Source organism: Hyaena hyaena, unplaced genomic scaffold (genome assembly GCF_003009895.1).
Source record: "Hyaena hyaena isolate Hyena2069 unplaced genomic scaffold, ASM300989v1 scaffold_663, whole genome shotgun sequence".
In the NCBI taxonomy this organism is placed as follows: domain Eukaryota; kingdom Metazoa; phylum Chordata; class Mammalia; order Carnivora; family Hyaenidae; genus Hyaena; species Hyaena hyaena.
The window spans coordinates 200,958-269,704 of record NW_024081296.1 but is presented as its reverse complement, the minus strand read 5'-3'; the positions used below and the strand labels follow the sequence as shown (position 1 = coordinate 269,704).

Sequence of the window (68,747 nt, the reverse complement as noted above, 5' to 3'; positions counted from 1 at the left end):
AAATTATTTTAAAGATACAAACAGCTGCCTCATCAGATTGTTTTGAGGTTAAATGAGGTAATATATGCATAATGCTTAGATCTTTACTGGTACTTGGTAACTGTTAGCTAATTTTTCCCATAATACCTCAAAAACTGGGGAGGAACCTGAAAGTTTGCCCCTTCTAGACATCTAGAGCGCCTAGCCTCATCATAGCCTCCTTGGATGGGAAGCTCAGATTCCTATGTCGTTGTTTCTGAGGGTACATTGTTGAATGAATGAACAAACGAACGAACGAATGAATGAACGGAAGGATGAGTCCATCCTCCATTCAGTTTTCTGGGGTCTGGCCTCGCCTGGCCTGGCTTCCTTCCCATCACCCCCTGCAGAGCCTCTCGCTCAAAGCCCTGAGCTCATCCTAGTTACCAAGTGTTTGTTTAGTCATACCCCCCCCACACACACACACACAAGGACTCCAGCCCCCACGCTGGTTTTCCCCACTGAGTTCTTATATAGGAATCCGAATGTGTTGGAGATGAAACCTCAGGGACCATCTAGTTCAATTCCTTTGGTTTTAGGAAAGAAAAAACTGAGAGCCGGAGAAGAGCAGAGTCTTGCTCAAGTGGGAACTTCCTAGTCAAATACCTGGATGCATCCCAGGGGGTCTCTGACTGCTGTCGGGCTAGAAGAATTCTCATTCTCCTCTTCCTTTCTCCACCTCAGTAGGTAGAATAAATCACTATTTTTAAGTGCCTAGAATATAAGCAAAAGCTGGAAAAGGGCTCAAGGAAGTCCCTCCACACACACACACACACACACACACACGCACACACCTGTGGTTTCTTCTTTCTTCCATCTTTTCCCTAAATCTTATTTGGGGCTCATTCTAGCATCCCCATTCCTCCACCCCCACCCCTGTTCTCCTGTCACATTTATTCGGCTTTTGGGCTAACCCTCATGTCATTTGCATGTCACTCAACAATACACTCTTTGAGTTTTGGGTTTTGTTTTTGTTTTTGACAGACCAGTGACTCTCTGGGAGTGTTTAGTCTGAACCCATGCTAATACCCAAGGGTCCATAATGGGTCACATTTAACTGGCAGCCTCTGTGAGCATCACCCTGTAAGCCTCTTGGGCATTCCTTACGGCTCTGCCCGTGAGGCTCAAGGATTCTACAGACAAAGCCAGTGGGTTGGTTTCTCCTAAAGTGAAGCCAGATTGCTTGGGTTGAATCCCAGATCTTCCACTTACCCTGGACTAGTTACTTAAACTCTCTGTGCCTCAGTTCCCTCCTCTTAACAGGTTCAACAGTAACTCCCTCATACAGTGACAGTGCCAAGTCAGTGAGTTAATATGTGTAAAGCTCTCATAGTATAATACATTGTATGTATTACAATACATATAATTGTATATAGTATATATAACAGTAGCATGCGCTATTATTATTATTATTATAGGAAAAGACAGTAACTCTAGGAAGCTGTGCCTCTCCTCCCACCCCTACAGATACCTGGGTCATGTGGTCTGATTCTCTTCTTTTCCTGAAATCCCATTACCCTTCTCCAAAGCCGTCCATATGGCCCCTGGGCAGTCCTTAACCCTTACTGAGCCCCCTTCCCTCCCCTGGGGCCCAAAACTGGATATGGGGGAGGGAAGGAGGAAAGGAGGGAGAAACGTGGCCATTTTAGGGCAGAGGAGCTATTAGAGGGGAGAGGGAGTGGGGGCAGCAAAGGAATAGACCCAGAGTTGGGAGGCTCCTTATTGGGAAAGGCCCCTGTCTGATTCTGGGAGACAGAGGCCAGGCCTGGGCACTCAGCCAAGTCCAAAGAGCGGGCCCCAGGCCCTGTCCTGGTCGGAAAGCCAGCACTGGTGAAGAGACTAGATGCCCAGTTGCTTTGGGTCCTTCTCCACACACTCTCCTACCTCAATTCTACCCCTTCTGCCTAAACCTCTGTGACCCGTAAAGTGGCCCGAGCCAGGAGGAGGACCTCCCCGCACGCGAGCATTGGGGGAGAGGGAGGGGCTCCGGCTTTGGCTGTCCCTAGGGCCTTGCCCACCACCCACAACCCCCACGACCTCCCCTCCCCGTCCAGCACCGTGAGCTCCTCCTACAGGAATTCAGCCAGTTCTGGGGAGACCACTGCCAGTGAGGGGGGGCCCAGGGCTGAGTAACAGTTCCCGCGGGGATCGGGGTGCCCATGACTAATCAATGAGAGAGTGAGAGAGGAAACTTACATTCCTTGACTTGTAGGGCAGTGGATGGAGGTGGGAGGTGGGGCAGGGCAGACTGAGGCAAGGACAGCCAAGTAGGGATACAGAGAAGGAAGCTAGGCTGCAGGGGGGTGGGGGGGATGTCTCTTCAGCCCTGCTCTCTCCACAACCCCAGCTGCAGGAGGGGCAGGCCCCAGGTAACCAAATACCTGGGTCCCTGATTCATGCAGAGGCTTCCCATCTTCTGGCCAATGAGCGCCTCCCACAGTTCATTCAAGTGGGGCTCCCGACCTTGAAACGTGTAGTGAGAGGGAGACGGACTGGCATCTCATTTGCATTCCTCAGCCCCTATTCCCACTCCTCTAGGGGGTCCCCTGTTCCCAGAAGACTCAGCTTGGAAAACCTCCACTGTGCCAGGCTGAGAGCTACGCTAAGGGCATGAAAGCGGAAATGAGCTGGGAGCCAAGGTGCCTTGGGGAGGAAGGAAGCCAGTCTGCTGCCACAAAGGAGTCAGGAAAGAGAGGGAACAAACAGCCAAGTGCTTCCTGCCCACTCTTTTTTCCACCTCCCCACCGAACACCCCCCACCCACCTCCTCCAGACAGTCCCGACATCTCGGGGCCTGGGGGAGAGGAAGGAAAGGGGTGCAGAGACCCCCGCTGGACACCATCTACTGCTTTGAGCCCAGCAGCCTTTGTGGCAGGGCCCCAAGGGCTGCTCTCACACCAACACCTGCATCCACTGCTCAGTGATCACCCCCACCTTGGTCAGTCCCTGAAGCGCCATGCCCCAATCTTTTCCACTGGGGAAGAAAGTGACCCATTCCTCTTTCTGTTCCGTGGTTTGCTTTCTCTGGCCTTCCTGTGGTTGTAAGAGAAGGTCATTGGCTAGAGAAGGGATGGGGCGGTGGGGAAAGCAGGCAGCCCTCATCCCTCAGGCCGCTATCTCACCTCCCCTTGCACTGGCAAGAGATCACACCCCAACTGTGGCCTGTTGACTGCTCAGGACAGAGATGCCCCCCCATGGATATGTGTGCACCAACAGGAGCTTGTTCAGGTGCTCTGACCACACACACACACACACACACACACACACTCTCTCTCTCTCTCTCTCTCACCTCACATAAACATTCATATCACACAGGATCTCTTCCCAGCCCGGCTAGCACAAATGCTGAGCGTTCACGCAGGGATACAGAAACCTGGGCCAAAATCTGTCCCAGCCTTGACTCTTCTCCAGGCCTATTTCTGCTCTGGCCTTGCTTCTCCAGGGCGCAGCAGAGGTGAGGCAGGGGGCACCTGAGGGTGATCCATCCCCCAGCCTGCTGGTTGTGAAACTCAGTCGGCTCTGTCTGAATTTCTGGAACCCAGCCCCCATCCCTGAGGTGATCACATGGAAAATGTCCAGCTGTGGTTGCTTGGAGGGATGAGCTCAGCCAGTCTGAGTGGGGCTGGGGGCCTGGACTCCGCGTCAGAGTTTCCACCTCGGACCTTACCCCTCCTCCCACCCCCTAACACCACCCCAGGGATTCAGGAGCAGGAAAGGGGCCAAAGGGACTTCTGACACAAACATCTCGGCCTGGGACGGGTTTAGCAGGGGAGGAGAGACACTGAGTGGAGAGCAGACCAGAGCTGGAAGCACCGGAAGCACCTCCGGGCTGTTTCACCCTTACCCGCACACTTCGGGGAAAGAAACCCGCAGAAGTGGGACATGGAAGACTGGCCTGTGGTGTGATGAATTCAGAGGAAGTTGACTTCAGAAGTTGGTACCCAAGAGGTGGGCGTGAGGAAGACAGGGAACCAGGGAAAGAATAGTCAATTCAAGGACCCCCAAAGGGCAAGAAACAGAGAAAGGGGGGTCCCAAATGGGGAGCAGGTGAGGAGCAGACCAGGCAGGCTGCGGGCGTCCTGCCCACTCTGAAGTGGCCGCTTGGTGGCCAGCAGTTCCTGCCCCAGCAGGAGGAAAGGACGGCCCCCAGTTCTATCATCTCCCACTCCCCATGCCTCCTCCCTCCCTCCACCTCCTCCCTCCCCCCTACTTCTTTCCTTCCTGGTCCTTTCCCCTTTCCTCCTACCATCTTTCCAGGACTTTCCTTCCTGATGCCTCCACCCCTTCCCTTTCACCCCCGGGCTCTGCTGCCCAGTCCCTCTGCCTTTTCTCTCTTCCTGTGGCCCCTGTCTGTCTGCCCCACTTTGCTGCTATTTCAGTCTCCATCATAGTCTGATTCTCCCTCCTCCTCCTTCTCCCTTATTATTCCCGCCAGCATGGCCCACTCAAGTTCGTGCATAGTTAGCACTCAAAATGTATGCGGACTTGGGTCAACCGTGCTTCCTATGTGTCTCACCTGGTTCTCAGCAGCCGTGGACGGTTTTGAGCTGTGAAGTAACACCATCAGAGCCTTGGTTTAAGATTAATTTGCCTGCAAGCGAGTAGGGCAAATTGCAGGGGGAAGGAGACCCCTTTTTCCCCTTTCCCCTCTCCCTCTCCAACTGTTTCCTTCCGACTCTCCCTGTCTTCCTCCCCTTGACCACAACTTCTCCCTTTCTCCCTTCCATGAATCTCTCTTCCTTCCCTCCCTGCACCCCCATCCACCCAACCTCCTAACACCCCCCCCCTTTTGTGGCACATCTGTAAGCAATCGGCTTGTGGAGGGGGGGTAGAGTTGTGATCTCTTCCCAGCCAGCTGTGGGGGTGTGGCCAGCCGTGGCTGGCTGGGTGTGAGGGTGTGGTCTGAAGAAAGGGCTGATCTCCCCAAGGTGAAAGCTTAGCCCTCCGTCCCACCTTTCTCTCCCCCAGTCACTCAGCTCTCTACCAAACCCCATTTCCCTTCTTCCCAGGTCAGTCTCTATCTCACACACACGCACGCACGCACGCACGCACGCACACACGCGCACACGCACCTCCTCTATCTTAGAGACCTGAGGAAGTGAGCCCTAACCCCATCCCCACAGTTCTATCAGCTGGGACCCCCTAGCCAAGCCTAGATCAGAGACCTGGGCAAGGGGGTATCCAGTGCCCAGCCTCTGAGCTACTGGATAGCTATTGAAAGGGATCTATGCCAACAAGTCAGGGAATTCCTCCCCTTGGCTTCCTCCCTGGAGCTCTGAAATCCAATCAAAGGTTGAGGCCAGAGGTGACAAGGGATGGGGGCGCAAAGGGCACATAGCCCATTCAACCTTTGCTGCAGGTAAGGCAGGAAGCCGGATATATTTTTGCACTTGTAAATTATATACAACACTACCTTCTATTATATTATTATCTCAACTTAGTAAGCCACAACCATGGAGTCCAGAAGTTGTTTTAAGGTTCTTTTAAGGTCTGCTTCCCCATCAAGCTATAGCTGTAGGAGAAAGGGAGAAGGCTCTGCTCCCCAGGAGTGCTCCCTATCACTGAGTTCCTGAGCCTCAGCCCCAGAGACTTTCTGTTTTACCCTTAGGGGCTGGCTGCTGGCGACCCTGGGTCCCCCTTGCACGGATCACCATATGCCCCATTTACCCCTAAATTCAGCACCCCAACAGGTTAGATCTCCCTGAAGCAAAGGGCAAGGGGATAGACCTATTCTTAGCCCTGTACATGATCCCTGGAAAACAAACGTGTTCATTACAAGGTGACGATGGACGGAGAGGAATTTGCAGCCAAGGAAGGAGTGTGTGTGTTTGTTTGGGGGTGGAGAGGTGAGGAGTGCAAAAGGTCCAGAGACTCATGGGGAGGAGGACTTCTGTCCTTTTATGAAAAGCAAGCGGGAGGGGGCGGGGAGGACATGCTGGTTCCCATCCCCAACCTCATGCTACCACAATTTTATTATTTTCTTAAGGACAAATGGCATACCTGTGCTGTACACACACACACACACACACACATACACACACCCTGATGCCTGCCTGATCAAAGATGCTGTCATCTCTATATAGCCAGAAAGAACTGAAGTTAACAAAACAGTATGTCAGGATTTGGGGTGCAAATCCCTGCAGCCCCTTGCCCTGCTCCCAGCCCCTTCCAATGCCCTAACTTCCTGTCTGGGATTGGTAATCCTTCCCAGGAGAGGGCTGGAAGTGGCAGGCGAATTTATGGAGGTGGGAGGGAGCGCCTGGCTCATCTTCAGCCCCTCACAGCCCCAGTCGGATGTGTATTGGGAATCCTGGTGTTCCAGGTCCCTCCCTGATGTGCTCCAGATGTGCTTACATCTGGGAAGGCCATCCCAGGAAACTGACGCTCCCGCCCACAGCTCCCACCCCGGATGGATCTCTCCTCCAGCCCTCAGGCCCTTAAGCCACAGAAGCTTCAGGCACTTCTTCCCTCTCCAGAGGTAGGTACAGGGCAGCAAGAGGGAGAAAAAGGGTGGAAAGTAATGGGGGTGGGGTGGGTGAGCACATAAAATGAGGTCAACGTTTAGGACACCCCAGAGAATCGTATTTCCCTTTTAACTTCCTATCTGGGGTTGTTACATTTTGCTGTAGAATTCTGTTCCAGGAAAAAAAAAAAAAAGAAAGAAAGAAAGAAAGAATAGAAAACTGAAGAGGGTTTGGAAGAGAAGACTCCAGCTGGGGTGGGGGAAATTCCTTCCCATTGATCGGCTTGTTTTGCACTCCCAGATCTTATATTTTTTTACCCCAGTGTCTACTTAGCCCTGCCCCTCTCCCATCAAGCTTCTTCCCCTAATTCCTGTCTCTTCCTAACCTAGCCCGGCTTGGGAAATTTCCCAGTTTGGTTCCTACCAAACCGACATCTGGTCAGAGTCTCAATCCCTAGGTTCAAAGCCCTGGAGCACCAGGAGAACTCAAGCATCTTATCTCCCAGGACTGGTCTTGTCACTCTAGCAAACATCTCTCATCTACCCCTCCTGTGCTCTGAGCAAAGTGGGGGTGGAAAGGGGCGGGTAATCTGGGTTTATTTTAAGTCTAGGACATGGGGGAGGGGGTTCTCCCAACCAGACAGGGAGTGGGGGTGGTGGGTGGTGACTCACAGATGATGGAGCCATCAGTTCCCCTAGACTGAGACCTGAGTCAGGACATTGACAGAGCCCAAGGGCTCACATGGCCTGCTCCTGTCCTTTCCAATTGCTCTCTCTTAAATACACATTCTCAGAGCAATGCCTCGTTAGCAGGCCCTGGACCCAGGCTCCTGGGAAAACTGGGCTTCTACTCTACTTCCAGAGATCCCCCTGCAGCTCCAAAACCTTCCTGAGTATCCCTCCTTCTTTCCCTCTGTGAGAATGACTCCCACTCATCACCCCACCATTGGGCAGAAGGAGCGGGACCCCATGGCCAAAGCCAGGAGTCACAAACCACCTAACTCCTCCGGCCTGGCTCCTTTCGTCCAGCAAACTCCTCCCATTCTTGTTTATATCAAGTGACATTAAGTACATGATACTTGCACAATCCCCCAGGGTAAGGGAGAGCCACCAGCCTAGGGTTTCTGCCAGTCCCCAGGTCTCTCTAGGCGACAAGGGTTGAGGAGATCGGTATCTGTCTCAGCATACCTACCACCCATTTGTGTGTGCTACCGCACACCAGTGAGGAAGTTTTATTTCACGAAGACCTCACTCAGCCCAAACCTCCCAAACGGGCTTCTTACAGACTCAACAAGGCTTGAGTCTATTCCTTGAGATCAGGACATCCGACCTCAGTGTCCTCGGAATTTCCAGGCCTTTGAGAACCTAAAAGAAACGACTGAGTCTCACCCCAGAGAAATCGCATGCATACCTCCATCCAGTTTCAGAGGATTAATGGGATTGTGTACCCAGTCTTCCCCCTACCACACTCTGGGGACGGTGAACCTAGGTTAAAGATCCCGGTTCCAGAATCTTCCCCCACAGACACCAGGCCAGGTTAGAGGGATAACCTGACAGTACAGTGGGAAAAGCAACGACCTTGGAATCAGTTGGGATTGACTTTGGATTCTACCTCTGCCCCTTTCCGTTGATCTAGCCACTTCACTCTCTGGACCTCAGTTTCTTGACGATAAAATGAGGATCATAATACATTCAGTGCCGGATAGTTGGGAAGATTAAATAGGATAAAGACAGGTTAAAGGTCAAGCCCAGGACCAAGCACATAGCATATGCTAAATAAACCATTATTATTTGTTTTATAATTTATTTATTTTTGAGACAGAGCATGAGCAGGGGAGGGGCAGAGAGAGAGGGAGACGCAGAATCCAAAACAGGCTCCAGGCTCTGAGCTGCCAGCACAGAACCCCCGATGTGGGGCTCGAACCCACGAACCGTGAGATCATGACCTGAGCTGAAGTCGTACGCTTAACCGACTGAGCCACTCAGGCGCCCCTTAAATAAACCATTATTAATACTCCCCAGCCGTCTCCCACCCCATTGAAACAAAGCATGGCTCCTGGCTTTAGAACTTGCACCACTATTCTGAGCACCTCTGAAAATTTACTCTTCTGGTTCTAAGGCTCCAGCCTTCATGGCAGGCAGGCTGGTGACAGCAGGAGCCTGGTGAGTGTTCTGCCTTTGCCCTTCACCCCCTCTGCCCCTCCATCAAGCAGACTGTGATTAATAATAGTCAGTCATTACAGCAAATCATTCCTACTGAGCGATGATGAGACAGAGGGTACCAGAGAGGTCAGATCTGAGAATACAAAGATACTTGAAGATATACAGGCTGGGCCAGAGACAAGATGAGAGATACACGAAAGAGAGAAAGCCGAGAGGAGACAGAGCATTGAGAGGTCAGTTGACTAAGAAGAAAGGGCACTGGGTTGAGTCAAAACACTTAAGTTCTAGACTCACCACTAACTTGCTAGCCTTGTGACCTTGAAAAGTCACTTCATCTGTTGCCACCCATTTCCTCTTCTGAAAGAGAGAGTCAGGATGATAACCTCTAGGTTAACCCCCTTCCTGGCTGACCTTTTTAAGCCAGCGTCCAGACCTGGAGGACTGTGCAGAAGCGGCTCCATCTAGGAGGGAACCCCAAGCCAGGCGTGACCCGGAAGCAGAGGAAAGCAGAGCCAGGCAAAGGCAGGCATGGTGAGAGGAAAAGCAGGAGGTGTTGGGGCCATTGGGAGAGGACTTATAAGGGCAGAGAGAGCCAAGAGAGGAGGGATATTGGGGAGAGTAGAAAAGCCAGCCAGAGAATGACTAAGGGGCTCCCGGTATAAACAGGAGCCCGGAATGGACAGGGAGGGGGCCTGTTTGAGTTGGCCAAGGCTGGGGGTGTGGAGTGGGGAGGAGGACTGGGGCAGGACGCTATGTCCCCTGTCCCCTACCAGGGCTCCTGGGAGGAGTTGAGTCACACACCTCCCTCCCTATTCCCCACCCCCACTCCAAGCTCCCAAATCCTGGGAAAAATCTAAAGAGTTTGTGCCTGGCCTGAAAAAAAAAAAAAAAAAAAAAAAAAGATCATACACTTGTGCTTTGCTGGGTTATACAGCAGTCAGTCTGCAGTTGCTCTTCTCCCAAAGGGGGTTCTCAGCCCTTGGCTTGAGCAAAGGTAACCTCGAGGTTACCTCTGCGGCAGAGGCACGCTTAAGATTCTGACCCAGAGATTCCTTGGGTTCTTCGCCTAAGAAAGGGTCAAGACCTGCAGATGTGAGAGTGGGATGGAGGCCGGCCTCACCCCCAGTCGGACCAGCTGGCCTCTCCCTTGGGCTGCAGCTGGCTCTGGAGAGGGGCTTTTAAAAAAACAGCTGGGTGATTTGGGACAGGAAGTAGAGTAGCAGATGAGGAAGGGACTCATATGGAAGGAAAAAGCATTGAATCTGGGCACTTTCATTCTGAGTCCCCCAGGCCAGAGTGGGGCAGGGGCCTGGGGAAGAGAAGAGGTAGGGTTGGATTTGGGGGATTATTACTCTGGAAGGGGAGAAGTCCTGGAGGCAAAAGGCAGGAAGGGGGCTGGGAAGGAAAGTTTAGGAGAAAATCAAGGCCCCTTGGTCCCCCTCCCCCAGACTAAGATAAAGACTAGAATCCTGAAAGGTGATCTCATCACACAGAGCCAGGGCTGGGGGAAGGGGTGGGCAGGGGGTCACCGCCTTCCCTTGCCAGAGTCTCTTCCTCTCTATTCACAGGGGATCAGGGGATAATGGGCTCTGGGTTCCAGCTCCCAGAACCTAAAGGTTGGGTGCCTTTGCAAGATACTACCACCACCACCCTCCATCCCACCCCACTCTACAATTCTTCAGGTTTGTCGACATTAGGCCAGTTTCATCAAGAAGTCACTGAGGGGCCAAAGCACCCTACCTCCAACCACTCTCAGGCTCATGGTCCACTGCCAGCTTCTAGGGAGGGTCTGGACAGAGGTTTCCATACCCTGCAACCAAGAAGGGGGTAACCCAAATCAGAATCTTCCTGATGAGTGATCCCAAGGCTCCTGGGTTTTCAATTCTAGCAGCTTGGGGGTGGGGGGTCAGTACTCCAGGAGCCCGGGTAGGTCCTCCATCAGATCAGGCTGCCTGGGAGCACTCTGTACCTCAACTCCTGAGTTTCAAATCCAGCTGGCGGGAACCCAGGCACCCAGTGGCCCGGGAAGGCAAGGGGAATCCCAGTTGGCCAGATGCCAAGGGTGTCTCCTGTCTCCTCAGACCCCAAAGTCTCCTCCCTGAAGGAACGAGGGAGACCCCCCCTCACACATATACAGGCTCCCTCCTCCCTTCGGAGGTGATTCTTTTCCTCATTAGGAAATTCTCCGCTCCCTTTTTCCGACTCCTTTTCCGAGCGTTTACGTTGTACATCTGGAAAGGAGGGGGGAGGAAGGAGGGGAAAGCAGAGAGGAGGAGGGGGAAGAGCCCAAACCCGCCCAGTCTGACCCAGTCCAGACAACCGGCCTCCAGCTGGGGCTAGGGAAAGGGGAGTGGAGAGGTGCGGCCCCCCCACACCCCTTCGGGGTGGGGGGCGCGGGCTCAGCGTTCCAGGGACCCAGGAATGCCCCCCCGCTCGCCCCCCCGGCCGGCGGGGGGAGGGCTCAGCCGGGAGTTTGGCAAACTCCTCCCCGCGTTGAGTCATTCGCCTCTGGGAGGTTTAGGAAGCGGCTCCGGGTCGGTGGCCCCAGGACAGGGAAGAGCGGGCGCTATGGGGAGCCGGGCACCAGGGTTCCCTCTCCACGCCGCCGTGCAACTACGCTGGGGCCCCCGGCGCCGACCCCCGCTGCTGCTGCTGCTGCTGCTGCGGTCGCTGCTGCTGCTCCTGCTGCTGCCGCCGCCACCCAGGGTCGGGGGCTTCAATTTAGACTCGGAGGCCCCAGCTGTGCTCTCTGGGCCCCCGGGCTCCTTCTTCGGCTTCTCGGTGGAGTTTTACCGGCCGGGAACGGACGGGTGAGTGAGGAGGGTTAGTGGCGGGATAGGGGCTGGGGGGGTGGGGGAAGGGGGCTGGAGACTGGGGGCGCGGCTGGAGTCTGGAGGGGACCCAGGCTTGAGTTTGAGAGGCGGAGTTTGGAAGGACTAGGGCTGGAGTTGGGGGCCCACGCTAGAGTCGGGGGCCCGCGCGGGAGTAGGGAGGGGACAGTGGCCGGCGTGCAGCTGGGCGCCTGGAGTTTGAGATCAGTGGGGAGACATGTGTGGGGTGGGGAGAAGACACTAAACGGGACGCTGGAGAGGTCTGGGCAAGGGTCTCGGGGCCAAGGGAAAGGAGGACGCGCGAATGGAGAGCAGCAGCGGGTCTCTGGCTGAGATCTGTGAGCCGCGGGGACCCGGGGCGGATGAGGGCGGAGAGGGGGCGCGGAGGCCGGGAAGGGCTTTTTGGAGCCCTGGGGGACCTCGGGACTCCTGAGGGCCATTGTGCGGAGGGAGGACGGGTCGAAGCGGAATGAGCTGTGTGTAGTTAAGAGGGGAGTGTGAGACTGAGGGGGTCCGGAGGTTAAATGGGGACCAGCCTCATCCTCCCCTCCCCCTCCGCTCAGACTAGGAAAGACCCAGGAGGGGGATGGCGGCTCCCTCCCCTTTCTCCTCGGGCTCCTACTCCGCCCACCACCCCCAATCTCCGTTCAGACGTGGGGACCAGGGAACTTGAGGAGAGTCCCGGGACCCTGGCACTGGGGGCGCCGGCGCTGGGGCGGGCTCGGCCAAGGGCGGGTGCTCGGATGTGTCGGGAGGGGTGTGTGTGCGCGCGTGAAGGGGGGTGGGCGGTTTCCCTCTTCCTCTAGCTCTTGGGAGGAAGAGAAATGCCGATTTCCTGTAGCTTGTAGTCTGGAGCTGGACTGAGACCGGACTCCGGGGCTGGGGTCGGAAGCTGGGGAGACGCGGGCTCTCTGGGCCCCAGAGCGTCATAACATAGGACGTCAAGGACCGGAGAAGTCTCAAAGGAGGGTCCTCATTCCCAGCTCAGCAGGGTGACAAGCTGATCGGACCACGTAGGGAGCCCATAGACTTAGGGAAACCGGAGTTAGAGCTGAGGCAACATTGGAACAAGAGTGTTTGTTTAAATGTGGGGGGTTGGGAGGCAAGAGGAGAAGGTGGCTGCCCCTGGGCCCGGCCAGGGACTCCCAGATGCCACATTCCTGATCTTCCACAATTACTCAGAAATCCTCCTTCTCCTCTGGGCTCTGAGCTCTGGGCTTTCCACTGGTCCTGGCGGCCACCACCCTAACCCCTAGTGTCTCAGACTTTGATAGGAGCTCTGTCAGAGGTGAGCTGTTTTTGTACATGATACAGTTCACTGATCGCTCCGCATTTTCTTTAATTTTTGGAGAAAAGGGGTTAATCTAGCGAATTCAATGGTGTGGGGGGCTCAAATTTCTCCTTTGTCTGGAGAACGTGGGGATGGGAAAAAAGAAAGATGATTAGGCCCCAGCTGTTGGTTCTGCACTATTCAAGGTCCCCACCCAACCCCCACCCCACCCCCCTGGCCTCCTGCCCAAACCCCATTGCATCACCCTGGCCTGCAGCCTCTGCCAGGCCTGGCCTCCCCCAGGCCCCCTCAAACTGCTTACCACAACCCTAATGGAATAGAGAAGACAAGGCAGGGAGGAGATGGGATCCTCCCCCATATCAGGGTAAATCCAGTTGTCTGGCTCTTAACCTCACTCATACCCCACCCCCATCTAGCTAAAGTGTCATCTCCCTTTTCAAACGCTCCTTTAAAACATCTGGACTTTCGCGCACTCCCATCCCCTAGGTGTCTGTCTGGCCCCTGGCCTGATCCTACAGTCCCTAAAACAGTCTTCGAAACCAGGACCCAGCTTTCTCATCCTCCCCCATCGCCTCCTGCTCATCTCTCCTCCCAAGAGAACCCAGGTGTCCAGCTCACATTCCCCTCCCCCATTTTCTCTTACAATACACCCTTAGACTAAGGCTCTGAACAGTCCACCTCCCCCGTGGTCTCCCTCCCTTCCCAGCTGGGCCTTCAACGCCCTCTGGCCCGGTGGTGACCAATATGGCCCCCCACCTGGGGCCATCATCCTGGAGAGGGAGGGCCTCGGTGTCCGTGTTCTCTCTGCAACACCTCTCACAGAAACACCAAAACAGCATCAAAGGGCAGGCTGGGCACAAGAGAGGTTAGGTGGCCAAGCTTGAAGTCAGGCAGAGCTGGGTGTGTGTCCCGGCCCCACTGCTTCTTCTTTGTGTGGCCTGGGGTGAGTTACTCTCACTCTGTGTTTCATAGTGTTTTCATGAGACTCAGACACCTAATATACTAGGCTGTTCTGAGCACTAAATGAGACAATATATACAAAAGGCACCTGGTCCATAGAGGGTGATCGGTTCATGAGAGGCAAGATATTTACAGGGGCGCCTTCTGTTTGGGGTTTTCTGCTCCTGGGCTATCACCTAGTTCTTTGTCTAACTTTCCCTCTCATCTCTTACTTGCTTCTAGTATTTGTTTACAGTAGTGGTCGTAATAACGGTACATCACATTCCTTAACACTGTCCTATCAATGTTTCCATTGGATTGTGACAAAAATGTTTGCGCTAGAGGAAACGCCATTACCCCATGTTATATGCACATATAAAGCCAAAGCTGCGGCAATTCTAGAAATTGGCTTAGGGACCATTCAAGGGCAGTCCGTCATTTTATGGGGAGGGAATCCAAAGCTTAGAAAGAAGTGACTTGGCCCAGGTCACAAGCTTGAAAGATGCCCAGCCTGAACCCAGCTCTTTTTTCCTTCTGGTAGTGTCATTCACTCCTCACCAGGCAGCCAGGCCTATCTCTTGAGAATACGCCGGGGGATGTAGACGTCCTCCTGTGGCCTGGCCGGGCTGCCGTGGGACCTGCAGGAGCTGGGCCCTGACCCACGTGCTACTCCCCACCCCCAATCTTGCCAGGCCAACGGAGTCAAACAGTAACCATGTATTGAACAGGGACTTGGTTAATCAGAAGCCTGGCTGGGGCGATAGAAGAGGGGAGAGAAGGGGCTAAATTGGCGGCAGGGTGGACCAGAACCTTGGCCTAGGAAATGAGGATTCTTGGCTTCTGGTTCTTATGTCAGGAAGGATTCTGAGTGACCTTGGCCGTGTCACCTAACTTCTCTGGTTAGGTCAGCAGTCTTGTAATTAAAGTTTTTTCTTGGGGGCACGTGGGTGGCTCAGTCGGTCAAGCGTCTGACTCTTGATTTTGGCCCAGGTCGTGATCTCACAGTCTGTGAGATGGAGCTCCACACTGCGCTCCGTGCTGGGCATGGAGCCTGCTTACGATTCTCTCCCTCACCCTCTGCCCCACCCCTGTTTGCATGTGCTTGCTCTCTCTCTCTCCAAAAAAAAAAAAAAAAAAAAAAACCACAACAAGCTTTTTCTTTATCTCTGTTTAAATTCAAGCGATAAGAGGAGGGAGAAGGCATTCTATATAAAACCAGAAAAAGAGGTTGCTCTAAAAGATGGGGGGGGGTACTCTCAGGACCAAACTGGCCTCCTCAAACATCATGTGCCAGGAAGTCTGCAAGGAAGTCTCCAACCCAGTGGATTCTCTGAGCTGCCTTGCAGCTGTGGTAGCTGGTGTCTCTAAGAACCGGCTCTAGAATTTCAGGGCTCGGAGGCTTCAAAAGAAACGACGGCAATGATTTCTTCCCTTGAGCTCTACATTTTGGAAGCGCTTATCTGCCAAACTGCATCTAGCAAGGGATAATTCATTCCTTTTTTCCTGGTGTTTTAATCAACTAGAAGTTAGAACAAGAAGACATCGGTAGCCACCAATCAGAGCTTTCCACCAATCTGAGATAACGGCTTCCCCCCATGAGTTGATACAATTATAGCCCACAGCAGATACAGTTGAGGTTTGAATTAGCCCAGCCACCTTATCAGGTAACTGCATGATTTCCGTTAGGCTTTCTGAAATATTGAAAATAGTGCGAGGACCCTCCCCTGTTACCTTCGCGGACCCCTACGAGGGCCCACCTGCTGCCAGATTTAGGAAGCAAGCACTAGGAGTGGGAGAATGACGAGCTAGTGACGTGTCTGCTCTGACACCAGGCACTTTGCTTGGCACGCCGGGGAGGGCACTGTTCATTGAGATGGAAGGGCCACTGCACCCACAGCTAGAAGTCATGATGGAGGGGGGAGGGTCTGAGTCTGTGTCCCTTGCCTGCACAGCAGATCTCCTGAACACCTCACACAACCCCAAGGTGTATGGCCCTGGCCTATCGAGCCTGTGGCTTCACAGGCTTTGTAAGGCCTTTCTCACCTTCTAAACCTGCCAGACCTCAAGCTTCTTCTGCAAGCCAGCCGCGGAGCATTCAGGCTCTGCTCCGCTTGCAAGGGGTTGGGGGTTGGGGGACTGGGAGGGGGAGCAGGGTCCATGGGCTGCAGCCCTGTGCTCTCCTGGAAAGGGAGTATCGGAGCTCGGAGAGACTTTAACACAACCTATTCAACCTCTTCGCCCAAGGAGGGAAGGGAAAAGGCAGTGCCCAAGTCCACACTAAGCGGGTGCCTGACCCAGAACTCCTGACTCCCGGTACAGGGCTCTTTTCACCGCCTCCTGTACCATAGCTATTCTCTGGGGCTGTCTCTACTAAGAGAGGCTTGCTCCCCTCTCTCCTCACCCATCCCTGGGACAATGCACCCTTCGGCCCCCACCAAGCTGTGGGCCTGGCAACCAACTGGGTCACTGCCTTCCAAGTCTCCAGCTCCCACCCCTCTCAACTGGAGGTAATGCCTGAGTGAGAGGGGTGGGGCCCAGCGGGGTGGGAGACAAACGGACAAGTGAGAGGTTGGAAACAGACAGGAAGCCACAGGCAGTAAACATTTCCTGTCCCCAGGGTAACCAGGGCTCGCACCCCACCCCCCTTCACTTCAGGAACTCTCCCTCTCTGGCCCCCCTCCTGTTCCTCTGGACCCTGCCTTCTCCCTCTTGTTCTCATCCTCTCTCCCCCGAGGCCCACGCCTCACTTCACTTCAATCCTTTGGCTCTGCCCCCTCGCTACTCCCATCCACTCTTCCTCTTGAGCCCCACCCCACTCACCTCTGCCCTACCTGGTCCTGGAAAACACCCCTAGCTTTGCGGACCTCTACCACACTTGCCACTTGGGCTCTTCCCTGGTAAGAAAGGCCAGAGAACATACCCAAATATCAAGGAAGGGATGACACTGGGAATGTTGAAAGCTGAAGGGGACCAGAGACCAGTAGAGATGGAGAACCCAAGTGTGAGATCAAGAGAGAGAGAGGGAGGATTAAAAAGCCAAAGTGAAGAAAGCAAGTAATCATGGGGGCAGACTGACTGAGAGAGTGAGAAAGCAGTGCAGAGGCAGATATGGGAGGGGTACAGAGGCCAGGCTGGCAGGGACACTGGCCCAGGGGCCAGGTCCAGTTGCCCCCAGCTGCCAGATGGCGTCCTTCTGGGAGACCCTGGAGGAGAAAATCAAGGGGGCCGATGGCTGCGTGGAGACCTGGGAGACAAGGGACCTCAAAGACAATGATAGAGGCAGAGCCGAAGATGAGAAGATCGCCCAGGACCTTAACTGTGACCACCCCGTTACCTAAGACCCCAGCAAAGGCAACTTTCTCCTCATCGGCTCAAAGCACCGTGTTCACACCTAAGACCCCAGTAGAGCAAGATTTGAATTCGGACTTGTAGGGATGATGTGCGGGAAAGGGGTTCAGGGGCTGAGCAGAAACTCAGCCAAGACGGGGAGGTCTACCCCAGAGCACAGGGCAATCTGTCCTCACCGTCCTGCAAGCTCCGCTCTCCACTTCTACTGCCTGATTCCCAAGACTCACATTTTCCTCCTACACACCCCAGGGCTGGGAAGCCGGATGCCTGGGTCTTGGCCCAGAGAAGAACTCTGGCTGGCGACGGGAGGGCGGAGGCCAGGTGAGAGGAGGAGAGGACCCTGGAGCTCCAGGGGCTGTATCTCCGCAAGGCCATCGTGGAGATGGAGAAGCTGGGGTTCGGGCCCTCTGGCGCCCCTACTCCGTTTGCAGAGCAGACTCCGGTTCCTCCTCTCTCTAATAACAAAGGAAGGTGGGGGGCGGGGGGGTTGTGTTAGTGACAGCGGCACATGGGGACCGCCTGACTCCAGCCTGTGCCTCTGGCATCTGTGGCATCTTCTGAGATATAAATACAGCCCAGGGGGCATCTACCCCACCCCCAGCCAGCCCCTGGCCCAGAGGCCTGGGGAGACTGGAGAAGAGCGAGGAGTCTCTCTGAACCGCCTCTCCTTTCGCCTCCACAGGGTCAGCGTGCTGGTGGGAGCTCCCAAGGCCAACACCAGCCAGCCAGGAGTGCTGCAGGGTGGTGCCGTCTACCTCTGTCCCTGGGGCGCCAGCCTGGTACACTGCACCCCCATTGAATTTGACAGTAAAGGTAACGCCTCCCCCCCCCGCCCCCCTTGGTAGGCGGGGAAGCTCAGGAAGGGACAGGGGGTGGTACCGCAGCTTGGGGGCGGGCCGACTGGCGGTGCCTGGAGGGAGAGGTGGGGCCCGCCCGGCTCCGTGGCCACGTGCCCTTGGCCCTCTGGGCTCTGTCTGGTGCTCCAGCTCAGTGTAGCTCAGCGCGGCGGCTCCCGTGGCACTCACACCATGTTCCCGGTCCAGCCCAGCCCAAGGAGGGCGGGCATGATTCAGACACATGTGGCTCTCATTTCCCCTGAATCACCCACAACTCTTGGAGGCCAGGGCAGCAACACAAAGACAGGGAGAGTCACACAGACTTTTCAGTCCGTGTAAGGAAGCGCTGACGAAATGACAGTGCAGGCCAGGCTCCGTGCTGGTGCTGCAGGGGACTGAAGCACGTTGAGACCACTGCCCTCAAGGAGCTGGAGGTTCAGAGTAGATGCAGGGATGGCTGGGAGGGAGACAGATGGATATATAAACAATAACAGTGTCCCGAGCACTCTGCATATCTTAACTCGCTTAATTCACGTAATCCTTCAATACTGTGTGAAGTATTATCCCCATTTCATAGACGAGGAAACGGAGGTTAAGTCCCTTGTCCAAGGTCATGCAGCGAGTAAGCAATGGAGCAAAGACATGAACTTGAACAGTCTGGCTCCAGAGATAAAGACTGGGGTGAGGGGACAAAAAGAGGAGAGAGAAAAAGATGGAGACAATGGCAGGGGCAGGGATAAGATCCTGAAACAGACTGATTTTTTTTTTTTAATGTTTATTTAGTTTTGACAGAGACACAAAGTGTGAATGGGAGAGGGGAAGAGAGAGAGGGAGACAAGGAATCCGAAACAGGCTCCAGGCTCTGAGCTGTCGGCCCAGAGCCTGATGCGGGGCTCAAACTCACGAACCGTGAGATCATGACCTGAGCCGAAGTCAGACACCCAACCGACTGAGCCAGCAGGCGCCCCCAGGTGTTTTTTTAAGTTTAGTTTTTTATTTATTTTGAGAGACAGAGACAAAGAGAGTGGAGCAGGGGCAGAGAGGGGGAGAGAGAGGATCCCACGCATTCTTCTCCACTGACAGCCCAGAGCCCAATGCAGGACCTCATCCCATGAACTGTGAGATCACAACCCAAACCATTATCAAGAGTCAGAAGCACTCGACCATTCAACTGATTGAGCCACCCAGGCACTACCCCCCTGCCCCCCCCCCCGCTTTTTGTTTTTAAATCTGAAAGACAGATGAGAATCAAAGGAAAGAAAGGGGCGCCTGGGTGGCTTAGTCGGTTAAGCGTCCGGCTTTCGCTTAGGTCATGATCTCGCGGTTTGTGGGTTTGAGCCCCGCTTCGGGCTCTGTGCTGACTGCCAGCTCAGAGCCTGGAGCCTGTTTCAGAGTCTGTATCTCCCTCTCTCTCTGACCCTCCCCTGCTCATGCTCTCTCTCTCTCTCTCTCCTAGAAATAAATAAAAATATTAAAAAAAAAAAAAAAGGAAAGAAAAAACTGTACTATAGAGGGCAGAGATAGGGCTTGGAGACATAGATGCTGGGAGAGAGAGAGAGAGAGAGAGAGACATAAGGGAACACAGATCTAGAGCTGTGAGAAAGAGCAAGAAAAGAAGGGATGGGACAAGGTGCTATTAGAGGCACAGACCCGGGTACAGAGAAGTGTAGCCAGAGGACTACCCTCTCGGGGAATAGCTGTTCTTCCCTACCGCCCTCTTGCCCCCACATCACTTCACGCATCCCTGTCTCTGCTGGGTGAGGAGGCAGGGGACGCCAACTCTAGAAACCCTAGGTTCTGTGTGTGCACGCGTGGATGCACACGTGTCAGACGGGGTGAGTCAGGCTACGCAAAGCAGACTCTAAAGCCCCTTCCCCACTCCTCCCAGTGAGTCATTGAGCTCAGGGCTTGCACCGGGGCACTCCCAGACTGAGAGTGGGGGCCCCTCTAGGGTTCAGCCCTCCACAGCCTGGCATGACTCCCTTTCTCACTCCTCCAAGGCTCTCGACTCCTGGAGTCATTGCTGTCCAGCCCAGAGGGAGAGGAGCCTGTGGAGTATAAGTCCCTGCAATGGTTTGGAGCGACGGTTCGAGCCCACGGCTCCTCCATCTTGGTGAGGGCCCAGCGGGCTCCGTGGTGTGGCGCTGAGGGGAATGGGGCATAGGCCTGAGGGAGGAGGGGGCTGACCTGGTGGCCTGACCTGGAGCACCCTCCTCCCGGGCCCCGCCAGGCCTGCGCTCCCCTGTATAGCTGGCGCACGGAGAAGGAGCCGCTGAGTGACCCCGTGGGCACCTGCTACCTCTCCACAGACAATTTCACCCGGATTCTGGAGTATGCACCTTGCCGCTCAGGTAGGGCAAGAGGGGGCATGGGCCCCATGTCCGCCCTCTCCCTGTGAGTCCCCGCCCCGACTAGCCTCTCCGATCGCTGTCCGGTCCAGGGAGATCCTACCTCTGGTTCATCTCTCTCTTCTTTCCTGTGCCACCCGTCTGTGCCGGGCTCCTTCCCACCTCCTTCTCCCCTCACAGATTTCAGCTGGGCAGCCGGACAGGGTTACTGCCAAGGGGGTTTCAGTGCTGAGTTCACCAAGGTAAGAATGGGGGCTAGAGAGAAGCAGCCGTAGGTGGTGTCACGGGGGTGGGCGGGTGGTCAGGATAGACGTGACCCCTCTCCTTCCCTCCACAGACTGGGCGCGTGGTCCTGGGTGGACCAGGGAGCTATTTCTGGCAAGGTAAGTCCTTTCTCTGCCGTCCCTTAGTGCCCTGACGCTCGGCCTGTCATCCCTCTCCCAGCCCGAGGTCACCATCCTTCCCTCTTCTGTCCTGGTCTGCAATCCCACACAGTCAGCTCCCTTCATGGCCCCGCCCCCCCACCGCCACCTCCTCCTCTGACCATACCAACCCCTCACCCCCTTTCCCAGGCCAGATCCTGTCTGCCACCCAGGAACAGATCGCAGAATCCTACTACCCTGAGTACCTGATCAACCTGGTTCAGGGACAGTTGCAGACCCGCCAGGCCAGTTCCATCTACGATGACAGCTACCTGGGTGAGCGAGGAGCGGGGAGGAAATACAGGGGGAGAAACTCGGGCCATCTTGTCCCCACACTCCCCACACCCCCGCCTCTCTTCTCCCAGTCCGCATCCCTAGGCCCCCTGCCCTACTTGTGTGTAGGCTGCATAGGAAGGCCCGGTGGGGTTGGGGAGGGAACTAGAGGAGGGGCCACAGCAGAGGGGTCCCCACAGGAATACTAATATCCACCCATCCTGTCCCCCAGGATACTCTGTGGCTGTGGGTGAATTCAGTGGTGATGACACAGAAGGTGAGTGTGTCTCCAGGTGGTGGCCAAAGGAGGGGATGAATGGAGACCCAGGACCCAGGGCCATAAGGACCAAGACACCATTCTGGTTGGATTCTCCCTTCCCCTCCCTTAGCCCACAACCTTCTCTTCTTTTCGCAGACTTTGTTGCCGGTGTGCCCAAAGGGAACCTCACCTATGGTTATGTAAGACCCGACTTGCCTTCCCTCCCCTCTCCCCTTCCCCTCCCCTGGCTAATCACAAAGAACCACGCACAGCAGTTTGTGAGGGTTCAAAAAGTGGATCAGAGCAAGGGCTCCGGAGGCAGACCGGGATTCAAGTACTGGCGTTTGCTCTGAACGAAACAGTCTATTATTTATTCATGCCCCTGCTTCATTCCATAAGCTCCCCAAACCTACTTAGCCTCTCTGTGCCTCATTCTTCTCTGTATAATGGGATAATAATAGTTCTGACCTCACGAGGCTCTCGTGAGGCCGAAATGAGATAACGCCTGTGAAAGTACTTAGTGAACTATTAGACAGTGTACAACTGGTAGCTGTTATTCTTAGACCGTGACAAGTGCTTTCAAAAGGACACAGATAAGAATGGCCTAGGAGTTCATTCAATTAACAACATTTATTAAGGGCAGGTAAAAGATAAGAAGACGAATAAAACACCGCACCCCATCCCATAAGGTGCTTCTAATTAAGAATATAAGATAAGACACACATAACAATTATTCTCGAAGGTGTAGCTGCTGTACACGAGCCCCTCGCCATGGCAGGCTCTGTCCACTCATGATTCTTCACAACAAGCTTATGGGGGTAGATAACACCAACCCCCATACACATTTTCCACATGAGAAAGCTGAGGCTCTGAGACCGGACTAAGTGGTTTAAGATCACCCAGTCAGCAAGGGGCTGGAGAGAGATTTAAAACTAGATCTGCCTCACTCCAAAGCCAGCTCTCTATCTGCACTATGATAAGTTCCAAAAAACTAGTTAAGAGGATTTGGCAGTTCAGGGGAAGGAATAGCCTCCTCTTTTAGGGCAGGAATGGGTCGGAGAAGGTTCTATGAAGGCTCTGTGGTGATGAGGGAAGAGGGCATCCGAGACAGGAGCATGAAAAAGCATGGCAGAAAAGGGGAAAAGTCAGGCCCTTGTAGCCACACAAGGAAAGGTTGAGGAAAAACAGGTAAGATGGAGCCAGATTCCCCAGGGCCTCAGAGGACCCCCTCAAGAAGTCGAGAATTTAGGCAGCGGCTGCAGGGAATCCCTGTGGGTTTCCAAGCCGGAAGTGCCCTTCCTGGATCCACGCTGGGACCATCAGTCTGTCTGCGGCGTTGGGGGCAGGGTGCTGGGGGCAGAGAGACGGCCAAGGGGCACTCGGGCAGTCCAGGGAGAGGACACACACCAGAGTAAGAGCAGGGAGAGTCGAGAGAGTCGGGGAGGTGGCAAGGAGCCGAAGAACCAGGGGACTGGCGGGACCAATCACTGAGCGGGGACCAAAGGGAGACTTGAGCTGTGTGTAGCTGGGGAGGGCTAGCGAGTGAGGGTCGCCTGAGGCCTCAGTGTGCATTCAGTCATTCAGCTACCAATTACTGTCAGCTGCCATCCAAGCACTACTTGAGGCTCTGGGGAGAAAACAAAGGACAAAACCAAGCTCCGATCTTATATTCTAGCGGGTAGAGACGGCCAACAGACAGGCAAATATAAAATCTGTCAGTAGTTGGCAAGTGACGGAGACAAGTAGTGAGGTTGCCATGGAGTGGAGCCACCCCGCACGGAGATGGGGATGTGAAAGCAACAGTCAGGAGGGAAGTAGCGAACAAGCCGTCTCTGTCTCCGACAAATGCCTTCCCCCTGAATATCCTGTACCCGTTTGTCCCCCACCCATGGGCTGGGCTGGGAGTCCAGGACCAATGGGTGTATTTCATCATCCCCAGGTCACGATCCTTAATGGCTCAGACATCCGATCCCTCTACAACTTCTCAGGGGAACAGGTGAGGACACCCCCCCACACACAACCCAACCTGGCCCTCTGCCAACCAAGCCCCAGTCATAAGCCAGTAAGCTCAGGCTCCCTGGAGTCTCTGACCTCCCCCCATAGTCCCTGCTGATCCTGTGGAGTGACCCCCTAGTTCTGACCCAGTGCTGCCTCTGTGTCTACCCCCACCCCAGATGGCCTCCTACTTTGGCTATGCGGTGGCTGCCACGGACATCAATGGGGACGGGTGAGTAGCAGGGAAGGGGCACACCACGATGCCCTTCCCAGAGCCGGGACTGAAAAGTGGGGGTAGGGCAGAAAAAAATATGAGGAGGGGTTTTCTCCAGGCTTTTTTTTTTTCAATGTTTATTTATTTTTGAGAGACAGAGTGTGAGCAGGGGAAGGGCAGAGAGAGAGAAGGAGACACAGGATCTGAAGCAGGCTCCAGGCTCTGAGCTGTCAGCACAGAGCCCGACGTGGGGCTCAAACTCTCGAACTGCGAGATCATGACCCGAGCCGAAGTCAGCCGCTTAACCGACTGAGCCACCCAGGCGCCCCTCTCCAGGCTTTTTACCTGGATTCTCCTCCTGTGCCTGTCCTCCCCCTGCTCAGGAGCAAGGAGAGAGTTGAAAGTTAAAGGCCGCAAGACCTCAAGTCTTCTCACTTGGGTGGGAAGGAGTCTGGGATCCAGGAGACCTAGGATTTCCTGGCACTGGTACCGGGGAGGTGGCAAGGCAGGGCGTCAGGATGCCTAGGTGCCCCCCCTTCCCTCAGGCTGGATGACTTGCTGGTGGGGGCACCTCTGCTCATGCAACGAACCTCTGATGGGCGGCCTCAGGAAGTGGGCAGGGTCTACATCTACCTGCAGAACCCGGCTGGCATGGAGCCCACACCCACCCTTACTCTCACTGGCCATGATGAGTTTGGCCGATTTGGCAGCTCGTTGACACCCCTGGGGGACCTGGACCAGGATGGCTATAATGGTGAGTGCCAATGACCCAGGGAGCCGAGGAGGAGCCTGGGGCCTGAGTCAGAAGGAGTTTGGGGATTGGGCTGCTGTCAGCTAAAATATCGAGACCCCCAGTGACTTCCCTAGGAGGTGTGTTGACTTTAACCCCACTGTCTAGGTCTTGGGGTCTTGACAAGATTAGAAAATTGGGAATGACTGATGGGAAAAAGACAGTCCTGGGCTCTGGGATCTGGCAGTAGAGATTTGGATTCTTGGGTTCCTGACTTCCAGACTGGTGTGTGTTGTGTGTCTTGCAGACGTAGCGATCGGAGCTCCCTTTGGGGGAGAGACCCAGCAGGGATTGGTGTTTATATTCCCTGGGGGCCCAGCAGGGCTAGGCTCTAAGCCTTCCCAGGTCCTGCTGCCCCTGTGGGCAGCCGGTCACACACCGGACTTCTTTGGCTCTGCCCTTCGAGGAGGCCGAGACCTGGATGGCAACGGATACCCTGGTGAGTAGCGGCTGAGGCCCCTCTCACCTTAGGACTCTCCTGGTCACGCATCCCTACCCCCACTTCTGCATTTTCCTAAGTTCCTGGGTGCAGTTCTAGGATACTGCCACCAGATGGTGCTGTCCCCTGGCCGCCTCCTCTGAGCAATGACCCTAGAAGAAGGTTAAAGAAGGAAGGATCTTAATTTGGGGCTTGCTGTAAGGGGTAGTTTCTTGACTTCTTGCAGATCTGATCGTGGGGTCCTTTGGTGTGGACAAGGCTGTGGTGTACAGGTATGAATTCCAGGGGAAGAAGTGGGAACTGGGGAAGTTCTCAGCCTGGCTAAGGTTGGGAAAGTGTACACAGGCCACTTGGGCATCAGCTTCCTGTGCCCCGGGCCCCATAGAAGTCTTAGTTCTCTTGATCCTATGTCCACTCTTGGCAGGGGTCGCCCCATCGTCTCAACCAGTGCCTCCCTCACCATCTTCCCTGCCATGTTCAACCCAGAGGAGCGCAGCTGCAGCCTGGAGGGAAACCCTGTGGCTTGGTGAGCAGGGGCCCGGGAGATTACAGAGACTGAGGCTGGAATACCTCGGTCTGTGCCTGGGCGTGGGCAGATAAACCAGGTCTGTGGTAGGGGTCGAATGCAGGTGTCCCCGTCTGGGTCTGTCTGGGGGGTAGGAGGAAGCTAAGGATGGCGTTCACTGGGTACGCCATCTTTCCTCTTGGTCTTCCTCCAGCATCAACCTTAGCTTCTGCCTCAATGCTTCTGGAAAACACGTTCCTGACTCCATTGGTGAGAGAGACTGTCTGAATTTCCTAGGCCTTGGGCTGGGGGGGGGGGGGGGGGGCAGGGACCTTGGCACCTCCCTTCTCTCTGACTAGGTTAGGAGGGAAAGACAGATTCTCCTGAACATATGTTCCCGGCTGCAGGCTTCACAGTGGAACTCCAGCTGGACTGGCAGAAGCAGAAGGGGGGAGTACGGCGGGCACTGTTCCTGGCTTCCAGACAGGCGACCCTGACCCAGACCCTACTCATCCAGAATGGGGCTCGGGAGGACTGCAGAGAGATGAAGATCTACCTCAGGGTATGGCCCAAGGGCAGAGAACAAATTGGTCTGGGGAGGGCGTCACAGAGAACTTGGGCCCCTCTTGAGAAAAAAGAGAGAGAGAGAGAGATTAGGAGAGTCCAGTGAGAAGCTTGGGACTTTGGGGCCTGAGGAAAGGGACCCTTCTGTGAGAGGAACTGGGAACCAGGCTCTTGGGGCCTTGGAAGCAAAGAGAATAGTCAAGGTTGGACATCTGGATTCTTGAGGGCCCTGAGTGGGCAGAGAGACACGTGAGAGACTGGGGAGCAGAGCCACCAAGTCCCGAATGTCCCTTGACCCGGTGAACCCTCTTACCCACCCCCAGAATGAGTCAGAGTTCCGAGACAAGCTCTCCCCGATTCATATCGCCCTCAACTTCTCCCTGGACCCCCGAGCCCCCGTGGACAGCCATGGCCTCCGGCCTGTCTTACATTACCAGAGCAAAAGCCGCATCGAGGACAAGGTGAGGAGGGGGCAGGGAGAGAAGAGACCTGGGAGGAGAGAGGCCTGGGCACCTAGGGGCAGTGCCCTGGAGCCAGGCGCCCTCAGCCCAGGAGGAGGTCTAAACCCCTCCTCTCAAAGCTATCCTGCTCCCCAGGCCCAGATCTTGCTGGACTGTGGAGAAGACAACATCTGTGTGCCAGACCTACAGCTGGAGGTGTTTGGGTAAGTGAAGGCCAGCATCAAGCTGGGGGATTCCAAGATGCCCAGATCGCACAGCAGGACATGTGGCGTTCAGAAACGCTTGGCACCTGACAAAGTAGAATAAGGACGTGCTAGCAAGCTGTGTGACCTTAGGAAGTTACTCAGCTTCTCTGAGCTTCAGCTTCTTCATCTGGATAGTGGGAATAATGGCATCCATTTCTCTGCCTATTTGGAAGGACTAAATGACATAATCTACATAAAGCATCTGGCCTACTGCTGGCCAGAGAGTGGGAACCCAGTAAATGGTATCTGCTGTTATTATTATTTTATTATTGCTATGGTTCATTGTCCGGATTTGGGGATTAATTTCCCTGTGTCCTTTATCCCGTGTTCCCCCTCCAGGGACCAGAACCACGTGTATCTGGGCGACAAGAACTCCCTGAACTTAACTTTCCACGCTCAGAATGTGGGTGAGGGCGGCGCCTATGAGGCCGAGCTGCGGGTCACAGCCCCCCCAGAGGCTGAGTACTCAGGACTCGTCAGAAACCCAGGGGTGAGAGGGGATTCTGAGGTGGGGCTCGGGAGGAGACCCCGCCAGGGGAGCAGGAAACCTTACCTATACCCACCCCACCTCCAGAATTTCTCCAGCCTGAGCTGTGACTACTTCGCTGTGAACCAGAGCCGCTTGCTGGTGTGTGACCTGGGCAACCCCATGAAGGCAGGAGCCAGTGTAAGTCTGGCACAGGAGAGGATCTAAGAGAGTGACCAACCCTTCCAGAGCCGGCTGTGGAATAGGGAAGGGGCTGGAATTGGAGGGAGGCAAATGCCCAGTCTGACAAGCTTCTTTGTCCTCCCTCCTTGTCCCGCAGATCTGGGGTGGCCTGCGGTTCACAGTCCCTCATCTCAGGGACACGAAGAAAACCATCCAGTTTGACTTTCAGATTCTCAGGTAGGAAGCCCGCGGGGCCGGGTGGGGCGGAGCCTAGCACGGGGGGCGGGGCCTGGCACGGGGGGCGGGGCCTTGCGCCGGGGGCATTCTCCCAGGCTGGGCTCCCGCGTGGCCTCAGTCTCTCCTCCATCCCGCAGCAAGAATCTCAACAACTCCCAGAGCGAAGTGGTTTCCTTCAGGCTCTCAGTGGAGGCTCAGGCCCAGGTCTCCCTTAACGGGTAAATTCCCCGGGGCAAAATGGGGCCCCCAGAAAGGGAGGGGAGATACTCCTAGGAAAGGGTGCATATGGGATCCCTTCCACTGTCTAACCCCCCCTCCTCCTTAGCGTCTCCAAACCTGAGGCAGTGCTATTCCCAGTGAGCGACTGGCATCCCCGAGACCAGCCTCAGGAGGAGGGAGATGTGGGCCCTGCTGTCCACCACGTCTATGAGGTGAGGGATGGGGGAGGGGGGCGGGGGCGGGCACCGGACTGGCTCTGGGCAGGCTGCTGGGAGTGGAGGGGTGGGCCAGAATGAATGACAGGGAAAGGGGAGCCACTGTGACTGATGGCTGGGACCAGAGAGAGGGACTGAAACGAAGAGAGGAGGATGAGGGGGAGCGATAGGCGAAGGCCTGGACAGAGTCTTGGTGAGAGACAGCCAGAGGAGAGACCAGCCAGTTGAGTGACTTGGAAGGGAAGGATGGATCCTCTTCCAGGAGCCTTGGCTGGAGAGGCTTTTGCTCTACCTCTTGATTTCCTCCTTCCCTCCTGGATAGGAGACATGTATCAGGGGATGGTGGGCCAGTGACCTAGGGGCTCAGTAGGGCAGAAGCCTTCTCTTCTTCTTAGGATGATTGTGTTCTCCTCTCCTCAGCTCATCAACCTGGGCCCCAGCTCCATTAGCCGGGGCGTGCTGGAGCTTAGCTGTCCCCAGGCTCTGGAAGGTCAACAGCTTCTCTACATGACCAGGGTTACAGGACTTGGCAACTGCACCACCAGTCACCCCCCCAACTCACAGGGCCTGGAGGTGAGAGGCCTGGAGACTGGCATGGGGAGAGGGACCAAGGCTAAGGGGTTGAAGAAGGTCACCGGAGGCCTGGAAGAACCAGGATGTGCCTGAAGCTTAGCACTGAGGCCACTGAAAGAGGGGCAGAAGGACCACAGATCCCTCAAGGCTGTGGGAGGGGAAAAGACTGTTTTATACACAGCCTAAAATATCCTTTCCTTACGTCTGGCCCTGGCATGCCTCTAGGACCCATCTCTGCCCCCACCGTCTCTGGGAAGCCCCCTTCGGACCTGTTTCCCTGGGCCCTGATGCCTGGTTTAAAGTTTGCTTACTCATTAGCAACATTTACTTAAATGAGTGTCTACCCTGAACACTGTTATAGGCTCAGGAAATATCTCACCAAACAAAACTAACAAGGCCCCCACCCTCATGGAACTTACATCTTAATAGAGGGTAATAGACAATTAAAATGAAAAATGGAGGGGCGCCTGGGTGGCTCAGTCAGTGGAGCACCCAATGTCAGTTCAGGCCATGATATCACCGTTTGTGAGTTCAAGCCCCGCATCGGGCTCTCTGTCCCCCTCTCTCTCTGCCCCTCCCCGGCTAACACTCTCTCTGTCTCTCTCTCTCAAAAATGAATAAATCTTTGGGGCCCCTGGGTGGCTCAGTCAATTTAGCATCTAGCTTCAGCTCAGGTCATGATCTTGTGGTTCATGAGTTCGAGCCATGCGTCACGGCTCTGTGCTGACAGCGTGGAGCCTGGAGCCTGCTTCAGATTCCATGTCTCTCTCTCTCTCTCTCTCTGCCCTCTACCCCCTCAAAAATAAATAAACATTAAAAATATTTTTTAATGAATGAACATTTTTAAAAATTACGTTACATTAAAAAGAGAAAGACTAACATTAAGGAATCTACTCTTGAAATCATTGTTGCACTATATGCTAACTAACTTGGGTGTAAATTTTTTAAAAATTTTAAAAAGATTTCTGAGGAATGAATAAATAAATAAATAAATAAATAAATAAATAAATATAAAAAGGGAAAGACTAACAAGTACTGAAAAGTAACCGACATGCAATGCTAACTAACATGGAGGGGGCTAGGGGACCAAGACTGTTTTAGTGACGTCATCAGGGAAAATCTCTTGAGCAACAGTTGAGCAACAGTTGAGTAGATCTGTTGAGTAACAGTTGAACTGAGGCCTCAAAGATAACGATGAGCCTGGTTGTGAAGACTGAGGGAAGAGCATTCCAAGCACAGAACAGCAGTGCAAAGGCCCTAAGGCAGGGACAGGAACCTAATTATTTACACATCTTGTAAGGTAAAGTCCAAGAACCAAGTTTAGTTCGTGTCTGTATTTCAACGTTGAGCTTGCTGACTTGCCTGGGGAGGTGGTCAGTGGATGCATAAAAGAACAGGCTGAAAAAAAAAAAAATGGTTGAAGCTGCCCTGGAACCGAGGTCCTGGTGACTTAGACACTGTGATGGGGCAGGAGAGGCAGCTAATGGTCCCTTTCTTCTTCCAGTTGGATCCTGAGGGTTCCCAGCACCACCGGCTCCAAAGACGGGAAGCTCCAGGCCGCAGCCCTGCCTCCTCAGGACCTCAGATCCTGGTAAGTCATACTTAGACTTGGGTTGTGAGAGCCACCGGAAGGGCAGAACTCCGGCTTCAAGCCTCTCCTTTCTTCCCAGAAATGCCCCGAGGCGGAGTGTTTTAGACTGCGGTGTGAGCTCGGGCCACTGCACCGACAAGAGAGCCGAAGTCTGCAACTGCATTTTCGAGTGTGGGCCAAGACCTTCCTGCAAGTGAGGGGCCTTACCTCAGCTCTTACCCTTGACCTTACCCTCCCTTTCCCTACTAAGCCAACTCTTTAGGTGAATGGGACTCAGGCACTCCAGCTCCCATCCCTCACCCTCGTGGAGACTGGGCTTTGTGTCCTTTGTGCCACCTGGTGGCCACACTGGGAGTCACAGTTTCCCTCTCCACGCCCGTTCGGAGGAGGGAGAACTGGAGAGAGACCAGCAAGCAGGGCATGACCAAAAAAAACCCAACAGAGATGGAAGATGAATCCATAATGGAGAGGCAAACAGATGTAGGAATAGTAAAGAGCAGTTATTTATCGAGCAAGCGCGGTGGGCCAGGCAGTGTCCTGGCTGCTTGACCCACACCAATGATTCAAAAAACTTTTTTATTGAACATGCAATCATCTAAGTATACATTATCTAGTCAAGCCTATTTAATTACACATTTGTTGTCTCATGTAAGGAACATAGATATTCAGGAGAGAATGAGCCTCAAATACGAAAGGTCACAACCTGAGCCAGATCATGAGGAGCCCTCTGTCCTCTAGCTCCCAGGAGGGGCTGCCCCGAACACCTTTTCCTCACCCACAGCGGGAGCACCAGCCATTTAGCCTGCAGTGTGAAGCTGTGTATGAAGCCCTGAAAATGCCGTACCGAATCCTGCCTCAGCAGCTTCCCCGAAAGGAACTTCAGGTGAACCTGGGCCGGAGGTCTGAGCCAAGGGAATTAGGGGTTGGAGTACTGGGCCCAGCCCTAGGACAGGGACATGGGTGGGGCCTGGCCTTGTTATTGCAAAAAAAAAAAAAAAAAATTATTGAGCATTACTATGTGCCAGACAGAGATCTAACGATTAGCAAAACAGACAGTATCTTCACACCTGGAGTTTCATAGTCGAGTGGGCAATGAGAACACACTGTGACATATGCCAGGATATTTGAGGGAACACATCACAGGGACAGTTAAACTTAGTCTTGCAGGGTCAGGAAAGGCTTCCTGGAAGAAGTGATGTTTCAGCTGCGACCTGAAGAATAAACAGGAACCACCAGGCTAATCAGTCAGGAAAGGAATATTCTCTGGGGAGAGGTGATTAGCAGCTGTGAAGACCTAAAAGTAAGAGACAGTGCACATCTGAGGAATTTAAACTTTCAAGTTCAGAATTCTGTTAGCCCGACATGGGAGGTAAGGGGTGGGTGTTGGTCCAATGGCAAGGGGAAGTCAAGTGGAAGGTGGGGAGAACTAATGGCTTTTCAGTGACCTCTCCTGACTTGCTCCCTAGGTGGCCACGGCTGTGCAGTGGACCAAGGCAGAAGGCAGCCACGGTGTCCCACTGTGGATCATTATCCTAGCCATCCTCATTGGCCTCCTGCTCCTAGGTCTGCTCATCTATATCCTCTACAAGGTCAGCCACGTCCCTCCTGTGACTTGGCCACCCCCTCATCAGGTTCTGCCATTAACCCAACATAGTCCCAAGCATCTCTCTCCAGACCAAATCTCCAGCCACATGCCCTGGCCACAGGCATGCCATCGTGACGCTGCCTATAGGACCCTTCCCTTCCTTCTAAACCCCTAGCTTAGAAAGAGATGCTTGATGCAAGCTGCTAAGTTTGCCTAGACTTAAAAATCAATGTCACTCACAAGTGTCAAATATGTGGCATTTGTGATATCACTTCCTACCAACACTGATGGCAGCCGTCACCACTTGACCATGCCCTAGAAGTGGCCTCAGAATCCTTCTCAAGAGGTAGCTGCTATTAAGCAATCAGATTCGGAACTTGAATTCAAAACTATTTGCCATCCCCGGCCTAACTGGTGGCAGTTTCACAGCACTGATGAAAGAGCCCTGTGTGCCAAAAGCACTTCCAGCATTAGCCCTCCTGGCCCATTGGACCTATTGGAGAGGTAGTCTTTTTTTTTTTTTTTTATGTTTATTTACTTATTTATTTTGAGAGAGAGAGAGAGGAAGAGAGTGCACATGCACGGGGGGGAGGGGCAGAGAGAGGAAGAGAGAGAATCCCAAGCAGGCTATGCACTGTCAGCATGGAACCCAACCCAGGGCTTGAACTCACAAACTGTGAGATCATGACCTGAGTCAAAGTCAAGAATCAGCCACTTGGGGCGCCTGGGTGGTTCAGTCGTTAAGTATCTAAGTTTGGCTCAGGTCATGATCTCACAGTTCCAGAGTTCCAGTCTCACATCAGGTGAGCTCAAGCCCCAGGTGAGCCCTACCTCTTTCTCTCTCCTCTCTCTCTCTCTCTCTCTCTCTCTCTCTCTCTCTGTCTTTGCCCCTCGCTCACTTGAGACCTCTCTCTCTCAAAAGAATAAAAAAAGTAAGACACTTAACCAACTGAGCCACCCAGGTGACCCCTTCTTTTTTTTAATGTTTGTTTATTTTGGGAGAGACAGAGAGCATGCATGAGTGAGGGGAGGGGCAGAGAGTGGGGGAGATAGAATCCCAAGCAGGCTCTGCGCTGAAAGCGCAGGGTTTGATCCAATGAACCTTGAGATTATGACCTGCGCCGAAATAAAGAGCCAGACGCATGACAGACTGAGCCACCCAGGCACCCCTGGAGAGGTAGTCTTAACATCCAGGATTCAGGCCACTTTTGCAAGATGCGGAGATTAGAAGCACAAGAATCATCTTCATTCCCACTTAGGATAAGATCTGGGGAGTAATGGAAGCCAGAATATCTAAACTCTCCCTCCTTGTCCCCCTCATTAGCTCGGATTCTTCAAACGCTCCCTCCCTTACGGCACCGCCATGGAAAAAGCTCAACTCAAGCCACCAGCCACCTCTGATGCCTGACTCCTCCCAATCCTCAAGGCCCAGCCCCCCCACCCTCAGTCTACTGACAGGGAGGGGGCTGGGCGCTTCCTGAAGGTGCTGAGGGCCAGGGAGAAGCTCCTCTCCCCAGCCCAGAGACATACTTGAAGGGCCAGAGCCGGGAGGTGAGGAGCTGGGGATCCCCTCCCCCCATGCACTGTGAAGGACCCTTGTTTACACATGCCCTCCTCATGGAGAGGGGAACTCAGATCCAGGGATAGAGGCCCCAGCCTCCCTGCAGCCTTTGCATTTTGGAGAGAGTTTCCTGAAAACACCTTGGAACCAGTCCTGGGGAATCCAATCCCAGTTCTCTGGGCCACATGTGCCACCAGAACTTGCCGCCCAGCTCCAGCCTGCAGAGATCTATTCTCAGCCTTGCCAGAGATCCATGGGAAGCCCCCAGCTAGGAACCTGGAACCTGGGGAGTGAGACCTGGGAGCTCTGACCGCCACCGCCCTGGAGGACCGATAAGGAACACTAACCGTGGATGGTGCCCCAGGCCCAGCTCAGGACAGATCTCAAACGAGGATCGATGCTGGCTCGGAACCAGCTCCAAGGGGACTCAGAACTCTAATGGGGCCAGATCGAACCTGGGGCCTGGGGTTGATCTGGGACTCAGACTCAGACATTGGGAACCTAACCAAGCCAATCCAGGACTACATTTGAGCCTATTCCAGACCTGGGCCTGGAGGCCCCATCCACCTCTGACTCAGAAGAAGTCAGGAATTGCCCCGGACCGTGAAGGGGCCGTGATGGCAACAGATCTGGAACATCAGCCTGGCCACATGCGGGCCCCGCCCCCGGTCCCCCAGAAAAAGGGGAGCCCACTGTCCTGGGCCTGCAGGATTTGGGTTCTGCCCACCAGCTGCACTGACGCTGCCCCTTCTCTCCCTGCCCAACCCCCCCTCACCTCAGCTCCGGACATCCGGGACTTATTTAAACTCTGTTGCAAGTGCAATAAACCCGGCCCGGTGCCCCCCACTGACCAGAGCCGGAATTTGTGTCCTACCCCACTCTTTTCCAAACCCATCCTGGAACCTGATGGCTCGGTGGATAGGAAATGTCTGTTTTTCACAGCTTCTTTCCCCTGGGAGCCAGGCATTTGACCCTCCAGGAACTATAGAACTACTTTTGGGGTTCCCTTCTCTTGGGTAAAAGAGATGATGGGATGATGGAAGGGGTGAATGGAGGGCTCAACTCCTCTGCCCATCACCCAGCCCCACCAGATCAGGTTCCCAGCACCTCCCAGAGAAAAGGAGAAGAATTCCTTCTCTTTGGATTTGAGCATTCGGGAAGAATGCAAAGGGGAGAGGTCCAAGTTGAAGGCGGGGGGAGATGGTCCAGAAGGCTCACCTGGGCTTCCCTAAATCAGAATAATGAAATGGCTTGAGAGAAAAAGCCACAAAACTAAATCAGAAGAAAGCCAGTTAGGTTTTTGTTTTGTCTTGTTTTCATTGCTTACTGTATACTGGTAGGCAGAGAAGGTGTTAAATAGTTTGCATACCTTATCTCATTTAATTTCGCTGCCAATAGTCCTGTGAAGTAGATACAGTTAACCCCATTTACATGAGGGAAAATTGAAGTTCCGAGAGGTTATGTAACTTTCCCAAGGTCACCCAGTAAGTGCAAGAGCATAGTCGAATTCAGCCTTGTCTGACTGGGAAAGCCCTCATTCTTAACCAACATGCCATAAGGTTTAGGTCTTTGAAGAGAAATCACAGTAAGGGAGCCCTTCGGGGTCCTCTTGTCTTTTCAAGGCCTGTCCTAATGTGCCACAAGAGGAAGGAGAAGGGTGCAGAAATTCTAATGGATTATTGGAGGCAGATGTCCCTGTCATGCTAGACCAGAATCCAGCCACCAGAGGGCAGCATAGCCGCAAATTTGTGGGAATTTGGGGATGAAGAGTGCGTGAAGTCCACCTCATTCTCTTTCCCCATCGCCAGGGTTATTCTTTTTAACTTAGGCTCCTGCCTGGCAGTGCCTACATCACCTTAAAAACATCTCTCCTGCGAGACCAAGGCTGCTGCACACTCCAATCTGTGACTTCTTGATAATTCTGTACCCTAGAACTTCTTCCCAGCGTCCATAAATGAAGAGGGACCGATAAGGAAGAAGAGACCTATTGAGGCCGAGAGCTACCCAGTATTTCCAAGGATGGCAGCTGAAACATAACAAGGCACTGGGAATTCTCAAGGAAGGCAATCTCATACTCCCCTTCTTGGGGGAGGGGTGGGACTGGCATCATCCAAATTCCAGGGGGCAGATCTGAGAGTTCTTATGCAATCAGCAGGAGGAAATGAGGAGGGGAAGTGAACTGGGACTACTAGGCCGGGTCATGGGTGCGTCTGTGTAGTGCCTGTACCTTTGGGTCTCAGAGAGTGACAACGTCTCTCCTGAGGGTGCACAATGTACGGAAGGAATTCCTCAGGCTCAGAAACGGCTCAGTCGTAATCTAGCGCCAAGCGTTCTGCCCCTGAACTGTAATCCTCAGGCTCTGGTCTGTCTCCCCTTCCAAATCTCCCAGCCCCTCCAGAGAATGTCTGCCTCTCATCCTGAGACTTGAGTGATCCAGAGAGACCTGAGGGTAGGGGGCTAGGAGGCCGGAGCCCTATCCTTATCGTTTTGTGTGTAGATGGAAAGGAGGCCCTGGGAAGGGAACAGAGCAGCTGGGGGTGCAGGGAGGGGGAGGGGGCTCAGGAGAGGCAGCTGGCAGGCGGGAAGCTGATCTGGGGGTCTCAAGTTTCTTGACATCAATTAGAGCAACCAGCCTGGGCTCATTAGTAGCCCGGGGTGCAGGGCTCATCAATAATGAATTCACCCCACACACTGCCCCCACCCCCAGCTGCCTGCAAGGTCACCCCGCCCTCCAGCCAGCTGCCTCACCTTGGTAAGCTAAGCAACCCCTCTTGTGAGAGGTCTCTTCTGAGACCTCCCTAACTCAGAGTCCCTGGGGACAGTGTGGGATTGTGGACAAGTCAGAGGGCAAAGGGGTCTGTATCACCAATCAACCACACCTAATGCTGACTCTGGTTTTTTCCTGAATTCACCAAGGAGGAGAAAGAATGGGAAGAGACAAGGAAGGGTGGGGGTGGGGCAGGGGTGGGGGCCTGGATAACTGGGCCTGGGGAGAAGCAGGCTTTGTGATACTAGAGTTGAACACTATGGTGGCAGGTTGGAGCGGGAGTTACAGGACTTCCTCTGTTTGGCTCAGAGACCCTGCCTTGTCCCCCAAGGCCACAGCTGGGCATCTCTGGGCCTCTGGATCAGAACAAGACCAAGGCATTGGAACCCCCAGCATTCTCTTGCCCTTAAGCTGGAATATCTTTTTGTCAAACCAGATCAGCGGGGTAAAGGCAAAAGACTGCTGAAGTTCAGAATCAGGAATTTGAAGTTCTTGTACCTTGATTAGCCATCTAGTCCCAACTTCCCTGCTGAGCCCAGGAATGCCAGTCCCCAGGCCCCTTCCCCTTCCCTGACTGTTCCAAGACTCCAGTCTCAACAGCCTTCTACCAACCTCTCCCTCCCTGCCGCCACCCTCCTTAAATCCCAAGCGTTCTAAGTTCTCAGTCACACCTCCTTTCCCTCTGGCTGGGGGCTGGTCTGAAGCTGGCTGTGTGGCATTCTGGGAAGTCCTCCTGCCGCCCTCCCTCTTGGGGCAGGTACAGACAGGTCCAGGCTGTAGCAGCTGCGTCTTCCCCAGACACTTCACAGACTCCCAGACTCCAGCCTCCTGCTGGGGTCCCAGGTGCCTACCTCTCATCGAGTCTCCCTGTAGGTCCTTAAAATACATCCAATGTCCTGTACTCCCCCATGACACTCCCCAGTCCATGCATTCTTCCCTATTCTCCATCCTCCCCTTCCACCTCCCCCCACACACTAGTCCTCTTCAATCCACACTCGCCTTAGTGAACGCCCTGGGTTCAGGCCCTGATGCCTGATGGATGGTCCCATCCCCACCCCAATTCAGGTCATCTCTATAGGGCTGAGCCTCAATTCTGGGTTCTCTATCATCTTCTGGGTACCCTGATCATCCTCAGTGGCAAGCTTCTTTTTCCACCTCTTTGAGTCCATTGATTGCACTCTCATCAGTCAGACCAGACCTTTCCTGAGGACCTAGGCATTTGAACCCCAGCCAGAGATCAACCTGGGACCCATCTTCAGCCCCACATTTCACCTCTGAAACCCAGCCTCCCAGGCATCTGGCTCCAAAGTAAAAGAAACAAACAAAGGACCTTAACGCCCCCGCCCCGACCCTGCCCAGCCTATCACTCTGGAGAGGACCCAAGTGTCCCACCCATCCCAGGCCCCATCCCTCCCCGGAGTACTGAGGCATCCCCCACCCTATATCAGCCCGTGACCAGACTTCCTGCCCTCAGACGCAGCCCTTCCCAGGAACCCAGGCATCTTAGTTCCCAGCTGCCTCCTTCACCTCACACCGTCTTGTAGATGGCTTGTATCCCCAGCCCTGGCTGCAGGGACACCGTAAATCCAGAAGACCCAGGGGCAGCCGGTAGGAGAGGAAGGGGCGAGGAGCCGCCAAGACGCCCCCTCACGGAGCCCAGGGTGCCCGAGTTCCCCCTCCTCCCGTCTTCACCTGCTGCGGGCTCCGCCCCCGCTCCGCCTGGGCCGGCCTCTGCTCCTCCCCCGACTCCTCCCCCTGTACCCCCAGCCCGGCCAGAACGGCCCCCGGGACAGAGCGACGCGGAACCCCGGGCACCTGGGTCCCCAGCATGATCCTCGGTGAGTGGGCTCTGCGGCTCTGGGCTCCGGGCTCCTGGGTCCCTCTCAGTAGGTCACCCCCCCAACCTCCCGGCACCGCGGTGACTGCGGCCGCCCGTCAGCGACCGGTTCCCCCTCCCCCTTCATCTGGCTCCACATCTGGGGGTCCCCCCTCTTCCCCTCTTCCCCAAGCTGCCGTTTCTCCGCGTAATCTAGGGAGTGGTGAAGGAGAGAGCAGAGCCGAGTGAGACCCCCGCCCCATAATGAGGATATTGCGTATTCATGAGGCTCATGAATATTATATGACGGTCTACGAGAGGCTGGGGGAGAGGGCTGGTCCTGGCCTAGTGGAGTTGACGGAAAGGTTCTGACCCGTCCCCCCAGACACACACACACACACACACGCCCTCCCCCACCCTTAGCTCAGACACTCCGACATCCTTCTGGGCCCAGGATAAGAGGGAAAGGAGGAAGTGGGGGGCGGGCGAGGAGAAGATGGTGGGTGTAGCTTCGAGGTGTGTGTGGTGGGAGGTGGGAACCTGAGGGCTGGAGATAAGGGGGCTTGGGAGAAGCAGGGGTGGGAAACTGTCCTTCCCGGGGCCCCTGCGGCTCGGATCCTGTCTCCGCAGCCATCCTGCCCCAACACGCCGGGACCTGCCCCGCTCTCTCCTTGCTCTGGCTGCCGGGGCCCTTCCTTCCCAGCTTCCTTCTTCTTCCTTCTTCCCCCACCCCCACCGCTGCCTTGGGCCGGGGGCACCAAGAGACAAGGGGCAATGGAGGGAGTAAGGATGGGGGAGGGGAGCTCCCGCGGGACTCTGACAATCCTTCAGCCACAGCCACCCCATCCTCATGACCTACATCGGAAGGGAGCCCTGGGGTGGGGGAGGAGAGGGATGAGCTGTGCGTCTGGGCTCCTCCTCAGCTCTGGGCTCCTCCTCAGCTCCAGGGGCTCCAGGCCCCTGCCTCCACAATTGTAGGCGGGCCTGCTATGTCCTCTGACCTCTGACCTCTGCCCTGGTTAGGCCGGTTCCTGGGCCCTGTTTATGGTGAGAGAAGCCCCCCACCTCCACAACCAGGCCCAGACACCTGTGGTCTCTCTGCCTCCCAGTGGGGACACCTGGCCCTATGCCGGCGCCCCAGGGCTTGCCTGGCTCCTGCCTCAGCCCTCTGCTGGGTCCCTCTGCAGTTGGCTCTGTTGCTTCCTTTCTTTTCTTTGACCCCCATTGACTTCCCACTAGTGGTCTTTCTCCCCTTCTGCCCTCCTTCCTCCATCCCTTTCTCTCCCCCTCCTGTATCTCCTCACCCTTTCTGCCCGCTCCATCTAGCACTCCATCATCCCTACTCAATGAATGAGGAAACAGAGGCATGAATGACTGGTGCCTGCCTCCTTCCCATGCATCTCTCCAACAAAGAAGAGACTCCCCACCCAACGAGGAAGACTATCCCCACTCTAAAGTGACCCTGGCCATCACCTCTTGGACCCAAGTCCCCAGAGCACAGGCTCCACATTCCTCCAACGCGTGCAATCCCTGCATGTTGGCCCCACCCTGGACGCGGGGCGCCAAAGGGAGCTTCATGTTTATCCAGAACGGACCAGTGTGAGCCACACTTCCCCTGGTCAGTGGGCTCTGAAGACAGCCTCAGAGGCCTGCTCAAGCCTGATCAAGACCCCACCACAGGAAAAATGCCTGGGTCTGCCAATTGGACACACACACACACACACACACACACGCACACACATATCCTTGATGTGGGACAGGACACTGTCTGTACTTAACTCCCTCCTTGTGCCCACCTACAGAGGGCCAGGAAGCCTGCTGGCCCACACACACGATAGTCCTCTGAGAGGAAAGGAGAAAGGAAGAAAACTGCCAGCCAGGGCTCAGGCCCCACCCCCAGGCCATGCCATTGTACGGTTTTCAGGTTCCAAATACTGAGGTCCACTGAGTCCATGTACATAGTGGCCCTGGCCAGCAGGTGGGGCCCAGCCTACCCTCTTAAGATCTAGACTGTGGGCCTAGGTTTCAGCAGATGATGGTTCTGGGCTCAGTTCCCTCCCTGTTCGGGGCCTTTCTTACTGCCCTCTCCATCTGGGTCCCAGGGGAGAGGGGGCATTGAAGAAGGCCCTTTCCTGTCAGATTGGGAAGATTTACCAGGGATCTTCTCTCTTCCCTTCCCTTCCTGGCCACCTCCTCCCTTTAGGCCCTGCCCCCGCCTACATCCACCCTGGGGTTATTAAGGAGGATGTTTTAAGTAGTTGTTCATAATCATCCCCTTGTTCCTTTCATCTTTCACTTCAAAGCCTTTCCAGCCCTCAACCTGCCTCCTTTCCAGAGGCGGGAAACCGAGGCAGAAAGGACCAGAAACATGGGATTTGGTCAAGAAATCAAGACTCAGGGGTTCAAAACTCTCCCCTCAATCCCCAATTTTAGGCACTGCAGGGGAGAGAGAAGAGAAAAAGAGATGGATTAGAGATGAGATCCCAGTCCAGACTCCAATCCAGTTCCTCCCTTGGCTCCAGAGTCTAATTCACATCTTAACCCGGTGCTGATCGGGGCTTTTCACCACCTCGGGTTAGGGCCCTAATACAACTTGCGACCCTAACCCCAATCATCTATCTCATCTCACTCTCACCCGGGCCCAGCCTCCAAGACCAGCACTAACCCACAGCCCTACCCTAACACCCTTGCCGGCTCCTGTTCCTGCCAGACGTGACCACTCCCTGAGCCAGCTCACAGGCAGACACTCCCATTCTTTACCACAAGGGCTTGAGGCCCCAGGCCTGACCTAAGACAGCCGAGGGGTTGGGACTCTGACCTGGCCAAAATTTCTGGGAAAGGGAGGAAGAAAAAGGCCAGACTTCGGTGGGATGAAAGGAGTAAGATGTGGCTTGGTTGTGGCTCGGTGCTAGACGGGAAACCTGAGCAGGATAAAGTGCCTAGGGCTAAGCAGGACCTCGAAAGGGACAGACGGACCTCCATCCAAGGGTCTGAGAGTTCACCCCCTCCCTCGAAGGTGCATTGGGAACTGTCTTGAACAAAGCATTTGGCAATTCCCCCCCACACCCCCCGCAGAGCTGGGTGGGGCTCTATCTGCTGGAGGTAATTACTCTAATGAGCTTCCCTCTGGAGGGGCTTGCCCCAGTCAGGCCCCAGCTCCTCCCTGCCCTGCCTGACTTGTGTGCTATGCAAGAACACGTGCGTGCATGTGTACACACACACACACACACACACACACACTCCAGTTGACTCTCCTGCCACCTCCAAATCTGCCCGAAGACCTCACCTAGCCAGATGTCGGAAGCCCTGGGTTTCCTGCCTCATTTCCTGCTTCCCCAGGCCTTACCATACACCTGCCTTTCCCCCCCCAGTACCCCATCCATAGTCTACCTACAAAAGCGTAGGGCTTGAAAGCCCTGTCTCTGGAGCCAGACAGACGGGTTCACATCCCTCACTAGCTGTGTGACCTTGGTCAAGTAATTCCCCCTGTCAAAGCCGATTGCCCTCACTGATAAGCGAGGACTCATTCATTTAGCAAACATTCATTGAGCTTCCTTCGTGGCATGCCAGCAATTTACATAGATTCCTTCAATCCCCCCCACGGCTCCTAGAGGCAGCACTGTTGTTCTCATTGGCCAAATGAGCTAGTTATCCCAGCTCAGGAGCCAAGGAGACAACCTCAGGGAGACCGTGTATGTCCAGTGCCTGGCACGTAGAGCCCTCAAAAAGCGGCAACTGTTACGGGGCAGCTCAGTCGGTTAAGCGTCCGACTTTGGCTCAGGTCATGATCTCGCGGTGGTTCGCGTGGGCTCTGTGCTGACAGCTCGGAGCCCGGGGCCTGCTCCGGATTCTGTCTCCCTCTCTCTCTGCCCCTCCCCCACTCACGCTCCGTCTCTCTCTGTCTCTCACAAATAAACATTAAAAAAAGAAAAAAGAGGGGCTCCTGGGTGGCTTAGTCGGTTAAGCGTCCGACTTTCGCTTAGGTCATGATCTCGCGGTTCGTGGGTTCGAGCCCCGCGTCGGGCTCTGTGCTGACTGCCAGCTCGGAGCCTGGAGCCTGTTTCAGTCTGTGACTCCCTCTCTCTCTGACCCTCCCCTGCTCGCGCTGTCTCTCTCTTTCTCTCCTAGAAATAAATAAAATAAAAAAAAAAATAAATTAAAAAAAAAAGAAATGGCAACTATTAGTATTCTCAGAAAAGGGGAGAGGGGACTGAGGCTCAGGTTACCTGAAACACGACCTCTGCTTCTGCCCACTCAGCCCATGAGTTGCCAGCTGCCCCTCACCCCGTCCTATAGCTCAGTAGACCCAAAAATGGGAGGCAAACGAATCTCCAGTTACCCACCTTGCTTCCTTGCCTCGCTCCATCCTCATTTCAGCCCTTCCTGCCCACTTCCCTCCCCTCCCTCTTTCCCTCCAGGCTTCTTGTCCTGGAGAAGATGAGTAGCTGGCCTTAGGGAACCGATTAGCTGCTGTGTTTTCCTCCAACCCCAGGAAGTGCGGGGACATTACTCTCCCCTTCCTCTCCTTGAACAAGACGGAAGCCTGTGCTCGGATCTCCATCCCTTCTGAGTGAGACGGGAGTCCTTTGGGGGCTATGTAGCAGCGAAAGAATTTGCGACAGATCTTGACTTAAATCCCAGCTCTGATACTTCCAGGCTAGGTGACGTGAGCCGAAGTTTTTAACTTCTCTGAGCCTCAGTTTCCTCATATGCCAAATGGAAAAAAGAATCAGCTACACTCCCCTAGAATCATAGCTGCCCTCGGAGATTAAATGTGATAATACTCAGAACTCCTTACCTGGCAGCTAGCAGCTTCACAATACATATGTTTTCTATTGCCTTTTCCAGAACTCATCTCTCTCTTCTGAGATGGGTGCTTGAGGGGCTTCAGAGAGCCTAGAGCTGGGGCAAGGGACAAGGAGCTGAGCTGCTCTGGGGCGGGGCAAGTGCCAGCCCCAAACCAGCTGCCAGGGGTGGGTGCTGGGTGCCGGGGACTCTGGGAGAGGTCAGGTTTCTCTCACCATTCCTGATGCTGCCCAGGGCTCGTTAAGGCTGCCCTGGTCTGGTGTGCCAGCCAGCGGGGGCGGGGGGGTGCAGGGGGAAGGAGGCTTGAGGGGACAGACCAGGAAGGGGAGGTGGTCAGACTGCCCCTCAGACTATCTATCCCTCTCTTCTCTCTCCCTTTCTTGCTCTCTGCTCTTTCAGTCTTTCTACCCTGGTGTCAAGCTCTGTGTCCAGCTTTTCCACAGAGTCTTTTTTTTCCTCTCTCATTTCACTCTCTTCCATCTCTCCATTGTTCACTATCATTTTCTCTCAGTATCTCTGTCCCTTTTCTCAATCACTCACTCTGGCTTCTGTCATTTTTTCCCATTCTCTCCCACTCACTTGTGTCTGTCTGTCGGTCTATCTGTCTCTGTTTCTCTGTCTGCTCTCCCTCTACCCCATCCCGACTCCAGGATGGCAAAGGAGGGAATGGACACCGGGTGCACAGACCCCCAGCTGCCCAAGGGCCAAAGCCAAGCATCCTGCCCTTTCCTTCAACCCTTAGCCCTCTAGAGCCCAAGCTCCCAGCAGCATTGGCCTCAGGTGCCCTGGCCACCCACCCTGGCAGAAAAGCCAGACCCCTCCAGACCTTTCTGGACCAGCTCCCTGCCCCCAGCTGTGCCTGAGCCCTCCCCACCCCCTCCCTCTCGCCTCCTATTCCCTAATCCCTGCTCCCCCGCCCTCCCCTCTGCCCCACTTTTCCAGGACTCTGATTGGCTGATTCTCCTGACTGGACTTGGGGGGGAGGGGGCTGGCCGGGGAGGGGGCAGGGGGCAGAACCAAGGGAAGGGGACGCTGTCAGGCCCAGGCCCCTGGGGGGCCAGGGCCAGGCCACTGCCTGGGGGCAGCAGGCACCAGAAACTGAAGGTATGCAAAAGGGCAGTGTCTGTGGAGGGAGCAGGAAAGGATCCCGGGGTACCCTCTGCCCCAGTAAGGTCAAGGGAGGACGGGGCCAAACTTGCAGCCTCCTGGCTTTGCCTTTGTTCCTGGGAACCCCTGTTGCTGGCAGGGGCTTGTCAGAGCAGGAAAGGGCAGCCAGAACTCCCTGACTGGTGGACGGCGAGGTCGCAGAAGGGAGCTGGGCTAGCGGAAACCCAGAGGGGTCCTGAGGGCCTTTGGCCCACCCCCACTGGCGCCTGGCAAGGTCCCTCCCATGGTTCCGAGGGGGAGGAGAGAAGGTTTCAGGGGAGGGTGGGTAGTGGAGTAGCTGGCCTGGACTTTCATTTCCCCTTCGGGTCAGACCCAGGCATTCCCCTCCCAGAGGCCGGGGTGGCGGTTCCTCCTGCAGCGCTGGAACTGCACACTCCCAGGAAGACCAAGGGGTTTGGGGGAAGACAGGAATGTCGGGAGAAGGGGCTCTGAGAATGGGCCCGGGGAGCTCACTTCCCTGGGCGGACGCCGTTTACCTGTCACCCACCCCTGGGGATGTCAACAATTAACTAAGAACAACCAGGACAAATCGTAGCTCTTTGGGCAGCCTCCTCCGAATCTAGGCCTCAATATTCCCCTCTGGGCAGTGGGATGAATCACCCACCTGACCCTGTTCTCCCTGGGGTGAGACCTAGCCTTTGGAATTCCTTGGGGGAGAAACAGAACCAGAAGAAGGGAGCAGCCAGAGCCGTGGGGCTCCCTGAGTCCTGCTGATCCGGCAGAGAAGGTCTGTGCTTTTCGTGGGTTTGTAAAATGCCTAAAGGTCTTGGGGGAGGGAGGCTGGAGAAGGGGGAAGTGAAAACCACCCAGAAGGGAAGGACTAGTCTGCACCCTCCCCTGGGCCCACAGGGCACTGTGCTCATTGCTCCGGAGCCAGCCAGCAGGGGAAGTGTGTGTGCTGGGGGAGTCACACTTCTGAGTGTGGGGGCCCCAGCTGGGCAGTGGGACTGACAGGTTTGGGTGGGGCTCCCAAGCTTCACTCTTCCTGCCCCACGTAATGTTTTCTCTGCCCTTCAGGCAGCCTGAGCCGGGCAGGGCCCCTCCCTCTGCTTCGGCAGCCCCCCATCATGCAGCCCCCACTGGACCTCAAGCAGATCCTGCCCTTCCCACTGGAGCCAGCCCCCACCCTGGGCCTCTTCAGCAACTACAACACTGTGAGTAGCAGCCTGCCTGCCTACCCTACCCTCCTGAGACCCCGGCTCCTTCCTTCACTCTGACTCACCCCTGCCCTCTTCTCCTACCTAATTCCTTATCTCTTCTTAGGACCCCGTCTCCCAGCCTTCCAGTCTCTAGTCAGTTACAAGCATTGTTGGCTCTCTGGTATACTATTAACAACAATAATAGTTCATGTTTGCTAGGCCAGCCCTGGTGCTACGTGTTTTATATGAATCATCTCACTGAGTCCCCCATCTAGAGAAGGAACGAGACCCAGACTGGTGATTGTGACTACAGGGAGGTGGGGGGCGGTGACAGGTGCTGAATCCAGACGGAAGGGATAAGCAGGGTCACAAGCCTGCCTGTTTGTAAATTCTGGCTCTCTGGAACCCACAGCTGGGTGGGGAGGATCAGTGGGGTAGGGCTTAGAGGGCCGGCAGAGTTGTCTAGATTTAATATGGTATGAAATAGGGAGCCGTTATCCATTGCTAAGCAGCAAAATGACTTTGTCAGAGCAGTGTTGGAGGAAGGTGAGTGGGACAGCCAGATGAAAGGGAGCAGAGGCTCCAGGAGGCTGTTCCCCCCCCAGTGTGGGCCCGAAGGGAGGCCTGGAAGGCCAGACTGGGCCAGTGGTAATGGCAGTGTGAGTGTGTAGGAAGGGGGAGGGGCAAGGTGTTTCCAAGGAAATGATTATAGGCCATGGTGACCAACTGGTATTTGGGGGTAGGGGAGAAGAGAGAGGATGAGTCAAGGCTGACTCCAAGGTTCAAACCTCTGTGGCTAGGAGGGAGAAGTCACCTTGACAGAGGCAGGGGGTTGGAGGAGGAAGCTGGTCTGGAGTGAAGCTGTGGGGCTCACTTTAGGACATGACGCATTGGGGAACCAGTGGGACATTGAGCCAAAAATGTCCAGCGGACAGTTCGAACTTGGGTCCTAGAAAGTGGGCTAGAGCTAAAGGTTTGGAGGAAGTCAGCTTTATTCAACTCAAATAACCCACCATCAAACCATAGTGAGCTACAAACGTGTACTGAGTATCAGCTATGCAGCAGGCACTGCGGTAGATGTTTCTCTCCCTGATCTCATTTCATCTTCGCCACAACGCAGCAAAGCAGACATTGCTATTCCTGTTTCACATATGGGAAGACAGAGCTGAAGCTCGGAAGGGTTTAGCAATGTATGTCGGTTGACATAGTATGCACCTAAGGTATGATTTGAACCCATAGCACCTGACTCCTAATGGAGTTCTCCCTGTACCACAGTGGCTTCCTCCAAACTCCTTCCAAGGAATCCGAACCAACATCTGCACTGCACTCTGGGTTTACAAAGTATCTTTCATATCTCAGTCTTTATAGCAACCCTACAGGGTAGCTATTGTTTAATCTGTTTCACAGATGAGAAAATTGAGTACTAACTATAATCAAGGCACTGTTCTAGATAAAATAGAGACACGAGGGTAAACATGATACGGGTCCAATTTTTTTTTTAAATGGTAGGTGTTTTTGTTTTTAATATTTTTTTTTATTTATTTCTAGGAGAGAGAGAGAGAGAGACAGCGTGAGCAGGGGAGGGTCAGAGAGAGAGGGAGTCACAGACTCTGAAACAGGCTCTAGGCTCTGAGCTGGCAGTCAGCACAGAGCCCGACGCGGGGCTCAAGCCCACGAACCGCGAGATCATGACCTAAGCGAAAGTCGGACGCCTAACCGACTAAGCCACCCAGGCGCCCCAATACGGGTCCAATTTTAAGGGTTTGTGTGTGTGAAGGGGGGTTAATGATTACTTTTGAGAGAGAGAGGGAGCACAAGCAGAGAAGGGGCAGAGAGAGAGGGGAATAGAGGATCCCACGTGGGCTCCGTGCTGACAGCAAGAGAGTCTCATGCGGGGCTCAAACTCACGAACCTGTGAGATCATGACCTGTGCTGAAGTCAGACGCTTAACGGACTGAGCCTCCCAGGCCCCGTTGTGGGTTTGTTTGTTTGTTTGTTTTTAATGCTTATTTACTTATTAATTTTTGAGAGAGAGAATCCCAAGCAGTCTCCACTTAGTCACCACAGAACCTGACGTGGGGCTCAAACTCAGGAATTGTGAAATCATGTCCTGAGCTGAAATCAACAATGCTACACTTAACCAACTGAGCCACCCAGGCACCGCTGATATGGTCCAGTCTGGAAGGAGCTTCTAGTCAGGGAAGAAATATAGACGTATATGCAGCAATCTAGAACGCAAAACAGAGGCAGAGTTATAAATACTGTGACAGAGAAACCAATGATGGTTCAAGTGAACAAAACAAATATTTCTTGAGCACCTACTATATGCCGGGCACTGTACCAGGTGTCAGGGACACAGGACTTAGAACTCATGTTTAGTAGGAAAGATAACAAGTTAACAGTTACCCTATGGTGTGAAAAGAGCTGAGTCAGAGGCATGTAGCTTGTATGGGAGCCCAAGGGAGTGTCAGGAAAGACTTGCTGAATGGGGTGGTGCCTAAGGAACCAACCAGAGCTGAGCAGAAGGAGAACAGATGAAAAAGGAATTCAACCTGGAGCAGGTGACATATGATTTGGGCTTTGAAGAATTATTAGTAGGATTTTAAAAAGGGGTCTTAGAGAACATTCCAGACTGAAGCAAAGAGCATGAAGAAGAGCTAGAAAGGAGCACTTGAGGAAGTGCAATCGATTCAGTTTGACTGGAGCAGAAGGTGCTGGGAATACGTTTCCCCATCTACACACCTCATTTACACTTACCATTAGGTCTCTCATCATTTCCCTCATTTTTTTTTTTTAATGTTTATTTTTGTGAGAGAGAGAGGGAAGGAGACAGAGTGTGAGCAGGGGAGGGGCAGAGAGAGAGGGAGACACAGAATCTCAAGCAGGCTCCAGGCTCTGAGCTGTCAGCACAGAGCCCGTCGTGGGGCTCAAACTCACGAACCCGCGAGATAACGCCCTGAGCTGAAGTCGGAAGTTTAACCGACTGAGCCACCCATTTTATAGATGAGGAAACGCAGACCTGGAGATGTTAAGTGACTTGCCCAAGGTCACAAAGCTAGTCAATTCACATGGATAGTTCAAGGTTTCTCACTCCCCCAGGGTTCATGGCTCCATTGCCTCTAGTAAGGACTAGCTATTTAAAGCCATGAGCGCTGATAAGCTTGGAGAGTGTGGCAGGGTGTTAAGCAGCCCCAGCGCTGGCATCTGACTGGCAGGATTTGAATTGACATTCCCAAAGCTCTGGCTGTGTGACCTCAGGCAAATGGCTTCACTTCTCTAAACCTGAATTTGACCAGAGAGTTATAGTACCAACTCACAAGGCTGTTGTGAGAGTCGTATTACGTAATCAAAACATCTAGCACAAATGTTTGCTGTTAGCTGCTATGATTATTATGCTATTGCTATTATTTTTATTAGAGGACCAGAGAAAGGGAGGTAGCATGGCCAAGGCCCCCGCCTTTTGGAATAAGCAAAATTAGGCAGTGGGTATAGGGGGCTCCAGCAAAGGAAATGGAGGAGCTATTGGAGGGGGTGGGGACACAACTTTGTTCCTGTAGAGTTGGAGAAGCCAAGGGAGAGAGTGTGGCAGCCTGCATCAGTAGTGTCAAATTCTGCAGGGGAATGAGGACTGCAGAAAAGCTGCAGACAGACCGTTGGCAGTATCGTGCAGCAGTTAAGTACATGGCTTTGGAGTCAGGCTGCCCAGGTTTAAACTCAAATCCCAGTTCAGCCACTTACTAGCTTATGACCTTGGGCAAATTATTTAACCTCTCTAAACCTCAGTTCCCTCATCTATAAAGTGAAGATTATAATAGTACTTATTCTGAGTAGTGGTTGTGAAGGTTAAATTAGATAATCCATGCAAAGAGCTCAGTACAGAGGCTGGCACATTCCAAGGGCTCAATCAAAATTAGAGGGTGGTGGTGGTGGTGGTGGTGGTATTATTCGTGGCTAATGGATTCTGGGCTAATACAATACCTCCAGACCCCTCTCCTACTGGGGCAGTTCCCACCCCCTTGGACCCTTCCCTGTATTATGCTTTCCTCTGCCCTTGGACGTCCCTCATGGTCTCCCAAAGACAGCTTCTCTCTACACTCAGTTCCCTGCTCTGCTCATCTCTCTGTCCTTGATGGAATGGGAGAGGGTGAGAACCAGAGATGAGAGAGCGGGAAACCCAAGACTCCCTCAGACAGGATAAGGAGGTGTCTGGGAGAGCGGGCTGCTCTGCCCTCCTGCCCCTGAGCCCCCAGTGCTGCTCCTACTTGACCGCCAGAGGGCAGCAAGTGCACGAAACATAAGCTCTTTGAGAACCTAGCTGTCCAGCAGGTGGCGGGCGAGGGGAGGAGATAGGAAGAGGTTAGGGACGATGTCCCCAGTCTGAGGTCGCTTCTGCTCTGGGCGCCTCCCAGCTCCACTGTTCAGAGGAATCACTGAGAGCAGTGCCTGATACCTAGGTAGCTGGGCTCAATTTCCCATCCCTGGCAAGGGAAGTGACATGTAAAAAGGGCACAAGGGTCTTGTGCAGAGGGAGCACGAGTCTGAGGGCTCGGAAGAGAGGTTGTCGACACTGGAGCGAGGGCCAGGGTGGAAGGGATGGGAGAAAGGAGAAATGTTCGAGCCAGACAAATAGAGTCATCCATAGGATTGGTGGGGACACTGGATCCAGCAAGGATCCTCAGTGGAGAAAGCCGAGGTCACCTGCTCAATGCCTGGTCTCCGGACCGAACGGCCCCTCACCAGGACAAGGTCTACCACCCTGGAACGAGTATCTGGATACGGACACCCTCTCCTCTCCTCTCCTCTTTTCACCCTAGCGCCCCTTCCTCCTTCCCTCCTCCCAGGCTCCCTAGCCCCGCCCCCGTCCGCGGCCCGCCCTCGGCCCCGCCTCCGGGGCGGGCTCCGGTCCCGGCCGGCACCGCCTCCCCTTCTCGGGCCGGCCCGGCCGCACAGCCCCGAGCCACCCGGGCAACGAGCGCCGCGTCCCCGGCCTGCCCGGCCCGGCCAGGCTCGGGTGCCCCGCCCGGGTCCGCTACCCCGGGCCATGGAGTCGCGGCCCCCGGGGTCCCGCAGGGTAAGCCACCCGGCCCCTCCTCTCTCCCTGGCTCCCGCCGCTGCCGCAGCGCCCCCCCACCCCATCCCCGCCCGCCCCTGGCGGGCGGGCTACCTCTCCTTTCGCCTGGTCCTCGGGTTATCTGGCCCATCCCCCATAACTGGCGCGGTCCCAGCCAATCTCTGGATCCCAGCTGGCACCCCCCAGTCTACTGCCACCATACTGGATACCCCCACCTCTGCTTCTTAGATTCTTAGAGTCCCCCAAATCTTCAGACTTCCCATCAGGGCTTACATGTACCCTCAAATTACCACGGCGCTTAGATCCTTCTTATCCCATCCCGGCATCTTTCCTCTTCCCAGCATCCCTCCCCCACCAGCTTCCACCTGCTCTTTAGACACCCCCTAGCTCACTCTCTTTCCTATTTCAGTCCTTCCTGTCCCTCAGATCTTCCCATCCCTGAGATTCCACCCTCTTTCTCTTTTCACCTTTATTTGGGGGTGGGGGAGGGAAGATGGGGAAGTGAGGTGGTCAAACATGGGGCAGCGGTTTCCATCAGATAAAGGGCAATGGAAGGAAATATAATCATGGCCCCCTCTCCTGTTCCTGATCTGGTTTCCTCCCTTCCCTCCCCCTTGCCCTTCCTGCTTCATTTTGCCCCAGCTTTAGGGAGTGATTCCCCTTCATGTCTGCTGTTGGAGGGCAGGTGAGAGAGGAATGTTTTATGGACCTTTCCAGGCAGTGTCTAGGCCAAAATCCCAGGGAAGGGGCTCTGGGTGGGATGGGCTGTGGGAGATATTGGCCTCCGCCCCTCCCCAGAGAGCTCTCATCTAGGTCATCAGGGCCTCTTGACCTTGGCCTGGAGCGGCACTTCAGTGGCTCACATTCCACCTGCACAGGGATTGGGCCCAGGAGCCCTCACCTTCAGCCTGGTGTCTCCTTAGTTCCTGGAGGAGAGGGTGGGAAGGACTCAGCACTGGGTTGACTCCCTCTTTCTCACCACCCCCCAACCCCCTGTTAGTGTTTATGGACATAAACCTAAGGAAGGGTATATGCAAGAGAAAAGGCTCTCACTCTGGAGGAGGGACCCAGGTGGGGCAGGGACCATTCTCCCAGGGCTGGATGTAGGCATGGTCAGCCCACAAGTCGTCCTCAGGGCACTCTGAGAGGCAGGCTGGGGTGATGGGTGGGGCAGAGCCAGAACCAGGGCCTCTGCTGTCTGTCCCCTCTCCATCCCACTCCTCTCTCTCTTCTGCTGTCATCGACTTAGGTTTCCCAGCCCAGATTGGGTTTCTGTTTGGGCTGAATTCCATTCCCCACCCAGCATAGGAGGAAGTCCGGGGGCTGAGGAGAACCCTGGGGCAGGGGGCAGGGAGGAGGGGAGGGGAGAGGGTGTCTCAGCCTAAGGGGGGACTGACGCCTGGAGACTGGGAGCTGAGAGCAGTCATCTGTCTCCCCTTTCTGATTAAAGCCTGTCTCCAACTTGGTCTGTCTTTCTGTCTGCCAAACACATCATACATTCACACAGATAAACACACAGCTGAAGATTACACAACCTGGCCATTCATGGCGTCGGCAAAGCCCCCGACACAGAAATGTTGATACATAAATGATGTGCACACAGCACATGACACTCCTTCACACTCCACCCATGCACAGATTGATCACAGCCTGCCTAGACACACGCAGTCACGCCCATTCTTCCCCTGTTTGGCTTTTCTTTGAATAAGACCTGGGCTTCCAGGAGGTAAAAAGTGAGCTACTGAAAGGGGCTGCTTCCAGCCAAGGGGAGGCCAAGAGATGGACACTTGTCAGCCAGACAAGCCATCTGAACTTGGCCATGGCTCCTGCCTCTACTCCTACCAAATGAGGCAACCCATTTCTCAGGGATGTTAAAGCCCCCTTCCAACCAGCCTGTGAGACTACTTGGGGGGAGCCTGGATATGTGGACTTTCCAGATTCCTGCCACCTTCTTCCCCTGCTTCATGTGCCTGTCTCTCACTTACTGGGAACCATGAAGACCTGAGCATAGGGGAAGGCCTCAGCTGAGGAGCTAAGGACCCCCCCCCCCCCACCAAGTCCCAGCAACTATTTTTCACTCGATCCTTCCCCCTGGAAGACCAGGCTGCAGTTCTAATTTGGTTCTGTTTTTATGAGAGGTCCCAGCCATCACCCAGTCTTCCTCAGCCTCAGATGCATTCCAGTCTCGCCTCTCCCTGGCTGCCTAGGGGGCCAGAAGGGAGGAGGACTGTGCAGGGAGGCAATTTTCATGCCTCTAGGCCCCTGGCTTCATCCCTTGAGAGCTGAAGGCCTCAGAGAGAAACTCCCATCCTCTCCCTTCCTCATGTGAACTCTTGGCAGGAGACTGCAAAGACATCTGCTGACCCAGGGTGGGGGCAGAGACTGTTCCTAATCACGCCCAGCCCCACAGCCCTGCCCCAGAAGCCCTGGGATCAGGGAGAAGTTCAGAAGAGCTCTCCACTGCCTCGGGCCAACCCAGCTTGTTAGGTGCCCCCCCCCCCCCCCCCCCCCCCCCCCCCCCCCCCCCCCCCCCCCCCCCCCCCCCCTTAACTCCCATTATTCACTACTCTCTCCTGAGTTCTTTTACTCCCTTTAGACTTCCTGCCTTAAAGAGGTCTAGGGAGTACGTGAGGGCAACCTGGGGCCCAGAGACAGGAAGCTGGGAATGTCTTTCTCCTGGGCCCAGAGGCTTGGCTTGGTAGACATCTTGCCCCAGACTGGGTCCAGAGAGTTCAAAGGCCTCAGCTGAAGGCCAGAGGACCTGGGGTGCTTTGGGACTTTGCATCAGTGGGCCTTTGGTGGATTGGCCTAGCTGTAGGTCAAAAAGACAGAGCTGGATCTTCATGGTGCGATGAACTGAGACAGCAGCCCAAGTTCAAGTACGAGCTTTGCTATTAACTCATCATGTGACCTTGGGCGAACCACTTCTGCCTTCTGTTGGATGGGAGCACTGGGCCAGTTGACCCCTTAAGGCCTTTCCAGTAAAGTGAAGATTGGGCTTGGAGGGAAGCAGGGGACTGAGGCTCAGCGCCCTCAGGCAAACTGAGGGATAGGGAGGAGGCGCGGAGCACTCTGGTTCAACACAGCTGCAACCACTGTGGGGGATGACGGACATGAGCTTGCGCTGGGATTCCTGGCTCACCCCAGCCTGCCTCCACAGATGGACCCTGTGCAGAAAGCTGTGCTCTCCCACACTTTTGGGGGACCCTTGCTCAAGACCAAGCGGCCCATCATCTCCTGTAATGTCTGTCAGATCCGCTTCAATTCTCAGGTAAGAAGCCTTGCTGCTCAAATGGGTGGAGCAGGAGTAGCCAGGAGATCTCAGGGGAGGACAGAGGGCAGAGGAGCTCTGGTGGGGGGTAGGGGGGGAAATAAAGGGGGTATCAGGGGAAGAGCAGGGACTGGGGATACTGGAGGAGGGGCAGGGGAGGATGGACGGCTCTTGAGAGAGACAAGAGGTGGCTGTATATTTCAACATGAAGTCGGCCCTTCCTCTAAGGTTGACCCCTCCCTCGCTTGGGAACCGAGGCATCCCTGGCTCAGAACTTCCTCGAGCACAGGTGGCCATCATGCCTGGGTGGGAAAGTGGCCTCTGGCCCACTGGTCCTTGGGCACTGGGCTGAGTTAGGTCACTGACTCCCCTGCAGAGAGCCTGTGTCCTCCGGCGCCTGTGCTAAACCCCTCCCCTGGTCCACCCACTTCACTCTAACCTCCTGGCTCCCTCCCCTTTCTCTCCTTTCCTATGGAGGACTTTACCATGGAGAGAAGCCACCCAAAATGCAGAACCTCGGCGTCTGGCCTCCCAGCCGTCCTCCTTCTGAGGCTCCCTTGGGACTTCTGTGTGGGTCTAGCAGAGACTTTGTGGGGTGCAGGTTCTGAGAGCTTTTGGAGAAAAACAGCAGAGCCTCATTCTGCTGAGTAGGGGGAAATAAAGCATGTTCTGTTTCTCTACCCAGTCCACACACACACACACACACACATACACACACACACACGCACCATACTGCCAGGCTCTGCACACCACGGTCTCACCCCTAGGATATCAATTTTCTTTTCCTACCTATCCATACTTTTTATTTCTACTCTGTCCCTGTCCGGGTGACCTTGTGGCTCCAGAACTGTATGTTCTGAGCAGGAGGGGCACATGGGGGTGGGGGTAAAACCAGGACCAACCCAGCTTTAGGCCTCTCCTGTACCTCAACCTCGGGCATCCCCTCTCCCAACCCTGGCTCCACTCACTGGTGGAGGGTGGAGGATGAGAGGGGCAGGGGGCCAATAGTAGGCAGCCCTCCACTTCCCTCCCCCACCAAGTGGCTCTGTTTTGACAGCTGTCTCTGCTGCCGTCTCTATCTCCAGAGCTGGGCTCGGGGCCAGGGTCCTCCAGGGTGTCCACAGAGGCTTCAGGAAAAATGAGAACTGAGGGGGGGGGAGTAGTTGTCAGGGTAGGGCCCCGGCCTCAGGGCTCTTGGGACTCCTACCCTGGGTGTAGAAGCAGTGAAGACTGGATCCCGGGGCCAGGAGACAGGAGACACACGCACAGAAGGCCAGGGGGCCAAGCGACTGCTGGCTGGCTGGATTGCTAGTCCCCTCCCATTTAGAATTCTAGTATAGGTTGGGGCAGCCCTCCCTCACCCAGAACTAGGGGAGCAACCCGAGTCAGAAGCCAGGCCCTGGATGTGGTGGGAGGGCAGAACCTGCGCTAGGTGAGGATCCAGGTTTGCAGCGACTCAAGGTTGAGAAGCCAGCCTGAAGCCCAGGAATAACCAGGGCTCTTTGGCATGGGGCTTTACATCTCACTAGGCATGGGGCTTTACGTCTCACTAGTATCGTAAGAGAGTTGCTGCAGCCTCCTGTGGCCACCCCGGGACCTGAAGGAACTCCGTGGGGGAGAATGGTCATATGAAAGGTGAGCTCAGATTCCATTTTTTCCCTTCATCCCTAAAGAGCCAGGCTGAGGCACACTACAAGGGTAATCGCCACGCCCGAAGAGTCAAAGGCATCGAGGCTGCCAAGACCCGAGGCAGGGAGCCTGGCATCCGGGAACCTGGAGACCCAGCTCCCCCAGGCAGCACCCCCCCAAATGGGGATGGTGTAGCCCCCCGTCCAGGTGCGTCTGAATCCCCCCCCATTGTTCAGCTGATCTCGTCTCTCTTCTTTCCCCACTTCCCAGAATTCTCTGCTTTCATCTCTCTCTTCCTCAACCCCCTCACCCCACCCCTACCCAAGGTGAGTCCTGGAGCCAAACACCGTGACACAGAATTTCCATCCTGTCACCCCCACTCCCGCCCCAGCTCCTCTCAACAGAGTCCCCACTGTCTGTCCTCCCCACCGCCCGGTGACTCAGAGAGGGGCTAGGGTGAGGCCACCTGGCAAATGTCCTCAAGAAAAAAAGGGAACCTTCCTTCAAATCTAGGGAGAGGCCCCTTCATCTTGGGGAGAGGGACGCGGAGGGAATGAGGGTATCTGAGGGCCTGCCCACTGGGCTTCCCCTTGAGGAGGCTGAGAGCTCAGGAAACTCAAGCAACTCCCTGATGATCTTGGTTGATCTTTTGGCCTCTCTGGCCCCAGCATGCGTCCTGGGAGTGAGACTTTAAGATCTTGGAGGTTTTTCCAGGTTTACAAAAAGCAGCTCTGAGACTTTCTCCCTCATGGCTGGTGGCCATCTTCAGTCCTCCTCCCAGCCAAGGAATTGGAAGGAACGAATATCAAGGCAGGATGATGTGAGCCACCCTTATCCTGGGATTGCCACACCAGCTATCAGTCACGATCAACTCCAGAAAGACCCAACATCCCCATTTCCTCCTCACCCTTGCCTGTCCTTTCTGCCCCACCCCAAGCGGAATGAGACCAGGCATCTACATCAGCAGCTTGAGGACCAGGATCATCTCTCTCTCTCTCTCTTTCTCTCTCTCTCTCTGTCTTTCACACACACACACACACACACACACACACACACACACACGCATGTCCCTCAGGGATGCACAGATAGGGCGGGCTGGTGAGCTGAGTTCTAATTGGGCTCTGGCTGCCTCTTGGCCTGATCATCTTTTTTTAACTTGCCAACGTCTCTGTAAAATGGGGATGATGATGATGATAGTGGTGGTGGAAGATAACATTTCATGTTCCAGGTGCTTTATGCATATTACCACGTTTCATTCGTTCCGATAGTATATCTCTAAGGAGATAATGATACCTGCCCTACTTTTGTAAACCATGAAGCCCTGTCCCGTTTGAGACGTGGGTGTGCTCTCTGGATGGGAATGGAGGTAAAGGATGTCAAATGAGTAAGAGAAATAAGGGGAAAGGCAGGACGGACACGCAAACAGACACCTGCAAGAGTCAGGAGGTCCCTCTCTTACCAGGGTCCCACCCCCACTCTCTGCCTTCTCACAACCCGGAAACTGGATAGGCTGCTGGAGCAAGAATGAGAGTGCTAGAGTTTCCCCTGTTCGGAGGCCAGAACCCAGCGCTGAGGCCTGGGGCCGGTGCATCTTTAATCGAGCCATGAATTATAGAGCAGCCTGCATCCCTGTTCCCTCTCCGGTTCTGCTGTTGCTGTTTCCCTTTTGCCGTGTCTGTGACTGTCCCTCTCGACCTCTCCTCGTGCTGCCTCTGCCCCTTCCTAGAGCGCTTTGGCATGCCTCCCTGGGGACTGGGCAGGACTCTGGGAAGGGGCTGGCCAGGCAGGGAGCCCAGGCTGGCTGGCAGGCCGCGGAGGGGTGAATCCTTGTCCCCTGCCTCTCCCCACGGCTAGGCTGGCCGCCAGCTTCCACCTGAAGGGGAAGCCACTGGGGCTGGGCCCCTCAACCATTCCCAGCTTCTCGAGGATGGGTCAGGCACTGGAGCCTCACGGCCCAGCCTGCAGCAGCTAGACTGCATCTGGCTCTGGCCCAGGGTATGAGAGCATGCATGCTGTCACAGGGTGGGGACTTCTGGGCCCTTGCCCTCCAGGAAATGGGGGTGGGCTTCCGCCACATAAAGCATCTCCTCCAAAAACCATCTGAGGTGACCCCTATGTTTCTCCCCCAACAACAGTTTCCATGGAGAATGGACTGGGTCCAGCCCCAGGATCCCCAGAGAAACAGCCTGGCTCCCCGTCCCCTCCCAGCATTCCGGAGACTGGTCAGGGTCCAACCAAGGGTGAAGGGGGCACTCCAGCCCCAGCTCCCCTGCCTGGAGGCAGCAAGGAAGAGGAGGAAAAGGCCAAGCGGCTGCTCTACTGTGCTCTGTGCAAGGTGGCAGTGAACTCCCTGTCCCAGCTTGAGGCTCATAACAAAGGTATGGACTCTCCTACACCTCCCCCCACATTCCCCTATCCTCAGCCCACTTCTGCTCCCTACCTCTTAACTCCCCGGGCTTCCAGCATCCCGGACCCCCCAAGATTTACCAGCCCATCTCCCTCCTGAATCAACTCCCCCCTTCCTTAGCCACTTAACTTCTTTAGTTCCCCCTCTGCTTAACTTCTTGACTTAACTGTGACTCTCCCCTGCCTGACCTACCTTGGTTTGGGGGTGTCCCAAGGGGCTTGGAAACCCCCCCCCCCCACACACACTTGAGGCTTCCCCTCTATTTTAATTGGGAACGTGGGTATTTGCTGTTTAGTAGGCCTGGAGAATATTTCCTCCACCCCTTACCTTCTGCCCTCTGTGGGCTCCAGGTACTAAGCACAAGACAATTCTGGAGGCCAGAAGTGGACTGGGCCCCATCAAAGCTTACCCTCGTCTGGGGCCCCCCACTCCTGGGGAACCAGAGGCCCCTGCCCAGGACCGAACCTTCCACTGTGAGATCTGCAATGTCAAGGTCAACTCGGAGGTCCAACTGAAACAGGTGGGTCCAAGGCCTTTCCCAGGAATTCTAGGGAGCTCTGCTCTCGAACAGAGAGCTTGGGTGAGGGTGTGTCTTTCAGGCCCTTTCCTTGGGACCACAGAAAGGGCGGGGCCGGGTGTTTTGGGTGTGCCTACTGGCTTGTCGGTTGCTCCTTTCCGGGTGGCACACACAGCCCCTTTACCCACTGGCCTTCCCTACCCCCGCAGCACATTTCCAGCCGGCGGCACCGAGATGGCGTGGCCGGGAAGCCCAACCCGCTGCTGAGCCGTCACAAGAAGCCTAGAGGCGCGGGGGAGCTGGCGGTGAGGCCTGGGCGCTGGAGAATTCGGCAATAGGGAGACCCGAAGCTGGGAGGAGAAGGGGACGCGGGCCGGCACGGGGAGGGGTGGGGTTTGCGGGCCGCAGAATGACTTCTGGGTCTCCCTTTCCCCGCCCCTCTTCCCTCTGCAGGGTACTCTGACTTTCTCCAAGGAGCTGCCCAAGTCCCTGGCGGGAGGCCTGCTACCCAGCCCCCTAGCGGTGGCTGCGGTGATGGCAGCGGCAGCAGGCTCCCCGCTGTCCCTGCGCCCGGCCCCAGCCGCACCTCTTCTCCAGGGACCGCCGATCACCCACCCCCTGCTCCACCCGGCCCCCGGGCCCATCCGAACTGCGCACGGACCCATCCTCTTCTCCCCCTACTGACCTGAACCCCGAACCCCCTCCCATTCAACCCCCCCCCACCTCCAGCCGGGACCCAGGCCTCTGGGCTCCAAGCCCGCCCCTACTCCCGGCACTCCCTGAATGATCTCTCTCTCTCCTTCCCCCCCACCCCGAGGTACGGGGTTCCAGGAAAGGGGAGGGGTAGCGGGGGAGGGGGGCTTCAGAAGGGGGGGAACACCCCAGATCTCAGGGAACCCCGCCCCCTGCCCTTCCCTCTCCCCTAGAAAAGGGGGGGCCGTCTCACCCCCGAGCCCCCTTGGAGACACCCCCCCTCCCAAAAGCCATGTCCATTCAGCCCTTCCCCACCAAACCTAGCACAAAACGGGGTTCACAAGCCATGGTCGGAGTCCGGGGGGCAGAAATGGATTTTTCTTGGCAATAAGCGGACTCTGGGACTCCGGCCCCTGCCCCCAAACTGAAGCGCTTCCGTGAACACCCCCATCCTCCGCAGGGGGAGGGGAGCAGGCGGGATCCTGGGTCCCTCAGAAGCACTTTGGTTTTACCGCCTGCAACCTCACTGTGCCCGCCCCGCACCATGCCCCAGCCCCAGGTCTAGCTGGGCCCATCATAGGGGGCAGCACTCGGGGGCATCTCTGGCACTTGGGTGGGACCAAGTAGATGCCCCTACAGACCCTTCCCTCACCTTCTTCCTCCCCAGTCTGGATTCCATTCTTTTCACCAGCACCCATCGCCCAAGGGGTACCGAGGGGGGCAAGGGGTGTCCAGTCCGAGCCCACCCCCGCCTCGCCTTCCGCAAAACTGTGAGCAAAAAGCAATAGAAGCCTCGCCCCCGCCCCTCCCCTTTCCGCAGGATTCGCTGAGTCTGTAGCCTTCCCCGTCCCAGCTCCTAGACCTCATGGCTGTCCCTCCCACCAGACACCTCCACTGCACAACTCGGGCGGGGGCGTGACCTCCCTCCCCCCACCCCCCACCCCTCTGTGGTTTCCGTATCGTCAGCCCTTCTAGCAGCCGACACGGGAGGGGGACGGGCCCCCACTGGCCTTCCCGTCCCCATCAACTCTTTCTGCTTGACGATGTAGCAACCCCGGCCCCCCACCCACGTCTTCCCTTTTCCTTCTCCCTGACAATAAAGTCTGGATTCGTTGCCCTCCGTCCCCCGGACTCAGACTCTCGATCTTTGCCCGCCGATATGGGAGCTATTCAACGCGAGATAATGTCTGCACGGTGAAGGGGACCGGTACACGGGAAAAGGGGCCAGAAGGAGGGGTACGGAAAGACAGGGGTGAGAGAAGGCAAGATCCAAAGCTGGTGGAAAGCGAGTAGAGGCTCCCAATCCCACTCACCCCCCCACTCCCGCCCAGATCAAATATCAACTTGGGCCCTGGGGAATCATTTCTAGTCCCGGTCTCGGACTGTAGCCGAAGCTGTTGAGAATTTCCACAACTCCACCACCAGGCGGCGCCAACGACACGGAAACGGGAGTCTCCCCTAGGCCAAGCCGCTCCTGTGGCACATGTGTCTCTAAGATTCTGGGAAACAAGTCTAGTTCCAGCCTCATACAAAGGAAAGAAGCCAGGCTTTTGTCCCTCTGTTGGGAAACCCACGCCAGGAACGTGCAAGGCAGGGAAGAAGTCGGGGCAGGGACTAGGAATCTGAGCTCTAGGCACTGCTGGGCCCCATATAGTGACCCTGAGTTCGTCCTTCCCCTCTCTGGACCTCAGTATCCCCATATGCAAAATGATTTGGGCCTCTTAAAAGTTCATTGCGACTTCATGTTCCAAGATTAAAGAACTGGGATTATGCCGTTTACAGATACGCAGATATGCTAGAACACCTTCTCCTCTGGTCCCTAATGGTCTGTTCAGCAGCCTCCCACGTGATGTAGGGGAAGGGGTTCTTGGTTATCTCCAGAATTCAGTTCAATTGCACTCCCAAGAACGGCATTAACTCTGTGACCCCTTCCCTCTAGCCCTGCTGGGTGGCAAGAAATTTAAAAAAAAAAAAAAAAAAAAAGGCGAAACCAGAGCTGGGCATCTTCCCAAGGGTCCCCCTGAATTGCGTCTCCTTTGCTCACTTCCCCCTCTCCACCCACTTCCAGTTTTTCAGAGGACAGGGGAGGGAAGGTGAAATAAAGATTGTTAAAGAGGAAGGAAAGGGAGGGGCTGAGTCAGTTAAGTGCCCCCCTTGCAGCTCAGGTCTTGATCTCTCCTTTATTTGGAGCCTGCTTGGGATTCATTCTCCCCTCTCTCTCTGCCCTACCCCCACACTCTCTCTCTCATTCTTTCTCAGAATCAATAAATAGAGGAACCTGGGTGGTTCAGTTGGTTAAGCATCCAACTCTTTTTAAAACATCTTTGTAAAGGGGCGCCTGGGTGGCTTAGTCGGTTAAGCATCCGACTTTTGCTTAGGTCATGATCTAGCGGTTCGTGGGTTCGAGCCCCGTGTCGGGCTCTGTGCTGACAGCCAGCTCAGAGCCTGGAGGCTGTTTCAGTCTGTGACTCCCTCTCTCTTTGACCCTCCCCTGCTCACGCTGTCTCTCTCTCTCTCTCTCTCTCCTAGAAATAAATAAAACGTTAAAAATTTTTAAAAAAATAAAATAAAACATTTTTGTATGTATGTATGTATGTATGTATTTAGAGAGAACCAACCGGGGAAGGGCGGGGGTGGGGGGGTGGGGAGGGGCTGACAGCAGATGGCCGGATGTGGGGCTCCAACTCACAAACTAGGAGATCATGACCTGAGCCTAAGTCTGCCTGAGTGATTTGAGTCGAATTCAGATGCTTAACCTACTGAGCCACCCAGGCACCCCAAGTATGCATCTGACTCTTTTTTTTTTTTACTGTTTTATTTATTTCTGAGAGAGAGAGAGAGACAGCGTGAGCAGGGGAGGGTCAGAGAGACAGGGAGACACAGAATCTGAAACAGGCTCCAGGCTCTGAGCTGGCTGTCAGCACAGAGCCCGATGAGGGGCTCGAACCCACAAACCATGAGATCATGACCTGAGCCGAAGTCTGACTGAGCCACCCAGGCGCCCGAAGCATGCATCTGACTCTTGATTTCAGCTCAGGTCCTGATCTCAGGGTTTGTGAGACAGAGCCCTGCACTGGGCTCTGTGCATGGAGCCTGCTTGGGATTCTCTGCCTCCCTCTGCCCCTCCCCTGCTTGCTCGCTCTTTCTCAAAATTCTCTTTCTCAAAATAAATGGGTAAACATTTTTAAAAATAAATAAATAAACTTTGAAAATGTTTTTAAAAAGAGAGAGAAGGAAAGGGAAATTGGGGTGGGTTTGTCAGATATGAAGTTGGGGGTGGGAGTTCACTGTGGGTTTATAAATGGAATCCAACAACGAGGTTAGGGGTGGTGAGGTTTTTTTTTTTTTTCTTTTTTCTTTTTTCAGGTCATCTAGCTCAAAAGAAAAAAAAAAAAAGGCAGAGACTAGAGATTCAGAAATCCGAGGGGCAAGAGCGGTCTTATAAGAGAAAGGGTGAAAAAAAGCAGGGGCTGGATCACACGTGGGGACAGAGATAGAGAGGACTGAGATACATACCTCTAGCTCGACTTAAAACTGAATTCATGAGGGGCGCTTGGGTGGCTCAGTCAGTTAGGCGTCCAACTTCGGCTCAGGTCATGATCTCACAGTTCATGGGTTCTAGCCCCGCGTCAGGCTCTGTGCTGACAGCCAGCTCAGAGCCTGGAGCCTGTTTCAGATTCTGTGTCTCCCTCTTTCTGACCCTCCCCCGCTCACCCTGTGTCTCGCAGAAATAAATAAAACATTAAAAATTTTTTTAAAAAAACTGAATTCATGAGGGGCGCCTGGGTGGCTCAGTCGGTTAAGCGCCTGACTTCAGGTCATGATCTCCCAGTTGGTGGGTTCCCTGTGTCGGGCTCTGTGCTGTCAGCTCGGAGCCTGGAGCCTGCTTTGGATTGTGTCTCCTTCTCTCTCTGCCCCTCCCCCACTCATGCTCTGTTTCTGTCTCAAAAATGAATAAACATTAAAAAAAAATTAGGGGCGCCTGAGTGGCTTAGTCGGTTAAGCATCTGACTTCAGCTCAGGTCATGATCTCACGGTTCGTGGGTTCGAAGCCCCACATCAGGCTCTGTGCTGACAGCTAGCTCAGAGCCTGGAGCCTGTCTTCGGATTCTGCAACTCCCTCTCTCTCTGACCCTCCCCTGCTCACGCTGTCTCTCTCTCTCTCTCTCAAAAATAAATAAAACATTAAAAAATTTTTTAAAGAAATTTAAAAATTTAAAGAAAATTTTTTATTGAAAAAAAAAAGATCTTAAGACAGTGTGTCGCATTAAGCCAACCGCAGCCCCTTGTAAGCACAGGGTCCTGTGAGATCACATATGAGGCATGTCTGCGAAGCCAGCCCTGGCCCCAGCTCAGGCCCTGCCTTGCTCTGGTCTGAACTGGTGCCCCTTTACTGATCTCTCTCACTTCTGGCCTGCATGCTTTCACTCCTTACAGCTACTTGAGTGCAAACCTCCCTGTGGCCTCCAGGATCAAGCCCCAGCTCCCCAGCATGATGCCCAGGGACTTCTCCCACCCCTGTCCTGCTCCCTTGTCCAGGATCCTCTCTGCGGCTCCCCGCCTCCCACGCTTTGTTCACCTCTACCTAAACCCCTGCGACTATGCATCCTGTTCCCTTCACCCCTAAAGTCCTTCTACTCACCTCCCTCCCTCCAAAACACTCCTGTTCGTCACTCAAAACCCAGCTCAGATATCTCTCTGTGAACCCTTTCCTGACTTTCTCCTTAGCAATTTAGCTCCTTTTCTCTAAGCTGCCGCTGCACTTTAGAGTAAGGAATGGCAAACTTTTTCTTAAAGGGCCAGATAGTTAATATTATGGGTCATGCAGGCCAAGAGGCAAAACTGAGGGAGGGCAGTATGTAGGTACTTATATAACCATTTAAAATGGAACCATTTAAAAATAGAACAAACCAGTCTTGGCTCATGGCCCATACAAAAACAGATGCGGGGGTGGGTGGGGGCAGTGTCTGGGTGGCTCAGTCGGTTGCAGGGAACCTGCTTGGGATTCTCTCTCTCTCCTTCTCTCTGCCCCTCCCCATGCTGGCTCTCTCTCTCTGTCTCTCAAAAATAGAAGTGCCTGGGTGGCTCAGTCGGTTAAGCGTCCAACTTCAGCTCAGGTCATGATCTCACGGTTCGTGGGTTCGAATCCCCACGTTGGGCTCTGTGCTGACAGCTAGCTCAGAGCCTGGAGCCTGTGTCTCCCTCTCTCTCTGACCCTCCTCTGCTCACGCTGTCTCTCTCTCTCTCTCAGAAATAAATATAACATTAAAAAAAGAAGAAATAAAAAATAATAGGTAAATAAACATTTAAAAAAAACACCAGATGTGGGGGCCCCTGGCTGGCTTAGTCGGTAGAGCATGCAGCTCTTGATCTCAGCGGTCATGAGTTCAAGCCCCACACTGGGCATAGAGCTTACGTATAAAACAAACAAACAAACAAACAAACTGAGGGCAGTCCAGATTTGGTCCAAAGTTTTCTGACCCCTATTTTAGAGAATCAACTAAGCATTTATATATCTACATATTTGCATCCCTTGCTAGACTATGTGCAAGCCTATGTGTCATACCTTCTTGTATCCCTAGCGTCTATCTCAGAGTCTCGTGCTTGGTAGGCAGTCAGTATGTGTTTGTCAAGTGAACAGATGAATGAATGAATGATTGAACAGTGAGTGGCCTGTGCTGCTGTGGGGAATGAAGCCAGAATCCTGGATACTTCTTTTCTCACCGTTTTTCATCTAGCTCCTTTCATCAGATGTGTTAGGGTGTCACATGGGACCCCCTGATTTGAACCATCTCTGAGTCCCGGAGAGAAGAAAGGTAATGCTCCTTCCTCACAAATGCGAGGCTTCTGGGGTGTCCAGAATTGCTCCTGGACTTGGGCCCCTAGAGAAGTGGCCCAGATGTTCTGACGCCTGTCTCCATGTCCAGACAATTCTTGGCAACAAACTTATGGGTGTCCTGCTATGCAAAGAAGGAAAAGAAACAACTTGTGTCTTTTGGAAGAAGCAAAACAGCTTTGATGTAAGTAGTAGGGGATTTTCAACAGAGAAGCCCGGATTGCACTAGTCAAAGCCAAATGAGTAGGACTGGAGATAAGGGAGGAAGTGGCTGAGGTTGAGTAACTGGGGAGTTTCTTATCCGTTCAGTCTAGTATAACAGGAGACACACGACTATGCCTTGAAGCTTGACTGCCCACAAGAAAAGACTGCTCAAGTGAGTTCGACTTCTTCCACTGGAGTGAGAATTGAAGGCTGGGAGACTCGGGTGAGTATTTCTGTGGTGGGTGTGTTTTTACTTTCTCCGTCTCCTCATCTCCCAGGTGATAGCAACAAACCAAAATAAAATGAAAGACCTGAGACCTGTGTGTGCACGTAACAGACAAGGCGAGAGGGGACCAGTAGGGTCCTAAATAGAGACAGGGAAATCCTGGATGGCCTTAGGGGAGAGAGAAAAGATTAAAAAGTCAGAGGGCACTAAGGTGACTGAGAACATCTGGATGGGTATTGAAGATGCCTGGAGTTTGGAGTGGGCAGACACCAAAAGATATCTTGATAAGAATTTGGGGGAAATCGGGGCGCCTGGGTGGCTCAGTCTGTTAAGCATCCGACTTCGGCTCAGGTCATGATCTCACGGTTCGTGGGCTGGAGCCCCGCGTCGGGCTGTGTGCTGACAGCTCGCTCAGAGCCTGGAGCCTGTTTCAGATTCTGTATCTCCTTCACTCTCTGACCCTCCCCTGCTCACACTGTCTCTCTCTCAGAAACAAATTTAAAAAACATTTAAAAATTAAAAAAAAAGAATTTTGGGGAAATCTTTGCGAATGGGAAAGGACTAAGAGAGCCTAAGGAGAGGGTTGGGGGTGAAGAAGGAAAGGTTGGGGATGAAGAGGCCTGGGAATGGCTCAGGAGGCTGGCAAGCTTGCGAAAAATTGGGTGTCCAGGGCCCCAGAGCTGCCCACGAGATCTAAGAGGCTAGGTTCTGACTCCTCCTTTCCCTCACACTCTCTTCAGCCTCCGTCATGTGGAACACCTCTGAAGCCAACTTCTCCTGCTACCATGAGTCTGTACTGGACTATCGTTATGTTGCAGTTATCTGGGGGGTGGTGGTGGCTGTGACAGGCACCGTGGGCAACGTGCTCACCCTGCTGGCCTTGGCCATCCAGCCCAGGCTCCGCACCCGCTTCAACCTGCTCATCGCCAACCTCACAGTGGCCGATCTGTTGTACTGCACCCTCCTCCAGCCCTTCTCCGTGGACACCTACCTCCACCTGCACTGGCGCACTGGCGCCACCTTCTGCAGGGTCTTTGGACTCCTCCTCTTTGCATCCAACTCTGTCTCCATCCTCACCCTCTGCCTTATTGCCCTGGCACGGTACCTCCTCATCGCCCACCCTAAGCTCTTTCCCCAAGTCTTCAGTGCCAAGGGGATAGGACTGGCACTGGTGACGACCTGGGTGGTAGGCGTGGCCAGCTTCGCCCCCCTCTGGCATATCTATATCTTGGTGCCTGTCGTCTGTACCTGCAGCTTTGACCGCATCCGAGGCCGGCCATACACCACCATCCTCATGGGCATCTACTTTGTGCTTGGGCTCAGCAGCGTTGGCGTCTTCTATTGGCTCATCCACCGGCAAGTGAAGCGAGCAGCCCTGGCGCTGGATCAGTACAGGCAGTCAAGTATCCACTCCAACCATGTGGCTGGGACAGATGTGGCCATACCTGGTCACTTCCAGGAGCTGGACAGCGGGCTGGCCTCCGGAAGGCCCAGTGAGGTGGTTTCGTCCGAGCCAGCCAGTGCTGCCACCACCCAGACTGTGGAAGGGGACTCATCAGAAGCGGAGACCCAGCACAGCAGGGAGGCGGCTCGGCAGGTGGCAGAGAAAAGCCACCGGGAAGCTCCTGCCAAGACCAAGCCAGCTAAAAGAGCCCAAAGAACTCAGGACTCTCCGTCAGAGTTTGGGAAGGTGACTCGGATGTGTTTTGCCGTGTTCATCTGCTTTGTCCTGAGCTACATCCCCTTCTTGCTGCTCAACATCCTGGATGCCAAGGTCAATGCTCCTCGGGTTCTCCACATGCTCGCTGCCAACCTCACCTGGCTCAATGCTTGCATCAACCCTGTGCTCTATGCAGCCATGAACCGTCAGTTCCGCCAAGCCTACGGCTCCATCCTAAAACGAGGGCCCCAGAGTTTCCTGAGGCTCCGTTAGAACTGTGTCCCCCAGTCACCAGGACCCAGGACTGGCTCCTCTAGTCTCCACAGAACTAAAGTGGCCAGCCGGTAGGGGAGGAGATGAAAGTAAGACCTATGGGCATCTTCACAGACAACTCCCCCCGCCCATCCCCAAACCAGGCTTCTCCATCCCTTGATCAAGGCTTCAGCTCTAGGCTGCCCGAGGTGCATTCTTAATTATTAATAAATGAATTCTATCCTTTTAGTGCCCAGGTGTGGTCTTAGGGGAATAATAGGCCAGTTCTGGTATGCAGCTGGAACCGAGCAGTCGAGAGTTTGGGTAACCTCGGTCACAGCAGGGTGGGGAAGCAGTGGGCCCAGGACACAGCCTTCAGCTGAAGGGTCTGCAGGTATAAGTCACGTGAGTTGGTTTAAGAGGATCCACCTGTCTTCTTGTTTAACTTCCCAGACATGGGTCCTGCCACTAACCACTGCCACCCAGATCGGTGCACCCAAGCCCCACAAACAGGTTTATTTAGCTCAGAAAGGTTTTGGAATCCAGCTTTGATAGCCGCTGCAGTGAGCCCAGCCCCCTGGCCCTTGCCCTATAAGGAGAGAATGGTCATGGAAGAGGGGTCCCTGCTCCGTGGAAATGAACTGAGCTTAGCTGAGGCAATGGCAGAGAGGGGTTCTAGCTGCCCTCGCTGTCACACAGGCCAGACCTAAACCAGGGAAGTCCTGGCCCCTCACTTCCCCCAGGCTTGTTCTTCTCATCCCGGGTTATGGGAGAAGAACAGAGACTCTAGTTAAGAGGGCTCTGGGGTCCAGCTGAGGGGAGACCATATTCCCTTCATCCAGCATGACCACCATCCTGTTACCCCAGTCTGGCACCCTTGTGAACTGCGAGAAAGCACCTGTGGCCACCAGGTGACGCTGGTTCTCTGTGTTTCCTGGTTGGTGTTCCGGACAGAAGAGGGACTGGGAGGCGACAGACCACCTCCCACCCAGCCAGCAAGGGCGAAGACCCAGAGCTCTGCACCCCTTTCTTTTCCCCAAAGCTTAGGGTGGGAAAGTAAAGAATTAGACAGTTAGGATGATTCATAAGATGTTTACTGTCTATTTCGTTGGAAATTGCGGGGGGAGCAGGGTGGGCACTGTGCAAGCGGTGGAATGTAAGAGTCATGTTGATCGACAGTAATGCTGCTTTGGCTACATGCTGTCCCTTCCCTGCTCCCAAGTCCATGGTTGGGAGGCAACAAAGTGAAGTCCAGGGAGATGCAGACAAGGGCAGAAAGAACCATAGTCAGGGGAGACAGATCAATGTCCTCGCATTCAACACAATTCCAAGTCCCAGGAATCCTGTGTCCTAATCCAGAACATGTGCTTCTGAGCGTTCATCTTCCACAAAAGTCACAGCGGCCTAAAAACGGAGTCAAGTTCAGGGCACTGAAGCAGGGGCCCGGACAGGTGGAGTGGACAGCAGGACCAATAAAGAACATCAGCTTGGGAGCATAGAGACAAGGGTTCTCATCAAGGCTCTCTGATGATTGGCTCTGTGAATGTGAGGGGCGCCCGGGTGGCTCAGTCGGTTAAGCATCCCGCTCAGGTCATAATCTCATGGTACACGGGTTTGAGCCCCATGTTGGGCTCTGGGCTGACAGCTCAGAGCCTGGGGCCTGCTTCGGATTCTGTGTCTCCCTCTCTCTCTGCCCCTCCCCCAACTCACACTCTCTTTCTCTCAAAAATGAAAAAATGTTTTAAAAAGTAGGAAAAAAGGGGCGCCTGGGTGGCTTAGTTGGTTAAGCGTCCGACTTTCGCTTAGGTCATGATCTCGCGCTCGCGGTTCGTGGGTTCGAGCCCCGCATCGGGCTCTGTGCTGACTGCCAGCTCAGAGCCTGGAGCCTGTTTCAGAGTCTGTGACTCCCTCTCTCTCTGACCCTCCCCTGCTCACGCTGTCTCTCTCTCTCTCTCTCCTAGAAATAAATAAAACATTAAAAAAATTAAAAATAGGAAAAAAAAATAAAATAATTTGAGCAGGACCCTGGACCATCTGAACTACAGGTTTTATCATGTGTACAAAGTTGGGGTTGGGGTGCAGTCCCACCATGGGCTCAACGCTGTCCTAAACCCTGTAAATGTATTATTTTGTGTAATTCTTCAAAATTTTACCATTAAGTATCTATTATAATCTCATTCTTACAAATGAAGAAATCCAAGCACAATTGGTTTAAGCAGTGTGTCCAGCGGGTAAGTGGTATGACCATGAGTT

At 54.6% G+C, this 68,747-nt stretch overlaps 3 protein-coding genes across 7 annotated transcripts; all 3 read left to right on the top strand.

Annotated features, from left to right (window-relative positions):
• The first annotated feature begins 10,946 nt into the window (after positions 1-10,946).
• ITGA5 (integrin subunit alpha 5) lies at positions 10,947-33,895 on the top strand. The gene is made up of 30 exons (XM_039216995.1): positions 10,947-11,453; positions 17,735-17,865; positions 19,889-20,001; positions 20,119-20,239; positions 20,417-20,478; positions 20,574-20,619; positions 20,809-20,934; positions 21,164-21,208; positions 21,347-21,390; positions 23,130-23,186; positions 23,365-23,417; positions 23,945-24,153; positions 24,437-24,628; positions 24,855-24,900; positions 25,053-25,154; positions 25,348-25,403; positions 25,541-25,695; positions 26,021-26,158; positions 26,294-26,361; positions 26,743-26,893; positions 26,978-27,070; positions 27,210-27,289; positions 27,427-27,507; positions 27,615-27,720; positions 28,144-28,296; positions 29,801-29,887; positions 29,967-30,080; positions 30,669-30,770; positions 31,354-31,476; positions 32,797-33,895. Exons 1-30 carry the CDS (start codon positions 11,065-11,067, stop codon positions 32,878-32,880), a joined length of 3,327 nt encoding a protein of 1,108 aa, XP_039072926.1. The 5' UTR covers positions 10,947-11,064; the 3' UTR covers positions 32,881-33,895.
• Positions 33,896-37,573: 3,678 nt separating this feature from the next.
• Positions 37,574-59,440, top strand: ZNF385A (zinc finger protein 385A). 5 transcript variants are annotated; one of them, XM_039217004.1, is made up of 8 exons: positions 37,574-37,638; positions 44,607-44,743; positions 52,960-53,070; positions 54,744-54,906; positions 56,835-57,077; positions 57,457-57,626; positions 57,833-57,928; positions 58,077-59,440. In XM_039217004.1, exons 1-8 carry the CDS (start codon positions 37,629-37,631, stop codon positions 58,305-58,307), a joined length of 1,161 nt encoding a protein of 386 aa, XP_039072935.1. In that variant the 5' UTR covers positions 37,574-37,628; the 3' UTR covers positions 58,308-59,440. The 5 variants fall into 5 exon arrangements, with proteins under 5 accessions (XP_039072935.1, XP_039072939.1, XP_039072937.1 ...); XM_039217008.1 differs by having other exon boundaries at positions 37,616-37,638; positions 44,611-44,743; XM_039217006.1 differs by lacking the exon at positions 37,574-37,638 and adding an exon at positions 43,475-43,526.
• A 5,034-nt stretch (positions 59,441-64,474) lies between these two features.
• On the top strand, positions 64,475-66,743 carry GPR84 (G protein-coupled receptor 84). The gene is made up of 2 exons (XM_039216982.1): positions 64,475-64,579; positions 65,323-66,743. Exon 2 carries the CDS (start codon positions 65,331-65,333, stop codon positions 66,513-66,515), a length of 1,185 nt encoding a protein of 394 aa, XP_039072913.1. The 5' UTR covers positions 64,475-64,579; positions 65,323-65,330; the 3' UTR covers positions 66,516-66,743.
• The last annotated feature ends 2,004 nt before the right edge of the window (positions 66,744-68,747 follow it).

Coding starts and splice junctions, on each gene's coding strand:
- ITGA5 (XM_039216995.1), top strand. CDS start 11,065: ATGCCCCCCCGCTCGCCCCCCCGGCCGGCGGGGGGAGGGCTCAGCCGG. Junction 27,071..27,209: donor CCATGAAGGCAGGAGCCAGT/GTAAGTCTGGCA, acceptor CTTGTCCCGCAG/ATCTGGGGTGGCCTGCGGTT. Junction 27,721..28,143: donor CTGTCCACCACGTCTATGAG/GTGAGGGATGGG, acceptor TCCTCTCCTCAG/CTCATCAACCTGGGCCCCAG.
- ZNF385A (XM_039217004.1), top strand. Junction 44,744..52,959: donor TCTTCAGCAACTACAACACT/GTGAGTAGCAGC, acceptor CTGCCTCCACAG/ATGGACCCTGTGCAGAAAGC. Junction 54,907..56,834: donor TGGTGTAGCCCCCCGTCCAG/GTGCGTCTGAAT, acceptor CCCCAACAACAG/TTTCCATGGAGAATGGACTG.
- GPR84 (XM_039216982.1), top strand. CDS start 65,331: ATGTGGAACACCTCTGAAGCCAACTTCTCCTGCTACCATGAGTCTGTA.